Source organism: Gymnogyps californianus, chromosome 1 (assembly GCF_018139145.2).
Source record: "Gymnogyps californianus isolate 813 chromosome 1, ASM1813914v2, whole genome shotgun sequence".
Lineage (NCBI taxonomy): Eukaryota > Metazoa > Chordata > Aves > Accipitriformes > Cathartidae > Gymnogyps > Gymnogyps californianus.
This window is the reverse complement of record NC_059471.1, coordinates 1,035,092-1,106,023: the sequence shown is the minus strand read 5'-3', so window position 1 is coordinate 1,106,023 and position 70,932 is coordinate 1,035,092. Positions and strand designations below refer to the sequence as shown.

Here is a 70,932-nt window from a genome sequence, read left to right as displayed (position 1 = left end):
GCTGATGATTTTGTTTTGACCAAAAGACCTGATTTTACTTGATTTGGAGGGAGATTGTAGCTCACTTTTGGGAAGGAGGTGATTCCCAGAGGAATCAATGCTGCATTCTAGAAGACTAAAAGACACACAGTGGTTTCAGGGTACAACAGAAGCATCTCCTTTCTTCTTTTTTTTTTTTTTCCCCTCAGAAATTAAGTATCCTTGATCGAGCTTCTTCCTTTCATAGAAGGCAAATGTGGAAGTAAAATATCTCAAACTATCTTTTGATAGTTTTATCTCAAAACTAAAACCCTGTAGCTCTCTGCACTAGAAACTAGCCAGGGCTGAGCCATGAGCTCCAGGCTTTGCTCATTATCTCCTAGATTGCTTCATTGTTAGCTGATTCCAAACGCTCTTGTGTTTTTTCTGGACCATGCCTGAGCATGGTTTGGAGGACAACATAGACCAGAGGTCTGATCCAGATAAGCAGTTTGGATGCAGCCCATCAGCCAGGGAAGGGAGCAAGTTCATCTCTGCAGAGGCTGTGCTTCTCACCCTCCTCTTATTTACTAACAGAGACGCAGCCTTTAGCAGTAAGCACAGTTGCACAGGCGTTCCCCGCAGATTAAACAGCTTGCTGTACGATTTAGTTCAGACAACCATTCCTGAGCAGCGAAGTGGGTTGCAGTGAAAATGAGCTGCAGAAAGATCATAAATCTGTGGGCTGAGAGGCAGAGGGCCGTGGAGAAGTTTCCGATGCTGCTGTTTGGGTTGTAACTACCAAACGTGTTGAAACTACCATCTCTCGGGGCCTCAGATTCCCCTGCATAAATAATACTGGTCCAGTTGCCTACCAGAGGTGTCCAGAGCAGTTTGAGATGCCCTTAGGCATCCTGGCAGGACCCCAGCTACCAGCCACCAAGGGCAGAGGCTTCTTGTAGGTCCCGTATCCTGGCTGCTCGCCCCGTTCAAGAGGATTCACTCTTGACCCAAGCTGGTGTGGGCTTACATCAAGCTTTTCATGCACACTCATGTTCATGTAAGACTTTTCATGCACACACATGCATAAAGCACAGCGCCGAGGAGGTCTGTGCAGCCACAGCACTTCAGTGATTCCCTGCAGTCAGGGTGAGGGCTGGCCATGGCTGAAATTTGGGGAAAAGGGAAAAAGGAAGGCCACTGGACTTCTGGCTGTGTTATGTGATGGAAAAGGCTATTTCCCCCTTCATAGGGAACATGCACACATCTATACTATCCCTTATAAATCTGCCCTTTCTCAGGGGTTGGACCCAGCACACTGGCACTTTTATTTGCATTTTGTGCCTCTGGACAAGAAAGAATAAAATAGCCATTAAGAAATGCCAGCAGAGGGGAGAAAATAATCTCATGGCAGAATAACAGCTCTTTGGGCATGAGCTTCCCCCCGCCAAGGTCGAGGGTGGATGTCTGCAGCCCTGTCTACTCCTACCTATTGCACCAAGGCAGCAATGGGATCTGTGAAGCAGGGAGACTGGGATCTGGGCTTCCTTCCTAGAAGATGAGCCTTGGGGGCTTGCAGAGTTCCTGACAGAGCAGGGCTCCAGACCTTCTCCCTTGACAGTGAGTTTGCAGGTGCCCAGCACTGCAGCTGGAGCGATAGAAGAAGTTAGTCAAGAGGAAGGGGGTCCAATTCCCTGCTAGTTAAGCTCAATCAGTCTCATTAAAGTTGCAGCAAGGTATTTTGGTCCCTAAAGGCTCCTATGGAGTTTGTCGCTTGCAAGGCAGCATATGTGATAGCCCTGGGAGATGGGGAAACCGTCTGGCAGGTGCCCACCTTCACACAGACCAGGACACAGCGGGAAACAGCCAGGCAGGTGGGTTTGGGATACCCAGACCTGAGGATATATTTTCATGAGGATGATCTAGTTTTCAAAAAGCCTGGGTGGTCTAGCTCACCCAGAAGGTGCTGCAGGACTGAGGAAGAACTGTTCTCTCCATATTTACATAGGAGGCTCTGGAGCCATCAGGGATGAAGTGACTTATCCGATGACAAGGTGACAGCGATGCAGCTAGGGACAGAGTCCCAGTCCACCCCTTACCCATGAGTCCCTCCAGCCCCACAAAGCCCTTGCCCTATACAGTGCTGCGAACCACGATGCCACGATTGCAGAGCCATTATCAACACCTCCCTGAGAGTTTAATTTCTCATTGCCATCTGTAAAGAAATCTGAATACAATTAATATTACCCCAACTCATTTCTTGCCTTCTCTGCTGAGTTCTTCTCCCACAAGCTGATTGCGTGCTCTGCTCTCACGGCCATCTCGATTTATTATAGCCCATTCACTTGATGGATGCTGAGGCTTAATGATGACTTGTATATGACTGATAGAGAGACTGGAAAGCAGCTAGCAATATTCAATTCTAGATGGAGCCCCACGTCCTCTTGCAGCTGAGTGCTGGAAGGGAGCAGGGAAACTGTAAATAAAGCTCTGAAATTGTTTCCTCAGGGAATTTTTGGATATTTCGCACTTTGTGTCACTCAAAGCTGTCCAGGCAAAATACAGCCGATGGAGATGTTGTTCTATGAACATCCAGTGAGGTTTGGGCCACCTCACTGCTGGCATCTCGACTCATCTGGCTCCTACTCCTGGGCATGGGGAGGGACAGAGAGGTCTGGAGGCCACTTCGTCCTGCCTCAAGATCATGTGTGTAGACCATCCTCTGCTTATCCCTCCCTGCAGACTATAGGGGAAGCCTTGACCCTAGTTTATCAGACACTGAACACGCAGCCAGGTACATCACTGACCTTGAGGCAGTATTGGCTGAGGTATCCACCCAAGCACAATCTCTCTCCACACGGATTTTCTCTCCTACTATATAAACCATGTATGCATTAGCCTAGAGGAACTGGAAAGGGTTATTTTTACTGACATGATCTATAGGCATGAGAAACTGCTTGTCTGGCTCTCCTCTGGATCAAGGGTGATACAAGAAAGAAGTGATGAGGCCATCAACAGGGAGGCTTCTTATTGCTTGACTGTTGCTTTTTCGCTTGTATCTGAATGTCCTCACTCTTGAGGTCGGAAGCAATCGAGCAGAGCAAGCAGCAATCCTTGTTTGGTGGTATGGGTGATGAGAGAGGGTGGACCAGGGTCTGGTGGAGGCTGGGAAGACCCATGGCTCTCATGGGTCTGCAGCAGACCCATCCCACCATCCATGCTATGAGATGATTAGACCCAAAGGCAGCAGCCCAGGTGGTCCTGGGAGCGACGGGACATCAGAGTAGTCAGCAGAGAAGTGGCAGGCAGTCTCTGCTCCTGGCTATGGAGCCACCCCCATCAGGGATTTTTCACAGAATCACAGAAGGGATTCATTTTTAACTAACTTTTCCCATATTCACAACATTAAACCCACCATTCCTAATCCTGAGAGGTGCTGGTAATTGATAGACAAATCTTCTGTAGACCTGCCTGGGTTTCACTTGGCTTGTTCCTTCTGTCATCCATCCAACATTTTAATCGTGGCCTTAACTGATCAAACTGCATTTCTGCCTCCTTAATCTAGTAGAAAGTAAAGAGATATTTTTCGCCCTGGCCTCAAAGCCTCTGACTGTGGCCACATTAACAGTCAAACGCAGGTGGATTCAGGCTGCCCAGAGCATGCTGGTTTCAAGCAACCGCTCTTCATAGAAAATCTGCAAGCAAAGTGCAGAGCATCCCAGCCTGTCCTCTGCAAACAAGAGCTCACAAGGCCCTCAGCCCCAATGAGCGACTTCTCTCTGGGAAGCACCAAGATTGAGTCCTGAGTCCTTTATTGAGTATTTAATATAGCTGAAGCCTTGCACAGCACAGGAAATTCAGACTTAGCTTTGTTTTCAAAGAGTTTGGTTTTTACAGGGTCTGGACAAGGACCTCAGCTTTTGGCTGCTGAAGCTTACTGGGAGCGGTGGATACTCATCGGATTCCCAGCAACTCTCAGAAGCTCCAGGCATGTTCCATCCCTTCTCTGAAAGATCCTGGGTTCTCTGGATATGCTGAGGGTGACACTGATTAGCTCAAAAGGAAAAATCCTTCCTCCCAAGATCCTTTGGCTTATGGGGCCAGGATTCGCTGTATGGTGGACCATTTTGCTCAGAGTGTTGGATTGTCTTGAAGACCCTGTTATGCCCCTCTGCTGATGCATATGACTATTTCCCTTGGTCGAGAGGGCAAGGTCACCCTGGCAAGCCATTGCAGTGCTCAGCCCATCACTTGGCTCAAAGCCACCTTGTCTACACTGCCTCTCTTACAGAGTAGCCCCAGGATTCCCACTGTGCCTTCTCTGCACACGTCCAAGGGACCCTAAATCCTTTTGTCTACCATAGGGTGTGGGTTTAGAGGCGATAGAGCGATCAGGCAACTCAGGAGGGCACAGAGGTCATTTGCTGAGGACTGTGGGACAAAGTCCTCAAAAGCTTGGCTGAAGAGCACAGGGAAGGCACAGTAGCATCCCTCCTCCTCTTAACGTCCTTCTCGGGCTCATACAGCGCCTTTCTCCAAAGCTGGCGTGGTTCTGAAGACTAATAACTGGGGTCTGGGGGGGAAGGAGGGTGTCTTTAGCATGTGCAGGCACTTACACACAGACGCACAACACAGTTTGTGCTCCTCTGAGTTCTTGTGCAAATCAGCCGCTTGCTCTCTTTTATCCCCCGGCACCTCTGCTGCTCCCTCCCATCCATCTCCACTGAACGAAGGGCTCCGTGATACATCGGTGCCATATTGTACTCCTTCCCGCTCTCCTCTTACTTCACGCCTGGGATTTCCCTGAAGGTTCCCATTTCTCCTTGGCTTGATTGATACAGCCGCATCAGAAAAATGGCGCCGGCACCATCCATCCTTGTTATGACAGCCACGCGACATGCACCACGCATTCATTTCTCTCCCCACTGACCTCGCCAGTCTTTGCTGGAGTGTGCTCGAACGAAAAGCAGAGGGGGAGAGCTGCAATTACTCTCTGCACTGATCAGGGGAACGTGGTGAAACAGCGTGGGATCGTAAGCAATGCAAGTGCCCTGGCGATGGATTGTTGTTCCTGCAGCTAATTAAAAAAAAAAGTGGGGACAGACTTTTTAATAGGGCCTGAAGCGATAGGACAAGGGGGAAAGGTTTTAAACTGAAAGAGGGGAGATTCAGACGAGATAGAAGGAAGAAATGTTTTACGCTGAGGGTGGTGAGGCACTGGCACAGGTTGCCCCGAGAGGTGGGAGATGCCCCATCCCTGGAAACTTTCCAGGCCAGGTTGGACGGGGCTCTGAGCAACCTGATCGGGTTGAAGATGTCCCTGCTCATGGCAGGGGGGTTGGATTAGATTACTTTTAAAGGTCCCTTCCAACCCAAACCATTCTATGATGGGGCCCAGGCTTGTTTATACCCATGGATTGTCCTGTGATAGGGATTATCACTCTGCTATCCCACTAAACCATTGTATTTTTGTTGTTGTTTTTAAATGCAGAAAGCACCAAGCATGTGGAATCGGCAGGGCTGCTTTGCCCTGTGTTTGCAGTGCACGTTTCAGCAGTTCTTGGCTGTTCCCAATGCTTTGGTGCTGATGGAGGTGGATGCTGAGGGTGATGCAGTCATCCCAGGGCTGCTGATGCTGCAGCCCAGCTGAGGTGCAGTGGCTGGTCCCAGGTGACACAGGCATGCTGGGACTCCGATGACTTAAATTTCTGCCCTGCTGTGTAAGACAGAGAGCTCTGCCTTGCAGGGATGAGCACACTTTGCTGGCCAGCAGCGTATGGAGGTTATTAACGGATAGAGTTAAAACCAGTTGTATAAAGTGGAAAACTTCACACATCCTGCAGCTGTGGAGGGACATTGGATTTAAAAGCCAGACGAGGCTTTCCCAGCTCTTATTCCTCAAGGTGCTCTGTCTTGTGCAAGGAGATGGGATCCCCATGGGATATTGTGCACAGTGCTTGCTGCACCTGACCCCAAATCGAGCCAGCAACTCTCTGGTTCGTGACAGAGCCCCAGTCGATGAAGCCAAGGAGGACCTCGAGCCTTCTCCTCCACAGCTGTCTGTGGTGTCCTGAGTCCCTTTCCACTTCTCGTTTCATCTGTTCATTTCACTCTTGCCTTTGTTTTTGTTCAATTCTTTCTCCCTCCCTATTGATTATTAATATATACATTTGCTGCCTAATTTCTCCCTTCTTTTCTATTATTTAAATATACCCAGGCTACGGGTAGGGTCCTCTGGCTCAAAAGATGTTTTTAAATTAAAGCTGCAGCCGTGCGCGGACCAGAAAAGATTAGAGGTGTGTTTGAAAGCCTCCATCACCTTCCAGGGCTCAGATCAGCCCCGGCACATGCTGCTTTCCAGCATCCCCAACACAATGGGATCTGAGGGTGTTCAGATCTGCCGAGGTTTACAGAACTGTGTCCTTTAAGACCTGGCCATTTGGTCGGTCTGTGCCAAATTAAACCTTAATAATTACAGCAGGGCTGTTATCTTTGGAAGGGTTTAATCCTGCAGCCTGCAGGGCTATTGTGCTCCTCCGAATAGTTTACATCCTGCATGATTCAGTGGAAAGGGGAGCGAAGGAAGGGGTTGTGTGGGTCATGGGTTGGAGGGGTGGGCTGGGGACCCCGCAGCGAGGTGTGCTCCTGGTCCCAAAGGGATGTGCTGGGGAACGGCGCCTTCCCATGCATTTCCCAGCACCTGCACAGCCTTCTCGCTCCCCAGTCCAGAAACAAGCGGAAGGAGCTGTTTCCCTCCGGGAACCTGGAAAACATTTATTATTTTACATTTCTGGAGAAAAATAAGCATAAGATTTCTTGGTGGAAGGAGGCAGGGCAGGCCGCACATTAACCCTTGTGCATCCTTCTCCCATTGTCCTCTCCCAGAGAGGCTTCGCAGGCAGAAGCCACCCTGGTGCTACCTGACCTGCTCCATCACAACCTCTTCTATGGCCTCTGCTTGGTGGCCCTGCAGCAGTGGCAGATAGTGTGCATCCATCGTGATGTGCCAGCCCGTGGGATGCTCTTGCTGGATGGGGTATGCAGGAACATATTTTAAACATTTAGGACCCCAGTGTCTTAAATAACACTACACAGCTGTGTTTGTATAGCCGAATCTAGGCTGTAATGGGAGCTGAAATACTCAGTGCACATGGAGGCATGTGGACATCCACATTCAGGGGATTTAATGTGCAAGCTGAATCGCATCCCGGCATCTGCATGGGGGGGTGAGGAAAGATGCTTGTGGCTTGAAAATTATCATGGGCCTCATCAGTCACTGGCTCATTGCCCTGCTCTGTGCACAGCTTGCACTTTCAATGCGCCCCAGCCTCAGGAAAACGGGTGTGTGAGACCAGTATCCTAGGGGCAGGTCCAGGGGGGTGGGAATGGGATGGTGGAGACCACACAGGAGATCAGGCATCGCCTTGTTGGGAGATGTTATTGCTTTGCAGCATGCTCCCTGCAGCTGATGCCTTGCTTGAGCTGCCATAGACTCCTGGCTTTTTTTAGATACCCCTCACTCCTCCATCCTCTGTTCCCAGAACATCTTCTGCAAGTGCTCCCTTCAGGTATGAGGAATCCAGGAGACTTTGCAGCTGGGATTTCTGGGAACGACATTGGCATGCCGGGCTGTTAATCACAGCTTTTCTCCAGTTTCCTGGAAACAGTAAAGCTGTAATTTCCTCTGGGCTTGCCTGTCATTATCACCAGGGTCCTAGAGCAATGCGTTGCCTTGTGTGCCTAAACATCTTCAGTCCAGGATGAGCCCCAGCTCAGACCTGGGACACTTGGCTGTGTCACATCTCTGCTGGAGGGGACAGTCACGAGAGCTGTGCCCCTTTCTGCTCTGGCAGTAGGAGACTGATGCAACAAGACTTGACGTGAGACCTTCTGGAAGGGAAGGTTATACTTGTGTTAATCCAGATGGGTTTCAGTCGTTTGCTCCTAGATTTCACCTACTCACCCTCTCCTACCCAGGTGTCTGCCAGCACCGAGGCATGCGTGCCTCAGTCTGCTCAGGATCATCTACGTGCAATGAGGAAGATCAAGGCTCCAAAATTTCTGGTCCTTCCCATCTCTCTTGGATTCCTTTTCGACGGCAATGCCAAACTTTTTTTGGAAAGGGGTCTGTAGGGGGTATCTTTTGCCTCAAAATCTTGCTTATTTTGGCATCTGTGAATCTTAGGCAAAGCTGCTGCGTCTCCTTGCTGTGGGGCTAGGCACGGCTCCAGCCTGTCTCCCAGTGGGATGGCAGGATGAGGGCAGCTCATGGGGCATGAGCTGGCACCTCCTTTGCCACCCTCCCATTGCCAGCGCTGGCCTGCACCAAAGGGCGGTTGTGTGGGGCTGTACAGGAGTGTGTCCGCCGGGCAGAGTGGGAGTAGGGCTTTCCCCAGTGTTCCCAGTTTGTTCGCCGTCGATGGTTTCCCCATCTGTCAGCATCCCATCCCCGTCCACCTGGCTTTAGTGTTTCTATAGGTGCTTTCACACACAGGCATTCCCCATCTCCCTCCACCAAGACCAGCCTCAGCATCTCTGTCACAGACCCCTGGGAGGCACAGGGTGGGATGCACCCGAGGGCACAAAGCCAGCTGGTGTCTCCTGTCCCCATGCTGGAAACACTTAGGGGATGAAGAGAGAAGATCTTTATCCACGACTTGCTTCTCTGGAGGCTCTCTGAAGGCAGAAAGCCACAACAGCTGATAAGAAGTGTTGTCCTTGGCTATCATGACCCATTCCTCTCCAGCACTCCTCCTCCCTCCCCTCCATCTCTGTGGGGTCTCTGTAGGCTCTGACATGCTTATCTTTCTCTCTATGCCTCTGTCTACTCCACCCCTGGAGGTGTAGATACGGTCTCTATGCTATCAAGGTCCTTCACGTTGCGTCCTTGCCCACCGTGGCAGTCTCTCAGCCCCCAGGTCACCGCTTTATCAACGTCTCTCTGTTTTCTCCAGGGTTGCCTGATGGAAAATCTATCTGCAAATATTTGCAGATATCTATCTGCATCTCACTTGCCTCCCTCACATCCCACCTTGAAGGTCTCCCTTGAGAGCTGCCTACAGACAGAGCTGAGACTGAAGCAGTGGGTGATGTGCAAACCCCCCGTGTCTCAGCCTGGCCAGACCCACGTCCTCCCTGTGTGGCTGCTCGTCCTCCTTGCTTGCAAAGATTTCTGAATATCTCTGTATTTGTGCCCAGCCTCTGCTCCAGAGCACTCCTGCAGTCACAAGAAATCAGAAGCTGGGGAAAAAAAGACGAGCACAGAGTCCCCAAAACTTTATGAGCGCAATTTGGATACAACCAGTCGCCAATGTGCAGTTAGGTCATGGCACTGGGAGAAGCAGGAGATGGGAAGGGTGGAAAGGGAAACCTTTTTTAACAGCAGGTATAAGAGCAAGAAGGTTTCAGCAGCAAGTTTAGCTGGGGAATGGTTTTTTTTTCACTGAAGTTTGCTCAGAAAGTTATAATGGTGTGCACAGCTTGGAACCATCTCAGGTTCTGGTCTCTTTAGCAAATGACATTTTAACTAGAAAAGTGAGGTGAGAGGGATTAAAATGTTATGGCAGCCTTTATCAGCGCCGTCTGAAAGCACTTCTGTCCTTCAGCGCCCTGAAAGCAACAGATTAGGATGAAGCTGGGAATATGCTCAATGACGCAGTGAAAGCTCTTATCAGATCCAGAGGATAAAGGATGTTGTTCCCTCGCCACAATAATTTCAGAGCCTTCAACAACAAGCTCCCGCACAACTTCGTTATAAGTACATTAAGCCCCAAAGATGGATTTCATATTTCATGAGTAATCATTACTCAACCTGTCTCTAAACACAGAAGAGACTTCCTGATTTATTCTGCTCTGTTTGTCTTGGACCTTCAAGTAAGCACAACTGGAAGAGAAGAGGGGAGGGCACTCGGCAGTAAGTAGGAAAACACATTCAATTTAGCAACACGAGGAGATAATTTTATGCCTCAAAGTGCAAGGGGTCGCACCTTCTCCGCATAGGACAGCAAGTGAATTCTGGTGAATGCCAATTTAATTTAAAGGGATGATATGAGCTTAAAACTCTTATAACAAAGGCCCAGCGTCTTGGCCAAATCCCAGCAAATTCTGCCTCTTGTGCACTCAGGCAGCTGCCATCTCCCCCATGTGCTGCCGTGCTCTTGGCCAAGGGACAGGGAGGTCACCCCAGAGAAGGCCGCATCCCATGGATGGGACGGTCGTTCTTTGATGCACAGCTTGTTAATTCTTTTTTTTCTGAAAGTAATTTGAGGTTCAGCTGAATCAAGAAAGGTTTGTAAATGGCAGGTCCTCTGTGACCTTCGGTGTCACAGCTCTGTAAGGAAATGTTGACCCAAGTAAGTAGGACTGCAATGCAAGAACCTCTTCAAAAGGATAGTCAAATGCCATGCAGCACTTCAGAGCAGGAAACGAAGAAGGGAGTCATCGGATAAATGGCTAACAGGGATGATTTTCTTGGTCTTGGTCTGATGGTGCAATTACTGCTTACAAGAAAAGCCCACCCAAGCAATCAGCAGCATTTCATGGGCTCTGAGATATTTCTTTCTTGGTTTCTGTTGTCTAAAAAAAGCACTATTTTGGAAAGCATGGCTGTCTCCTACCTCTCCCCGCCATGCACCAGGCAGACCCCAAACGGCGGTGGGTCATTGATCAAACCCAAGAGCAAAGCCAACCATTAGAAGATAGCAATGTTTCCTGCAGGACACAGTCTTTTCTTGATGATCTCCTCTCCAAACAGTGGTGCTGCCCCTGCTCTACTTGTGACCTCTCCCAGAGTCAGTGCATGGCTCCAGTTGTTTGTATGAATGCAGTTTGCTTGGAAAACTGAAACTCTAGGTTTAGAGACTCTGTAGAAAGTAAAAAATCGGGGGTGATACCTGTTATGCAGTGGAGAAGCATCTGTGCCACTTCTTGAAGTGGTGCAACAAGATATTGTCGCAGCCCAGAGAAGCAGAGGAGCAGCTCAGATCCTTCCTGAAGCCACGAATCCCTCGGCTTTCCCGTTCCTCCTTTCACCCGGCGTGATGGAAAAGGCAGGTGACCCTTTCTTTGCAATACTTCTGTTGGGCTGCAGCTGCTTCAGCGTGAGACCTTCTGGAAAGCAGCATCAGATCAGGCCACATAGGTGTGATGCAGTGATTCTCTACCTGCTACAGGACTGCAGGGCCTATGAGCCCTCGTAGTGCCTTCTTCATGGACAGTCTCTATCAATCAAGACACTGCAGGGTTTGTGCTAGCGGAGTGGCAGATCCCCAGATCTGCTCCTGCATCTCCCCTGGTGCTGGGGTGGGAAGCCTGGCTGAAACCCTGGAGGCCATGGGCTTGCAGAGCCCCCGAGATGCTGGCTCTGTGCCTATCCCTGGACCCAGACGTGTGGTCAAAACCCACAAAGCAAGGCAGCGAACTGACTGATGGCTGTGCCGGAGGCTGTTTTCATGCTTGCCTGCACAGTGCAGTGATCTCCAACAAGAAGCATGAATTTCTCTTACACATTTCCATGTCAGGGTCTGCTTTCTTTCATGTCGCCAGCCGGGGAACAAGCCACAAGACCGAGGCACGTGTTGTTGGACATGGGTGCTGCCAGATCAAATCACAGCAGTGCTTTGCATTGCTCTATAACCTGTCTCAGATGCTGGACCACAGCAGAAACCCCAAAAGCAAGCTCTCCTGCTCCCCATTTGACAGAAGATACTTTGAAGTATGAGATTTTCTTCCCTTTTACATTTGCAACCATGCCTGATGTAATTCTGGGCATTACCAACATCTATATGAATTTTATTTTTAACGCCCAAATAAGCCTTGGCTTTGGCTCTCCCACCAGCCAGCGAGATGTGCAGGTGAAAAATGTTGTTCTTTGGGAAATTATTTCCTGTGACCGTACTGAACATGTCGCCTGTCAGGTTCAGTCACCGTCACACATCTGGCAGCACCGACACGGCGGCGATCCCGGCAGTGCTGCCAGCTCCCGAGCAGTGCCAGCTTGCACAGCATCCCCGCGGGGTCCCACGATGTCCCCTCCATTTCGCTGCTCTTCAACACTTCGTAGAGCCTGGGAAGGGCAAGTTGGAAGGGGCTCAGCAGCCTCATATATATTATGGTCTAAGAAAAGACTTTGCCTTTATTATAGTCACCCTGTGACTTTGGATTAGACAGATGGATACTTGCATCTCCCATTCCTAAAACCTTCCACCGATGGACCCAGGGCTTTACAGTCTGCTCCTGAGTCGGGCACCTCATTGCAGCTGAAGATTCTTCCTGCTCCTCCACCTACATCTTTTCCCCAACAGATAGTTTTTTCTCCTAGAAACAACTGATCTTCCCTCCTCCTTACAGCTACTCTGTATGAGACGTGGCTGCCACATCCCCTTTCTCGCAGGGCAGATTCTGCACCCGAGCCCTCCTTCCTCGGCACCGCCGTTTTGCTCTCGATGTTGAATCCCAGCATTATCGATTTCAGGCCATTTCTCCAATCTGCCGTGAATGATTTGAATTCTAATCCTGCCGTCGGCAGCACTCGCGACCGCAGGCAAAAATTTTATTAGCTCCTCTTTCTCTCATCATCCAAGTCATTAATTAAAATATTGATTGGTGCCAGAGACAAGACAGACCCTAGTGAGATTCTGCTAGATATATCCTTTTAGGTAGGCAGTAAACTACCTGTAACCCCTGGAAGTGAAGCTTTCCAATTAAGCATGCTCTTTCCCCTTCTTTTTTCTCCTCTCTGCATGATAATTTCATATGGCTGATAATTCATTTATGAGAATATGGTGGGGTAGGGTCAAAATCCTTACTTAAGTCTTCCCCAGATGGGCTAGTTACCTGCCCAAAGGAGAAATTAAATATTTGATGCGATCTGTCTGTGACAATCCATGACATATTATTATCCAAGTGATTGTACATGGATTAGCAATTGCTTCAGCATCTTTCTGGTGCTCAAGGCTGAGCTGGATCTGGATCTGCCTGATTTCTCTGTTTTCCCTTTCTAAGATCCTCCAGAAACCCCCAACCTCTGCGAATTGTGGGGTTAATTGGTAGGAGTTCAGTGATTCCTTGGCTCACCTTTTCAGTATCCTAGTGGGAACTTCCCAGGCCTTCCTAAATTGAGTATTTCTACCTTTCATATACACATATATGAATTATTTGCCTTCCTCTTCCCCAGCTTGGGGACTGGATTTCTTTCGCAGCTCTGCCTCAGTCCTAGGCTATGGCCAGGCACAGTGGTTCTCCGTATTTTTGCCACAAACTGGGTCTCTTCAATAAGCATTTTCTGGGAACAGATTTCAGGTTGCTGGAGGCAGTTTGAGTGAATTTTAACAGAAACATTCAGTGGGTTTTGATACACATTTTTTTGCTGGCATTCTGCAATCAGTCACCAAATCCACCTGGGACCTTCCCTGTCCCCTCTGCTGAAAAACCTACTCCTTTAACAGCAGCAGATGACCAGGAGAAAGACTTTTGGCTTTGATTGCAGCAGAGCGGTGGCCAGGAGCACCCCAGAGAGAGATCTAGCTGAGATAAATAGACCAAGGGGTTGCTAGGTTATTTAAAAGCTTTAGCTTTGCTCTTTTCCAGAAGAATGAGCATTGTGCTTAGCTATAAAGTAGCTCTCAGCTCCGTAAATGCCTTGGATCCTTCTCCGCTCAGACAGACAGCAACGAACCAGGTTCACTGAATCTTTGACAAACTCTGCTGATGTTTTTCTTCTCCAGCCTGCAGAGATTTGAACCAACAGTGAATATTCACGGGTTGGACTACAGCCCAGCAGATAGGCTATTTAGTGGGAAGGGGTTAAAATGCCAGGAACGGCACCAGTGCAGGTCCCTGCAAGATGCAACGCATTGAAAACCCTTATGGAGACGGAGGTTTGGAGTCTGGGTTCCTCTGCCTGAAGCAAGGGCTCTAATCACGGGGCAATTGGATGAAAAAAGAGAGGTGCTATGGCTTTCTAGGCAGAGAGATCCCTCGCACCTCCCTGGTATCTATCTCTGCTGGGTTCAAGCAACTCCCAGTACTGCACCTCAGCTTTTGTGAACCCCATTTTGAGGTGCTGGTCTCCATCCCTGCCTTGTCTAAGAGACTGTGGGGAGGGTTATCCCAGCCATGAGCGGGTCCTCGCCATGTCAAGCGCTGGAAACGCAGCTGTGCCCCTTTTGGAGCCTTCATCTGTGCTTGGTGGGACTCCAAGGCACCCAGCTCCCCCTCTACTGCTGGATGGATGGAGTCCGGGTGTTGGCCAGGGATAACCGAAGAACTGCTGCCTTAAGCTGTCTCAATTTAATACAGTTGACAAGAGCAATTACTGAATTTGCTGCTCTCACCATTTGCACTGCCATTTGTCACTCCTCGGTAATGAGGCAGGCATTCTCCCCGGCTGGGACGTTGATGTCACATCTTCTGCCTGAGTAATTGCTGGCCTCTGGCAAGGGGCTGCTGGGAAGGACTGGGTTGTCTCTCATCAGGGATGGAGGAGGTGGCCTTGGCCCTGCTTTGAGGAAATCAGATGAACCTGGGAAACTTTTCAAATTCCTCCCTATCCTCTTTTCTTCGAGTGTGAGTCTCTGTCGAGTGTTGTGCTGATCCCCACACCCTCTCTCGTGCCACCTCTGCCATTTCCCCAGCTCCCCTGCAGCCGAGTGGTGCCTTGGGCATGCAGACCCTGTCCTGGACACAGCCATGCTCCAGTGCTGTGGGTTCTCCCAGTTGATGGGGGCTTGGGGGGCAAAACTGCCCTCCAGAGGTGTTGGCACTGAGCATCATCACTTTTCTGCTCTGGCCAGTCCTGAAGAAGTCCCAGCTGTGCCTAGCCGAGTGCTGCAGTTTCAGAGATGTATGAAGGAACCAGAGAGAGACCGGAGCAGGCAGTGATGGATTTATTAGGGGTTTAGAAATACAAAGCTAGGAGGGAGAAGTTGAAGCTCTTGGGTTTGTTTACTCCAGAAAAGGGAAGGTCAAAAGGTAATGGATAAGTAAACAAAAGTTGCTGTCAAGAGGACAACAATCCGGTTTTCCCCTGTGTCTCCCAAGGAAAGACAAGAGGAAGTGTGTTAATTTTGCAATGGAGAAGATTTGAGCTGGCTGCTCTGAAGGGCTTCCCAGTGCTCTGACCACTGGGCTGGGCAGCGTGGGCAAAAGGGGAAGGCCAGCTCTGAGAGGGCTGGTCCAGCTTTATTTTGGTGTCTCAGCTCCTTCTGGTTTGAGGATGGCAGACAGTAACTTGTTGAGGTACTTTGGGGTGGTGCCTCACTGTGTTGGGTACCACTGCTCTACCAGCATCGTGCTGTCTTGGCTACCAAGGGATGCTGTGCAGCTGTTGGCACAGAAAGCTTGTCGGGACTGGATGAAAAACGCACAGATCTGGGTTAGATCTGCCAAGAAAATGAGTTCAGGGCTGGTAGCAGAGAAGGAGGAACTGGATCCATCAGGGGAAGGTTCTGGGCTGGAAACCTCAGGCTGTTAGAGACCTGAGGTCACTACAGCAGCAGTGCTCGTGGTTGGAGGCTCCTCTGCAGGACAGAAGCACCTACCTGCTGGCCAGACCTGTCATGCAGGGAGGTTTGCTGCTTGCCTGGAGCCCAGATCCATGATGTTGTGGAAAAATTGCCTTTTTTTCATAACATTTTTTAATTTTTTTTCAAAATTTCCAGCTTCCCATGGCTGTTTTCTATGTGGGCATCACTGACTCAGCCAAGGGACATCGTCAGCAGATAAAGATGAATACAGCACTCAGGGTGTGAGGGAGTGGGGACCCATGTGTGATCTCCATCCTTCCAGCCAAAGGGAAAAACCCAGACAGGTACCAATTTCCTGGTGCAGATGCTACAGGAGCTGAGTAAGGTGATGCTCTCTGATGGAGAAAAACTGAAAGCAAATATGGCCACAGAGGCAGCTGGGGCTGCAGCTGTGATGAGATGGGCAAGGTCAGGATCTGGAGGAAGGCAAGGAAGGTGAACAGCAGTTATGCCTCAGGCCTTCAGGAAAGCAGATTTTTGCTTGTTTGGAGACTTGCTAGGCAGAATCCTCCAGGAGCAGCCATGGAGGGCTGGGGTTCCCAGCAGAGTGGGGCTGTTTGTAAAGAAAACTTTTAAGAACCGAGGACAAGCCATCATCTTGGGCAGGAAGAACAGTAATTTCAGGGGAAGGCTATTGATAAGGAACTTATCAATGAGCTAAAACACGAGAGCACACCACAGGAGTGAGGACAGGCAACAGAGGAGGAGTGCAAATGCATTGCCTGGGCTCTTAGGGACACAATCCAGCACACCAAAGCCCAGCTGGAGATCAGGCCAACGAGGGACAATGTGGTAAGAAGAAGGGATCCTGGGGGATCAGGGGAATCAAGGGATTCTACTTGTCAAAAAAAGATCAGTGAAAATGTGACTTCATTGATCGATGGGGAAAACAGCTGGTATTGGATGCTATGGAAAAGACTGAAGTTCTCAACACACCCATTTAGCCTCTGTTTTTACAGGCAAATCCCTCTGCTAGACCTTTGTGTCTAGGATGGCTGGGGAAGTAAATGGAGAGCCCAGGGAGCAGCAGGACTGCTCAGAGAAGCTGGAGCATTCACATCCATGGAGTCAGATGGATTTCACTGGAGGGTGATGAAGGAGCTGGCCGACATGTTTGCAAAGTCACTCTATCATCTACGAAAATTTGTGATGATCTGAGTCCCAGACAACCAGAAAAGGCTGAGAAGGTGTGGGCTTGTGGGCAAAGGGATGTTAGATGGGCTGAAAACTGGTGGGACTGCCAGGCTCAGAGAGTAGTGATCAATGGCTCCATGTCCAGCTGATGGCTGGTAGCAAGGGGAATTGTTGATCCTCAGGGATCAATACCGGGGCTGATGTTGCCCACTATGTTCATCCATAACGTGTATGATGAGACAGAATGCATCTCAGCAAGTCTGGAGGAGTTACTAAATTAGAAGAGGCGACATGATGAATGGGATAGCTTCAGTCCAAAGGGACCTTGAGAAACTTGATGTTTGAGTCAACAGAAACCTCTGGGAAGTTCATCAAGAAGTGTGAGGTACTTTGCACCTGAGTCAAAAGAAACCCACTCACCGGTACAGGCTGGGAACTGCCTGGGTGAGTAGGGACCCACTGAAAAGGGTTACAGCGCACACCAAGCTGAATTTAGGCCGACGGAGCACTCTCATCATGAGAAAGGGAAACCGCATGCTGGCCAGCATCAGAAGGATCTTGAGGAACGTTTTTATCCCCTATACTCAGTCTTGGTGAGCCCGCATGTGGGATATAGTGTGAAGTTTTGGGCTCCCCAGTTCAAGAGGGATGGGGATAAAATGGAGAGGTCCTGGGGACGACCTGGGGCACATGGTCAATGGGAAGAGGTTGAGGGAGCTGGTTTGTTTAGTCTACCCAAAAGGATGCTAAGGGCGATCTAACACCACCCTACAGATACCTGAAGGGTAGGGAGAATGGACCTAAACTCTTTTCAGCCGCAGTGGACAGCATGACAAGGGGCAAGAACCACAAGATGTGGTTTGGGCTGTTCAGGCTGGACACTAGGAAAAGCATTTTTCACCAGAAAGGTGGTGCAGCCCTGGCACCGGGGAGGCTGTGGCGTCTCCATCCTTGGAGGTTTTTCTAGGTCAGGTTAAAGTCGTGGCTGCCTTCGTCTAGTGTTGGTGATGGTCTTGCTGACTAGATGACCTCCAGAGGTCTCTTAGAACATTTCTGTGATCCTGACCCTCAAGACAGGACAGTTGAGCTCTTGAGGGGCTCCAACAATGCTATATTTAGTGACTGCTTGAACTGGAGGCTGCATTGTACTGGAGACCAGACACCATGACCACATTAAAAACATATGTATAAAGAGTGTCAGCATATGATGCAAAGATGCTGTAGACCACAGATGAATTTGCAAGGGATTGACACGATCAGGGTGATTCAAAAGTGATAACTCGGCACAAAAGCGGCTTCCAGCCTTGGAGGTATTTTCCTGCAGAGCTATCTGTCTCTGCTAACCAGCTCGCTGCCTTTGCTGGAACTGGTGCCACCCACCCAACCTCCTTGCACCTTGCAAAGCCTTCTTGTAGTTGGGGAAATCACCTTGCAAAGCCTTCTTGTAGTTGGGGAAATAGCCTTCCCTCCTGTTTTAATTCCTCCTCTTGACCCTCTGCAATTCTCACCAGCTCTAAAGGCACTGTTCTGTCTTCAGGTCTGTGACCCCTGGTACTACAAAGTGCTGCACAGAAACATCCAGTGCGTTCAGTTCCTGGTCTGGATGTCTTTCCTACACCTGCCTTGCTGTAGGTTATCTCCTTTAGCCTTCCCGGAGCACAAAGGAGCAAGACTGAACAAAGTCAATGGAGTTATGGCCCAGCTGGATTGACTCGTGTTCACCTCCCCTATGCAATTTATGGCTGTTGCCGAAGGTATATCCTTAAGTGCTTTGTAAAATCTATTTTAAGCTATCTCCAGGGGAATATCTCCTCTGGGGAAAACCTGGCAAAGCATAACAGCACAGGGTGGATTTTGCTGATGCTACACCTTCCTTTGCTTCCTTTTTTTGCAATCCTCCTACCTGCCTGCCCCTTGCTCTGCATCAAACACTCCTCGTCCTACCTTGGTGCTGACAGCCTTTTCATATTTCCTGGTTTTTATCTCCCTCCCTGCTGACAGCGGGAGCTAGCCTTTCCAAACTGCTTCTTTTTAATCTTCTCTTGCAAGTCAGTCCCTTTCAACAGTGTTCTCAAAGAGCACAGGGGAGGGGAAGGGGAAAAAGTGGTTTTATTTCTCTTTATAGAAACTCCAGCCCAAATTAATGGAAATTACCACAGCAAAAGCACAATAACAGGCCTACAGTTGACCACAAAGCTAAGACACAGTTTGCAATTGCCTTGGATGCTTACCCACAGGGAACTCTCCTCTGCTGGAGGGGTAATGAGGAAAGGAAAAATTCCGGCTGTACCAGCTTGTGCATTGCCTGAGAAAAATCTCTATATGATGTGATAGGAGTTTTCCAAGTGGAAAATGGATGTAGAGTCCCAAGCCCAGCAGTGAGAACAGGCCATGCTGGGAGTGAGCTGGCCAGGCTGTCCTGCGGCTTGCTTTTGCATCCATCGCGAGCCCAGCAGACTTGGCCATCACTCCAGTCAGACGGCCGAGGGATGGTGCAGCCTGCCTGCTGCCTGAAATAGCACCGCGAATCCAAGGGAGGTAATTGAACTCGCTGTTTATTTTTGCGTGATGCTGTTTGTGAACAAACTTACAAGACAAATTGCTGTGTAAGGTTTTTTTTTTTTTTTTTTCCTTTCCCCCCCTCCTTTCTATAAGCAGCACCACTGCTTTGGTAATCGTGAGGATTAAGAAACAGCTGATGCAGCCTGGGGTGCTTTCAGAAAGGCTCCAGAGTCATCCTTCTGAAGGTCTCCCTCGGATTTATAACAGAAGTCGTCTAGTGCTACGCTGCCTGCTTTGCAAGAACACAGCTACCCCCTGAGCCTGTCCCCACCATTGCCCAACAGCCCGGCGTGGCAGACCCAGCAGCACAGGATGAGCAAAGGCTGGGCAGCAGTTTTGCAGAAGGATTGCGCCGGCAGACCAAAACACAGAGCCCAGGACTCCTTGGACCTGTGCGATGGCCACCAGCCAGGCTGTGCTCGAGCATGGTCTGGTCCCCATCTGAAGTCAGCTGTCCTAATGGTAGGGAGGTGCAGCCTTTCTGACTTTAAATAAAGTCATTCTGCAACCCCATCCAGGGGTATTCCTGGCAAAGCACATTGCAGCTTTCAACTTTTCACACCATACAAAACAAATTGTGTTGTTATTAGTTTGTTGTGGTTTGGAAAGCACCCTGGAGCGACTTGAGGTTGTGCTGAACAAGGCAGGAAACCGCCTGCGAGCCGAGGGCTTGTGCTTAGCCAGGAAAGAACCTTCTTCTCTGCCAGATGCAGCGAAGAGGCCACAAATTCATGGGCTGCCAAGAGCTGGAGGGACCACTGTGAACATCGTGGACCATCTCTTCCCTACTCCTGTCCAAAGAACCCCATTCCTATTCCACACTTGCTAACAGTCTGGTTTAGAAACAGATGCTACCTAGTCATGGCTTGAAAACCGAGAATGGTGCAAAACTCCCCCAGATTTGGCTTTCCGATGCTCATGGTTAGCATATGCTACTCGTCCTTCCTTGAATGGGTCCACCTACATCTCTTCAACATCCTCTCTCACGTCTGTCTTCTAACACCTTATTTTAAGCCAGAAGTCACTTCTGTGTGTAGGCACCTGTGAACGGGGCTGCAGACTGTCTTAACCATCTCCTCAATGAACAAAAGCCACTGCACAAAAATATGAAAAAAAAAAAACCAACCTAAAAAAATACAATAAAACTAGTCTCTCACTATGAAGTATGTTAATCGCGTCTCCCAAAACGGCTGGGCAGTCTGGTGAAATATCTAAACCAGCCACTTACTTAACCACTGGCCTTTCCACCCTCCACCACCATACTTCTCTGCACTCCCCAGACCTTACCATCGGACTATTTGCCAGGGTGTGAGGAGTTAATGAATTTTCTCCACTGTGTATTTCTGTTCTCTTCTGCATATTTGGGCTGAACTTAGAAGTTTTGGCTTCTCTACTGAATTCCACTCTGGAGCCAAAAATTACAAGTTACCCAATGGTCTGTGGTTGCACACTGATGGTATGAGACCAGCAACACAATTTGTGCCGGGGTGCAAAGCAGCCCCGAGATGGGAAGAATGCAGAAAATAGTGGCGGCTGCACCAAAATAACACCAGATTCGACTTTCACCCCGTAATTACAGCTGCGTCTGACAGTAACCCCTTCAAGGAGCACAGCAGGGCTGTCTGGCTCTGTGGTCAAATGGCTTCGCCACGAGCTCAGCCCAGTCTGCAAGAGGGCTGGGTTCAATCTTCCTTTCTGGTCCTGCATCCCTGGGAGAAGGCCTTTCTTAAACTGGAAAACGGGAAGGACCCTTAACACTCACATGCTTCAGTAAGCCCCTGTGACAAGTACTGATAGTGCAAAAATAAGAAATATTATTATTATCATTATTATTACTATTATTATTATTATTGCTGCAAAATATGGCCGTGCCGCCAAAGCGCTACAAGTCTGTGGGTATTGGAGTTTCTCTCCTGGGCTGGACCTGCGGTTCTTTTTGATGTCCTCCCCTCCCCAGCATCCTCATCCCTGCCCCTCGCCGCCGAAGCAGCATCTACACAGCAGCTGGGTGAAGCATGTGAGCTGGTCCTTGCAACGGTCCACAGCCTGGGACAAAAATCCCATCAATGGCAGCTGGAGCTGGATGAAGCCTTCAAGGAAGAGAGACCACCTAACAACACCACGAGAGCAAAAGGAACAAGCACAACTGACATTTTGGGGGCAAGGACAGACTATCATTCAGGGAGATGGATGGGTTCAGTACAAAACCATTTCTTAAAAATGATTTATTAAAAAAAAAAACAAAGGACCCTTCAGCTATATGGTTAACGCTCAGTGCTGGCATCACCGAGACTGTCAGCAGGAACAAATGCTTTGGAGGACATAAATCCAGAAGACTGCAGTGTCCAAAGGTTAATGTGTGTGGACTAATCCATGTGAAGGAGCAAGCTGCACTGTTGAGGTGGAGGCGGCAGGCGTAGAACAGCGTACGGACAGACTCCCACGGCAGTACAGAAGTAGTACATCCCACCCAGAAGATTAGGAAGCAGCCCCATCGTCCATCACTCCAAGCATCCATCCTTCACAGTTGAAGTGTGGGGTGATTCACGTGGCTTCACCTCCCCGGACACGGATCACAATTCACATTTTTGGTGTCACACTTTGGATTCTGGGCACTTTATGGAGTTTCCTGCCAGTTTCTCCTTTTCTGGGTCTGCCTTTGTCTCTGCTGCATTGCTGGCTTCCCTCTCCTGCCGTCTGAGAATCATATACACGGTCACGAAGCACAGGAAAGTGCCCACCTCAAAGAAAAACTGGAGACCAAGATACCTGTGGTGTGGAAACACAACAAATCAGGGTAGCAAGGGCGTTCCTATGTGCACCAAGCACCAACACCCAATGTCCCCAGGCACCCAGGAGACACTGAACATGGGAATGGGCTCCTTGGGCACATTCGGCAGTGGGCAAGCAACTGCTGCAAGCCTGGGTCCCAAGAAGGGTGGCAGAAAGAGGAGGAGTAGCTATGAGGATGCATTTCTTTTTGGTGTTACATTAAGTGATCATATCTCCTGGTAGGAAGGAAATGGCATATAAAAACCTGTCTTGGGGTTGAGGGTGAATAGGACTTGCTGCAGCTACTGGTCAGCGAGTCATCCAACAACGATGAACTTGCAATAGGGATGGAAGACCACCTGCAGCTCCCTTCCAGCCTCCCCACAGTGCACAGGCTGGATTTGGTACCTTCTCCGTGTCGAGCTGGGCCGTTCTGTTAGAAGATGAACCCCAGTGTGCAAGGCACCCTGCACGGACCCTGCACCACCTCACAGGCAGCTTTGAGGCTGGGGTCACCTCTGCTGCTGCTGCGTTACCTCGACGGAGGAGGCGTCAGGACAGGTTGCTGTGTCTATGCTGGTAAAATGATTAATCATAGCATCACACAACAGCCCAGGTTGGAAAAGACCTCAAAAGACCATCTGGTCCAACCTTTTGTGGGAAAGGGAGCCTAGGTGAGATTACCTAGCACTTTGTCCACTCGCATCTTGAAAACCTCCAGTGATGAGGACTCTACCACGTCCCTGGGGAGGTTGTTCCAGTGAACGACTGTTCACACTATAATGCAAGGAGCATTTCTGGAAGTGGACCTCTGTGGTCTATAGCAGCAAGTTAGCACGGTCCTTGGCAGGGTTTTAGCTTGTGCCAATGACTTTCCAAACCATTCCCAAGCACTGCTGGGAGTTAGCACAGGCCAGGGGGATGCAGGTGTCCCTGTTTGCTTACCATGGCATATGCAACAACTTATCCCACGTCGGGGGTGGCCTGATGCCATGTTCCCCCCGGGTTTCCCTCTGCACCCTCAGCCCTTATCCTGACTGCTCATCCCTACCTTTGCCTGAAGAGGTTATTGTCGTAGTATCTGCAGGCTGCCTTCCTGTCGCACTTCTTCTCCCAGAGGATGCAGGTCGTGTCGATGGCGCTGCCGTACAAAACGGGCCCCGGCATCCAGGCTGGAAGGAGAGGGTCAGCGGGGGCTTTGTTATGTTATGGGAGCCGCTCTGCTGGGACAGACCCAACCCTGGTTACTTTGCCATGTGCTAAGGGGGTGGAAAGCGGTTGGGGATGGTCTACTTTGCTGTGGCCCATGAAGCCGCTGGTCCTGCACAGCATGCCGAGGGCTGGCTGTGTGTTTGCACCCCACCAAGATGCAAAACGGTCCTTCTTTCTCATTGCTCTTTGATAAGGGACCATCGCTCATCCCAGGAATGATGCTCACCTCCTTCACGCACTGTGCATGAACGCTCCTTCCCACAACTGCAGTGGCATGTTCTGGGGGCCTCCAGGTGAACACGAATTTTCACCAGAGGACAAATAACTAGTGGGACCACAGGACATGGTTTGCAGCCACCCTGATATGCTGGAGGCAAACATGGCAGTATCTGTGCACAGCCAAGGGCTGCCCTCCTCGACCTAAACTTATTCTATGTCCTCTTTTATTGAGCCATGTAGATGTACTCCCACAGAGATGCCTCGTCCCCTCCCCACCATGTGCAGCCCCCTAGACCCTGCAAGGCAGCATCTTTCCCTGGCTTAGGACAGGCTTTGGTCAGCCTGAAACTCTGAATAAACAGCAATTCTGCAGCCCTGGGGCTGCTCAGGGATGAAATCCCCACGAATCCCCAAGAGCTGCCATGATTTTCCAGGACGGCATTTCGACACGTTTTAATTTACCTAAAACTCTCAGCAGCATGAACTGTATCCCAACCGCAAACGATTTGTCTTCAGGCTGGATGCTCCTGAAAAACAAAATGGAAAGTGTGCCCTCTGGCATTTCCAAAAAGTCATCCTTCAACCCAGCCACCAAGGACCCCAGGCAGTTCCTTTTTACGTCAGCAAAAATGATGAAGTTTCATTCATTAGGGCTAGAAGCTTACCACAGCCTTTTTTTGGCCTGAAAAACCTATCAAACTCCGTAAGAGACAGGGAGGAGCTCAGCTAAGTATTTTTGCTTTTAGTTTAAAGAATCCGTATGAGTAAGACACAAACAGAAACCAATATAGCCACTGGCTCTGCCAAACACCAGCAATACAAGGGATGCTTTTTGTAACGGAAGGAGAAAAGCGATTTAGCCATTGAGGAAGTGGCTTTTTTTGAGGTGGGCCGCCCCAGTGTATATTTTGGTGGTACCCCAGTTTTTTGAAATAAATATTTCAGGCTGTGGTTCCTGCTAGGGTCACACATGGGAGAGGACTGGGTGGCAGAGGACCTCCAGGTCAGTGCATCTCAGGGGACTCAGCTCCCCTTTCCTCTCTGACTGCCTGGTGTACGCATAGCTCACTTAGGGCATAAAAGGTGATTTAATAATGCCTGGGAGTCAATGTAAAAACAGGTTTTAACCACAGCCTTTCCCTAAAAAGCAACTGTTTGGAGTGCTTCAACCACAGAAACGTGCTTGGAAATATCATTTATAGACTAACACAGAGATTCCCCCATGGCTTTCCCCTCTCCCCCAGCACAGACCCAGCCTCAGCCTCTCCTGCCCGTCCCAGGCTCCAGCCCCACCAGCCTGGGGCTCGTGTTGAGGCTGGCTCCAGCCTCCCACTGCCTGCCCCACAGGCACCTTTACAAGGGTGTGGGAAACTAGAGTCCTAATTGCTTCTCTGCACTGGGAAGGGAGGCTGTATTCAAGCGAGATCCATCAGAAGGAAGGAAGGTAATTAAACTTCTTAACTCAACATGGAGCTGCATTAAAAAGTGCCAAAGTACTGCCGTGCTAAATTAATGCTGAGTTAATGGTGCATCTCGTTACTGAAGTATCAGCCGTGGGTGGGGAGAAGGAACAGGATGGCTGCTGGATCTGAAGGTTGTGCTGAGACCAGGAATGGGAGGTGCTGAGGGCAACGTGGGGTTCCTGTGAGCCCCACTGCTCTTAAGAACCCCGCTTAACTCTGCAGGGATCAGCAGCAACAGCCAAAGAGACCTTGGAAGAGCCTTTGTAGTCTTAGGGCAGCAGGAGCTCTGTTAGTGCAGGGTCTTCAAGAGCAAGTCCTTAAAGTCTCTCCTGCTTCAGCATTTGAGACTGGAGATGCTCGATGTTTCTGTCCTGCCCAGCCATGCCAGGTCTTTGCTGGCAAAGCACAGCCTGCTCCCAAGCCAGACATAGCCTAGAAGATGGACAACCACATGCACTGCCAGATGACAGGAGCAGGGAAGCCCCGGTCCCCATTCCGTGCACCAACACATGCAAAACCCGTGTAAAAGCAACGGGAGGAACCGGGCACGAGGTGCAATATAGGGCTGATTTAACCCTCCAGTCCCTCAGCTGGAGAAAACCTTCCTCCTCAATTCAAGGACCCCTTGGTTTTCCAAACGCCACCTCCAGATGCCTTTTCTGGCTGCACCTAGACTGTGGCCAACCCACTCTGCTCACCTGAGGATGAGCATGAAGGACGGCGTGTGGGACGTGCTGGCAAGGATCCCCGCCAGGCAGGAGAGGACCACAAAGGGCAGGAAGAGGTGGGAGCACCCGGTGCCGCAGGTCCCGGGCTTGGCGAACCCCGCGAGCCCGTTTTCAGAGATGCAGCTGCAGTTGGTGTAGTTCTGCAAAGAGGAGAGAAAACCCAGAGGCTGCTCATCTGCTCAAGGCTATGGAGATGCCAGGGATAGCTGCCAGCTGTCAGAGGGAGGGAGGGTGTTTAGGTTTCGTCTGTAAATAGTTACCAGTAATTAGCACTCAATACTTTGGGGAGTAGGGGGAAAAAAAAAGAAACGCATACAATAAAGCTGGCTGGGGATAACAGACTGAGTGGATGAGGAAATACATATTCCCATCCCCACTTCCAGCCTCCAACATGCTGCCGTCTCTGAAAGGAGGTCCCAGTCCCACCAGGTCCCACGGGCATCGCTAGGATGTCACACGGGTGAGCACGCACACCTGATGGGGAAGCTGGGACCACCGCGGTACCTTGGTTCGTCTACAGTGGTACCTTGGTTCATCTCTCTGTGCTTCCAGAGGCACCTGGAAGTGCTCCCAACCCAGACGCATCCTTGCCTTGTTGGTGTGAGCCCCAGCAATGCCTCCCTACTCCCTGCAGCAATCCTTCTATGCTCGTGCTTCCAGTCCCGCGTTTCGTGCCTGTTGTGCACTGAAGATGCTTACTCACAGCTTTATTTCAATGTCATCATTTGCCAGCTGAACACTGTGGCATCCTGCATAAATCCGGATGCCTGGCATGGAAAACTCTCACCCACAGCTGATAAAACATTCAAGCCCGATGTCAGCTTACGTGCCAGTGTTCTATCTTTTGGAGGAAATCTCCAGGGGAGCAGCCTGGGCTCCATCACCTGTACCCAGCTTGTCTCCTGGTGTGAGACCCTTCATCCAGGGGCTATGTGTAGAGCAGAGCTGGCAATCAAAGCCAGACCCAAGCTTAGGCGAGTATTAAATCAGAAAACACTTGCTAGGGGAAAATGCAAAACCCCACCTTTGAGAGAGGGTCATAAATAACGGGCACAGCGTTAGCAAAGGAAACGTGCCCTGGGGCGAAGGATATGGATTTTTTTCTTTTTCTCCAGATTTTAGTCACAATTATCTTTTTTTTTAAACAAGAAACCTCATTTTTTTTAGAAGAGACCTTTAAATAAAATGGGCATGATCTTATCTTTGCCGGAGGGGGACAGATGCACAGCGGGATGGCAGGTTGCAGAAGGGTGATCCCAGAGGCAGGAGCAGCCCAGGGTCTCCCAAATCCCCGTTCCCACATCACTGCCTGGGGAAGTGGCAGGGCTGATGCCCGTAAAAGAGACCCACAAGGAACTGCTCCCGGCTGAGAGCATGGGGGGGGAGATTTGGGATGAAAGGGGACACAATCCCTCCTCCCACCTCTAGGAAAGAGGATCTAATGTTTTAAAGTAAGACCAGGAGTTATCTTCTTCACCCATCTGAAACGAACTAAACCAAACTCATCACCTGGGCTCCTTCTGCAGTCATGGAGGGAGAGGTGGGTCTCCAGAGGACCCACCACAGATAAGTGCCTACGATAGCTGAGATGAATTTGGGCCAAAGCGGTTAAAAAAAATGCAATTAGATAAATTAAAACTCGCTCGATCTGTGCGACCACCACCTTTTACAGAGAATCGGAGTCACGACATTGAGGGGACTCACACAAAGCCAAATGGAGACAGAGGGCTGGAGATGCACGTGATGGAGGCACAAGGCAGGGCTCTGCCCCTTTCATTCAAAACCTCGGAGGATTTTAGAGCAGGGAGCATGACTCCGGTTGGAAAAACCTCCGAGCAGCGGCAACAAGCCACAAAGCTACTGGTGGCCCGTCTCCGTGAGATGCATCATCCGGGCAGCAGTGCCACGAGGCTAACGCAGCACCACGGCTGGGAAAAACCACCCGGTGAAGCAAGGAAAGGAGAATAACCGAGAGCAGCCCAGAAACCGGGGCTGTGGTTTTCGGGCAGGGACGAGCTGCTGGATGGCACACAGCCATCCCCGGGCTTTTCAGGGCTGTGCATCAAACATCCCCAACAGTACCATTTAGGAATTGTTTTCTTAAGAGAGAAAGCTGCTCACATCAAACTCTGCCCGATGCTGTCTTATTTCTTCTTTTTTTCCCCAGCTGGGACCTTCTGGTACCCTAAATTTTCGGGTGTGTGCTGACCAGCTCAGATCCAACCTGCCTGGCAGCAGAGGGATGTCCCCGCTCCCACCCAGGGCCATGCACGATGAGAGCAGAGCGGGGCTCAGAAACCCGGGAGTCCCACGGCACAGAGATTCCCACAGTCCCCTCACTTCAACAAGTCATGCTGGACCCAAACAAACAGCAAAGCACTAAAAGGTTGTCACTGCACGGTCTTGCTCTTGGGCAAAGTTTGCATTGCCCATGGAATTTGTGGACATCAGGCGATGCAAAGAGCAAATCGCTTTCAGTGTAGAAGAGCTTTCAAGTAAGAGTGTTCAAATCAAGCTTGCACTGTGCAAGTCTCTTCTGGAAGGGCTGCAGCAAAGCTGAGCACGAGATTGAAGGTTTTCCTGCACACTGGGAGGGTTTCTAGAAGCCCAGGCGTTTGGGACATGGAAAGTAGTAGGCAACAGGTCCCCACACTGGCAAAGAGCTGCTGAAAATAGTGAGAAAAGTGTAATATAGCAGAGAAAGCAGCAGCTGGAGGAATGCCATAAAATGCAATAATCTCATTTTTCCTTTCCTGCAACAGGTAATACCCAAAACCGGAGAGGGACTCTGCGGACACCCGCTCCTAGTCCAGCAGGATAAAGGAGCAGAGCTCAGCATCTGCAGCCACATCACTGCGTGCCACGAACCCCCCCGTCCCAGGGAGATGCAACGTGCTCCAGCTACCACGTGCTGGCACGTGGCTTGGCATTTATAACAACATACCGAGATACAGTCCTTGTGCAGAAGAAGCTCTCACACAACTCAAATTGGGTCAAGATGCATTAATCGGTGGAAAGAAGATTCAGCAAATTATCTCAGCGCTAAAGGAAGAGCTAATGCTGGCTTTACCGAGTAGCGTTTGCATGGCACCATCAAGGGAGCCCTGATTTTGTTGTAGCTTGTGGCTACACGCAATAATACATATAATGAATGCAGGCGTGTGTCACGTTCGGGAGCACAGGGTGTTAAAGGGCTGGAGGCATCTCTGAGGAGGAAGAAGCAGTTGAAGAGGATCCACTGTACAAAAGGCAGGCACAAGGATGCAGAAGAGCACATTTGGGACTAAGCTCTGGCAGAAAACATAATTGTTATTAAAATGAAGTGTTGTTAATTAACACAATGCTGCTAAAAAGTGCCCAGACAGTCCCAGGCTGCCATTATATCCTGTGCCAAGAACACAGTGGAAAACTACTCACCCTATATGGATTGCTAACATTTTTCAGATAGATATTTGAATTGGCAAAGATTTGCTTACTATTTATTTGTTGAACTGTATTGCTTGGAGACCCAACAGACAATTGGCACTGTGAAAACTCGGTCCTGTTGGGGTTTTGGTGACAGGCACGGAGCAGCAGAGGAAAGAGAAGCACAGGGCAGCAAAATAACCCTGCCAGGTCTGCAAATCAAGGGAAAGCCAAGAGCAAACCCCATTTCTCTAGCCCCCGCATCGGGACTCTCCCACTAAATTATCCTCTCACGCAGACACTTGGCTTGACAACCGGTACTTATGGAGAGGATGCACGCTGCAACTAGATCACGACTTTTTAACCTGCAAATCTGCAGGCTGAAAGGTGGAATATCATTGCTCTAACAACGCCTTCCCAGAGCACGCAGTGAAGGTCTGCTAAATGTCAGTGCTATGTGTACTGGGGCAATGGTGCCTCCAGGCTTGGCTTGCCCCGAGCATACAGAGTTGCTCCCTGAGTGCCCAAAAGCAGGATTTACCTTCCCTCTCTTCATCCCTGTACACGATCTATAGATGTAGCATCACTAAAGCAAGTTATATGATGGAAACACCCAGGCTGCTTCCGCAACTGTAGGTACCAGTTGAGCGTGTTCAGCTGGTATTGGCCCCCCAACTCTGCAGGAGGGCAGTTTGGACCAATTGCAGTTTGGGATCTTGCTTCAGCAAAAATAAATAAATAAATAGTTCATTATAGGCTTTGAGCAGTATTTTAGGTCAAGTCCAAGCAAATACCGTTGGGTGAGCAGTCTGGGTGATACCTGCTGCAAGGCATCGAGGTATGTGAAAATGTGTGCCACCTGCACTGATATTTTGCCTTCACAGCCCTGCGAAAATGGAAACGCTCGGACTCCATCCAGTTTCAGAGAACTTCAGGCACGTGATGCCTAAATTGGGAGCCTGGTTTCCGTAGGTCCCTATGCAAGGAACACAGATGGGGCAATTCACAGCAGGAGCCTGGAGGTGGGCTGACTCACCCCATGGAGAAAGCACCCCTTGAGTACAAGAGGCATCCATGGACTCGGGGTCATGCTAGGTGCTGTGATTAGCCCTTCCCGTACTGCACGTCCTCCTGTCCCACCACAGGAAACACAGCTAAGAAAGGTGACCTTGTTGGTCATCATTTAGACGTGAAGGGAAAGCAGAAGGTCCTTGCATCATCCACTCAAGCTTCTGGGTAGCATGGGAGATATTGAAGCTAGGGTTCGTGGAGCAAAACCTGACCTGGGGTGGAGCAGTGGATGGGGAAGGACATCTTGACATCCTAAAAGGCTGGATGCCTAAAAGGTTTCTGCTTGCTGCCTTGGCCAAGGATCTGTACTGGCAAGGGCTGTGTTATACTGGAGAGCGCTAAGAGACACCATCTACAAGGCGTCTTCCTGGGACATTCTCAACCTTCCCCCCGCTCATCCCACAGGGTCACGCAGAGCTTATCCAACACTAACGAACACCAGACAACCTAATTGCCAGACTTGAGCGCTGCATTGGTCATCCCTCATTAGCCATCCCAAGCCAGGACACTAGCGCAGTGAGAATGACTCACCAGGACTGAGTTGTCTGCATTGATATTTACGACGCTGCAGCCAGCGGAACAGGGTGAGATGTATTCAATAGCGTTAGAGCCGCAGATGGGGTTATAGGTTTTCTCAGGGCAGTTACACTGGAGGTTACACTCCAAGGCGTGGTGTCCAAATTCAGAGCTACGACAGGAAGAAAATATTAATACACGGAATCGAGCATCGTTAATACGCATCTTATATAGAAAATATACTGCATGTATATGGAGATTAGTAAAGAAACCCTCGGTTGCTTAACAAAACCTTCCCCATATGTAAGCGAGGACCCACAGAAATTCCACTATAACCCCCCAAGCCTTTGCTCTGCCTGGGCAAAGCATCCTGACCACAAATGGTCAACGGAGTCACCCACTTCCTTCATATTTGGCCCCAAACGTGGGGTCTTGGGGTATTTGCAACACCATGCTGTGGGAGGTGGTAAGCGTCCCGCTGAGGGCTTGGACCAGCTTCCACCGAGACCACAGGATGCTGAACAAGTGAATTTACAGGAACTTGGATCAAGCCTTGAGGGAAGACAAGGTCCTGCCTGTGTTTAGCCGTGTAGGGAAGCAGCCACGGCTTTGAAGGTGTGATCCCAGGGCTGGCCCCTGCCCAAATTATTTGCCTGTGAGGAAGGCGCCGCACTTTCTGAGAAGAAATTTTAATCTTGCGCTGTTTGTGCCAAAAACGCGTTCACTTCTGGTTTCACCACCAGTCAATGAAGTTAGAAGGAGTAAGGATGCAGCAGATTCAGTGTTTATTCACAAAAGCATTAATTTCTAGCCTTATTTTATCACCATTAACTGTTTCTCAAGAGGGAATAAACCCATTTCTGGGTATTCTGCTTAACTTCCACCTCCACCCAAGGAGTGCAGCTGGGGATGAGGGGTACCCACAGCCCTGGGAACGACCCACCCATGCCCAGCCTAGCTGGAGCTGTCGGTACCTCTCGCTGTAGGTGATGCCTGCGACCTTCTGCGTGGGGCAGCCGAGGAAGAGGAGGGGGAAAGCCACGAGCAGGCAGAGGAACATGCCAAGGACGCACATGGCGCTGCATTGCCTCAGGGACATCTGGAACCTCTTCAGGATGGCACCACCCACCACGATCCCGACCATCGCCCCAGGGATGTTCACAGCACCTGGGGAAAAGCAGGTCCTTGTTTTCCATCCTCCGAGCCGTATCAGTCCCTTCATTACAGTGAAGGTCCAAGAGGATTTGTTGTTGGATTCCTGTTTTTCAGCATCGGTGATCTGGAGGGGACCAAGGTTTTTGCAGGGACTGGTGGAATAATGCTAAGAAAGAGCAGTTTTGCAAAAACAGCGGGACCTCACAGCAAACTGGCTGTCTTACGTATCCATGCATGGAAGATGTAGGGACCAGCGAAAAGCTATGCTTAATTCAGCAAATGTGATTCTTCAGTGTAGACAGGAGAAAATATCAATGAAACCTGGAGAGGATATTTAATTTCTGCGTAATGCAGTAATGTGCCCGCTTCTGTTGTCATCATTACAAAACTGTGAAGGTTTCCATGACAGGCTTGGAGTTTTGCAAAACCCACCTTACAATGGGATACCAAAGAAGTGCAATCTGTTTAATTCAACAAAGAATCAACAGGGAGGTTGCTTTCGGCCCATAAATACCCACACAAGGAAGGGTTTTCCAACTACAGAAAGCTTTTTGATCTAACAGAAAAAGGCAAAGCAAGATTCAGTAGCTGGGAACAAAAGCTAGATAAATTAGAACAAGAAATACGGTGCACGTCTTTAACAGAGCGGGTAAATCAAGCCTGGGAACAACTCAGCAGGGCACGTCAGTGGAGGACACCGCTGCTTCAGCATTTAACCTTTCTGCCTGTATTTAGCCTGGGTTGCTGGGCTTTGCCAGTCTGCTCTGCTCACTTTCTTCTGATTTATTTGTTGCAGACTTCAGAAGACTCTTTTTCTGAGGATGCATGCTGTTTGCTCAAAAATATATTTAAACTACTTCTGTGTCTAGATCTCTGAACTCTCCAATTGATTGTAAGAGTAAGGCTGTATTCTTCATATTTTTATTAGCATGACAAACTCGCACAGGAGGACCTCAGCCCCGGACAGGACATTCTGGATATTATAATACAAGCAAAAGCCATCTAATCTCACGAGCACATATCCTGCTTAACACTTACTCCTTTCCTTCATGACAATACCAACAGCAAGCGATTAGCCCAACTGTTACAAGCAATTAGTCTGCCTATAGAAAACATTTTGAAGAGTTTAGGCACGATCAGTACACCAGCCTGACTGGCCTCTTGCTGCAAAGTGTCTTCGAAATGCATGCATACATTTCTGCAGTTTTTAATTTTATTTACCATCTACTTTTTTAAAGACCCTTAACCAAATGATCGATGTAAAGTAATCCCTGCTACAGAAACATGCACAATTCATATCTGATGTTTCTTTGCTCCCTTGATGCAATGAGTTCGTTTCCTCTCCTTGATTATCGTGAACAGCCTTAGGTAACAAACATTTCTCTAGGTCTTAAAAGGTTTTATTCTAGCAATCTCAGGCTGCAATGTAAAGGAAGGAAAGTAGATAGGAGCTGAGAAATCCTATGGGCAAGGACCTTGTGCCACGTCTGTCTGTAGGTAATGGAAGGAGACTGGCAGCTCCAGAGGAAGAGGTGCTTCTTAGTAATCTCTAGATTATTTTCTAAGAGGTGCTCAAAAGCTGGCAAGCCTTGATAGCAACACTTACCGATGATCATGTTGGCCAAGGATGCCGTGAGGGAGAACTGTCTCTCCAGGAACTTCCCCATGAACGTTGCTAAACCAGCAACCATGGCAGAGAGGTTGACCTGAGCCAACACCACCAGCAGGTAGACGGGATGACGCAGGTTCCTCAACAGGACCAGAGGAAAATCTGAAAGGAAAAGGGGAAACCTGTTGCATGCAGAGGAGGTGTACAGCAAACTATTGATCCACAGAAAGCAGCAAAACCTTGAATTAGCTCTTTAGGAGCGGTGAGCTCTTCTGAACGTTTCATTTACAAAAGCGCAGAATGTGCGCTTTCAGGGTTTATCATTTCAAGGCTTGATTGCGTGACCATTTGGACATTAAAAAGTCAGGATGAAGCGTCAGGACATTGCAAAAATGAAACACCTGAAAATTGCAAAACAGGGTGAGAGAGGGAAGCCAACGATCCCTCACCCCACCTGCTTCAGGAACCAGCCGTGCGATGGGTGAATCAATGGCAGAAGTTAGTTGTTGCAAAAGATGAAGCAAAAAAGTAGTGTTTTCAGTGCAAAGCATGTCCAGCCTCAAAGTGAACGTCAGAAGAGAGCAACTCCTCTCTGGACACGTCCCATCCCTGCAGAGGTCACCTCCATATCTGTTAATCCTTTTGATTTGCTGTTAAGGTCGGTCATGCTTAATTTCTGCTGAAGCCCATGCAGCTGAGACTGGGAACTGCTCTGAACACATGTGCACGCAGGCAGCGTATAAAGGGTCTGTGCCAGTGCAATGGGAAACTGTTGGAGGCGTCAGCATCAGTGGAATAGAATAGAATAGAATAGAATAGAATAGAATAGAATAGAAAGAACAGAATATTTTCAGTTGGAAGGGACCTACAACTATCATCTAGTCCAACTGCCTGACCAATTCAGGGCTGACTAAAAGTCAAAGCACGTTATTAAGGGCATTGTCCAAATGCTGCTTAAACACTGACAGGCTTGGGGCGTCGACCACCTCTCTAGGAAGCCTGTTCCAGTGTTTGACCACCCTGTCGTGGTTTAACCCTGCCGGCAGCTAAACACCACAGAGCCGTCTGCTCGCTCCCCCACCACAATGGGATGGGGGAGCGAATTGGGAAAAAAAGTAAAATTCATGGGTTGAGATAAAGACAGTTTAATAGGACAGAAAAAGAAGGGAAAATAATAATAATAATAATAATAATAATGATAAAAGAATTAGAATATACAAAACAAGTGATGCACAATGCAATTGCTCACCACCCGCCAACCGATGCCCAGCCAGTTCCCAAGCAGTGACCCCTGGCCAGCTTTCCCCCCAGTTTATGTTTATATACTGGGCATGACGTCATACGGTATGGAATATCCCTTTGGCCAGTTGGGGTCAGCTGTCCTGGCTGTGTCTCCTCCCAATTTCTTGTGCCTCCCCAGCCTCCTCGCTGGCAGGGCAGCATGAGAAGCTGAAGAGTCCTTGACCACTGCTTAGCAACAACTAAAACATCAGTGTGTTACCAACATTATTCTCATCCTAAATCCAAAACACAGCACTACACCAGCTACTGGGAAGCAAATTAACTCTATCCCAGCCGAAACCGGGACACACCCTCTCGGTAAAGAAATGCTTCCTAAGTAAACTCTAAACAAAGCCTCTTGACCCAAGAAAATTGGTATCTCACGTCAACACTTGGGTGATCTGCTCAAGTGATCCTGAACATCTGCTGACGCAGAGGACAAATCTGCTGCCTTCTGCAGTGATACCTCCTGCTAAGCTCTTCTTCAGAGCTGCCAGGGTCTTACGATGCCTTAGGAGAAATGCAAGTGGCTCTGCGATAGTTTTTCAGCCTCAGCTGAACCTCTGTAAATACTGTCTGTATCTTCTGGCTTCAACACGTGGACTGTACTGGGATGGGTGAGAGCAACACGGAAACCTACATGTCTTTCCCCCACCACCCATGGGCTGAGGGCTGCAGCGCTGAGTGATTACAGGGGTTGTTGTTACAAACACATATGGCCCGAGTAAACACAGCCTCAGTTCCTTTCCCTGAAGCTTTGTGGCAGGGCTTCTGCTAAAACAAATACGAAAGTAGCTGGGAAGTCATTAAAAGTTAATTTATTTGTTTGCTGCGGTTGCAATTTCAATGTCCTTTTTGTTTCAATCATTAAAATGTATTTTTTTTATTACAGGCAAGAAACACTCCAGCAAATTCCCCTGTGGCTGAACCCTTACTGCTTGAGAAAAAGATATCTTCAGCCTGCTCAGCAAAGACAGCTGCCCCGCTCCCAGCGCCGCAGGAATCGGGATGCCCGATGCTGACACCCGCCAGCTGGGAGGCTGCAGTTCTCCAGCCTGCAGCAATTTCTCCTTCATGCACATCCCGAACCCACCTTCTGCTCATGCCTTTGCTCCCCCTGAACCATTGCCTTCCCCCGTGATCTTTGTCCGGCTTTGCAGCACGCAAGCAAAGGCGCGCATAAGGGCAACTTCCAGACAAACAGATGATGAGTTTCCCAGATGAGGGCTCTGAAAGCCAATATGCTGAAGCAGAGATAAGGAATTAACAGGGAGGATTAATGCAAGGGCCTGCCATAAATTAACGGTGTTAATTCTTAGCGGCTCACAAACAGTTGGGACAATCTTTATATCTGCTCCAGCACAGAGGCGCTGGGAGATTGCAGCAGGGAGAACTATCTGGTGCTTGTCTGGGAGCTGCCCCAAGCTGTGTATTTGTTTTAGCTGTCCTAAAAAGTTATGTGAAGAGCAAAGGTCCCTCCGGGGATGCAAGGGGGTCCTCCATACACAAAAGCAAAGCTCTCGTTCATGGGAGTATCGCCTCTCCAGCTCAGCACTCTGCTCTCAGGGTTAGGCAAGCAGCTGAAGACACTGGCGAGCAGCAAACTCAGGGCACTAGAGAGGGTCCAAGCATGCACGGCATGTTCAAGGACCCTGAAATACTGACACGCTGGAGAGCCGGGAGGCTAGCAGTCCGCCAGAGAGGGAAAGAGCTGCGATGATATCTCTGCGCTAGACCAAGGTGAACCCCAAAGAGGGGAGGTGGTTTTGCTCTTAAGTACCAATAGAGGTCTTGCTTTTTAAAGCATATTCCTGCCTAGTTTACATACTGGAATATCTCAGACACGTTGCAAATATGAAACCTCAACTTGCTTGCTGAAAGATCTCCCGAGAGCTAATCCAGCCTTTTGTGGGAGGTAGGGGGAATCTTCCACCAAAAAGGTTTCTGTTCCCTAGAGTTCTTTGGTCTTTTCAATCAAACGACACCCCTTCTCCCCCCCTCCCCGATCAGAGCTATAAATCTACAACAGCGAGCAGGTCTCCCGCTCCATGGTGGGAGGCAGCAAGATTGCCGTTCTCTGCAATCACCATCTCATTACTAATTCCATCTTCCTTACAGCTTCAGAGAGGAAGCTGGGCAGATACCAAAAGCAAGTGGAAACTTTAAAATAATAATAATAAAATATCCTTGAAACCATCTTTAGGCACCATAGAGAAACAAACAAGTCACAAGCCTGGTGTTTTAATTGCTTTGAAGATCACCTTTAATGGATTAATTCCCAGTATGTGCAACAGAAGCTGCACATCCTCCCAGGTGTTTTCAACAGAAGCCTAGAAATTAGCAATGGAAATTACTTCAGGCTAGCTAAATCCTACTTTCTTGATTACTGTGAGCAGGTCCAATGCCTGCAAAAGGAGCACTTTGTGAGTACGAGGAGCAGGGTGCAACCCAATGTCACACAGAGCATCTGCGCAAGAGCCAAGATCATTCCCCACAGTGCTCTGACTTTCCTACTGTTGAACAACTGAAGCGAGTGGAGCCTGCTCCCTTCTTGGGTAATTGACCTCATTGTTTGGAAATGTCCCCAGTGCTTTGCCTGAGTATTTATCCTGTACACAGCTCCATCCTGTTATTGCTGATTCTGGATGGAAAAGCTCTTCCTGTCCTTGAGGCAGAGTTTCCAGGGCTTTGCAAACTGCTCTCTGCTCATCACACCTTGCCGCAGAAAGATTCAAAGCCCAGCGGCTTCCAGAGAAACGGAGAATGTGAAGCACCTCATGGGATGGGCTCTGACCCATCCTCATTTTGTTCCAAATAAACGGCAAAAATTCCCGCCAGCCTTATTTTGCTCTCAGTTATCTCCATGTGCACTGAAGCAACAGAACAAATGACAAAATGCATTTCCTTCTCCATAATCATGCTTCATTTTGCATCATTTAAGCTGAAATAAGTGACTAAACAGCATTTCTGAACATCTTCCTCCTCCAGGTCAGCTTAGTAATTTAAGGCTTGTCTCTGCCAAGCCCTTAAGAAAATGATAAACGTTTAAAGGCACTCGTCAGCCTTATTCTGCTCAAGGAGCAGCCTCAAGTGCTTTGCTGAATCACAGCCTAACCAGGCAGTGTCTTTCTCACCTGGAGTTTCCCCCAGGCTTGGGCCAGGTTTGGAGCAGGAGCTGGATTTCTCCCACCCGTCAGTGCCAAGGGAAAGCCACCCCTGTTCCCTCCAGCTGACGGGCAAAGGGCCACTTCCCAACAGGAGACGCTGCCTTCCTCCTGGGCGAAGCGTTCCTGGTCCAGGGTTGAGTTTGCAGCCATCCCGCATGGGTGGCCCATGTGAAAGTACGAGGCCAGTTTGCAAAACGCTTTAACACTAGTGATGAGCCAGTTGTCCAAGCGTTGACTCGATTGACTTCAACCCCAAGTGCTTTGTTTGGGCAGACCCAATGCCGATGGTGCAAAGTGCCTTCTAACTGAACGTGGATGAAGATCTACAGATAAGCCAAATAACAAAGCACAGCCCTAATCTCCAGGGCCATTTTACAACCTGCTTGAGATATTCAGACACCTCACATGTGTTCAAACACCTCAACCAGAAGGAGGACTCTGTCTTATGATGGATGTGGGAGGAACAGGACTGAAATATATGGAAAAACCTGAGATTTTGTGCAGTCCCTGTTTGATCCAGTCCCTGCTGGTATCCTAATGCTTTCCTTCATTCCACCCCAAACAGGAGACCCATAGCCATCAGCGACCTTCATCCCACCCTGAACAGGGAACCCATAGCCATCAGTGACCTTCATCCCACCCTGAACAGGGAACCCATAGCCATCAGTGACCTTCATCCCACCCTGAACAGGGGACTCATAGCCATCAGCAAACTTCATCAACCTTCATCCCACCCCAAAGAGGGGACCCATAGCCATCAGCAACCTTCATCCCACCCTGAACAGGGGACCCATAGCCATCAGTGACCTTCATCCCACCCCGAACAGGGGACTCATAGCCATCAGCAACCTTCATCAACCTTCTTCTCACCCCAAAGAGGGGACCCATAGCCATCAGCAACCTTCATCTCACCCTGAACAGGGGACCCATAGCCATCAACATTGGGCAGGTCTGGGGCTGCCTGTCCCAGGGACAACACCAAAGTACCAGGCAGCTCCGGGAAGGCGTAGATCTGCTGGCGGATTGGCACTGCCCATCTCCTACATGCCCATCTCCTGCCTTTCTGCAGAGCGGGCTCCTGCTCCCCACACGGCGTGCAGAGATGCCAGAGGCAATCAGAAAAACCAAGGAGGTACGACTCAAAGATTTCACAGCACAACCCCATCAGTTCCAGCCTCCCGAGACCACAAAGCGGGACCCCTCTCCTTCAGGAGCCGGGTCGCCCTTTTGTACTGGGGTGTGGTGTAAAAAAGGCTCACTATGAACATGGTACAGGGACCAGACTGTCCTACAGCATTTCTCCATCACGTGTGTTTCATTCTGTCTCTCTTTTTAAACAACAGAAGGTATGAAATTGCAAGGCGATTCAGGTTGGAAAATCTCCAAATGCTGTTTTCATAAACTATCGTACAGAAAAGAATAGTAAAAATAGAGAGGAAAGAATGCTTGGTGTCAGAAAGAAGAAACAAAATAAGTAGGGCAGTCACAAAATGGGAGGTAAAATTCTCTTTCCAGTGACCCATAGATGAGCTAGCACTAAAGTCTTCAGACTTCACCCAAATTGTCCCCATCTACACCATCACACACTAGCTATCATCCAGGTCCTGGCTCTAAAACCAGTTTTGTATTAGAAATGCCAGTGATTTCAGCAAGATTGCTCTTCTGACAACAAATACAGACACTTCATTTTTTTCAGAACTGGTCTTTAGAGGATAAATTCTCAGAAATAATGAATTTATTAGCACAGCTCCCGCAGCCCGGACAAGAGCAATGCGCCCTGATGCAAACCCCGAGCCAAACCAGCAGCTCGAGCAGAGGTAAGATGTTTCCTTCTCTCTTCACCCGGGAGCAGGGAGCTCATTTTTATTCATTTTTCAGAGGCACGGAGCAGAGTGTCGGTGTGAAAATCCCATCGGAGCGCTATAAATCTGTTCCCACGCAATCGCTTCCATCACGCGGGTTTTCTAAATGACAGTGCAACAAGGTCGGGCGGGGAATAAACCCCCGACTTGCTCCTCTCATTTAGCATTAGGCTAGCGAGCAAATGGTGCAACTAGCAGAACAAAAACCTGCCCACGCTTGTCTGGCTGTGCCTGCCCCTGCACTGACCTTAATAAAACAGAGAATTTCCAATAAATTAAAGGGATAATATTCAGGAAATATGGAGGAAGCTGACATGGATTGACTTCAGAGGGTCACTTTTCTTAAGTAATTGCCAAGTGCAGAGTATTTCCTTCAAAAAAACCAACCCTGAGCGATAACCTCCACAGACTAAAGCCCAGCTGATTCCCTTCAGCACAAAGAGCCTACTCATTTCTAAACAAGCTAATTGCACTGAATTAAGATCACCCTGTACAAACATGCTTCTGATTTTAATTGCTCAGACCCTGGCTCCAGGCAGCGCCGGCCATCCTCGGTGGGACAGGGAGGGCAGCCTGGCTCAGATATTGTCACCAGCCTTGAAAAAGGGGGTCTGAGGAGGCTTTTTGGGGACGAAGAGCTGGCAGTGCTGCTGGGGGTGGGATTCCTGCTATGACCTGGGAGCTGAGCAATAGCAGCTGGATGCACCTGAGCTGCAAACCTCCCTCTAACTGGGGGGGCTCTTCCCCTTCCCACGGCTCTGCTCCGGGCTCACAGCTTGCATCCCTCTTTCCTGCCTGGCTTTGGGCTCTGATGAGGTTTTGGCCTCCATTTCCCACTGCCCAGATGAGCCGTTAAAGCCACACAACATTGAGAGCTACCGACCCCAGATGCTTTGATCAGCACGAGGTGGAGCCGGGTAGTCTCGACATGATGGCAAGCATCTGCTGTGAGCAGACCAGGAAGAGACCTGCAGATCTAATTAAACCCAACAGTATGCCTAAGCTGCATCTTGAGGGCTTATCTAGCAGGTAAGCTGAGCACAAGGAGGAACATCCCTTTTTCTTACCAGCATTGCAACCCATTGCATTGCCCATTGCCAGGACGTATTTTTTTTTGCAAGCGGAGAAACCCCGTCCAAGTGGGAGGCAGGGGATGCACACACTTACGTTTGATGAACTGGGTTAGAGAGAGGTTTTGTACATGTTCGGATCTTGACCTGAGCTGGCTGAGCACATCCTCGCTCTTCTTGCTGTCGCTCTGCTTCCCACTCACCACCTGGGGACAGAGGAGAGGCTGTCACTGCACCGACCATGCCATAGTTTCCACTGAACTCGCTTTTTCTCTCCCAAATCATGACAGACAGGAGCCCGTGCTTGTTGCAGACAGAGTTTGCAATGTTTCTGGGCTTGGCCAGCACTGTTCATGTCCAGCTTGGGATGTGCAGCCGCCGCCGGACAGGCGTCCTCCCACCCACGGCTGCTGCTCCGTGCCCGCGCCGTCGGGTCTCCAATGAGGCCAAAAGCATCCACGCAGATGTCTGCGCTACAGGGGTAAGAGCCAGCTTTCCCCGCTTTCCCAACAGTAATGAATCACACTTCATAAATATCGAGCTGGGCCATTACCCAGGTACAGCACACCGTGTGCTCAGCTCACACGAATATGGAAATTCAGGAGGTGTAAAGCCTTTGCATCGGGAAAGATGGATACCCTTAGGGAGATGCTTTTCTTCCCCAGAGCATCTGTTTTACCCCTGTGTGCGGGGGAAGCAGGCACAGGAACCCAGGGAGCAATGCACCTAGACCTCCACCCAAAGCAGGCTTGGACACTGGTTTTGGATGGAGGATGAGCATTTCCCCTGTGTCTCCGTGTGTACCGTAACAAGCTGCCGTGCAGGTGCCTTTGCCCCCGTTACCAGCAAGGACAGCGGGCAGCAATTGCAGGAGGAAAAGATCCAGACGAGGAGGGGGTCTGGGATGGAGGCAAAATATTTTTCGCCTCCTAAGCCGAGAAGGGCTGAGCCAGAGCCACCCGGAGCAGGGATGTACCGGGGGGCATGGGGAGCAGCCACAGACCCCTCACCTCTCCCAGCCTCTTTCCATTCTTCTCCTGCTCCTGGAAACCTCGGCTGAATTCTAGCAACTCCTACTCTCTTTAACGCTTTTAATTTCTTCTAGCCACATCTTTCCCACTGAACAGCAGCAGTATGGAAGGGACCTCCTCTCCCATCATGGTCCATGGAAGGGGACAGATCCTGCAGCTCCCTCCCCTTCTTCCTTCTCTATTCAGGGGAACGACACTTTGCAGCTGAAGCTCAGATGGGTCCAGGCATCTCTGCTTAATTTAGCCTAAGCTGGTGCTTACAGCTCTGCGGGACGTCACGCCGCCACTGCTCAAAAGCAAAGAGGTGCTGGCAGAAAAGGAGAGGTGGAAGACGGAGAGCTTGGATCATCTAAGGTCCATTGCAACCTCATCAGATGACTGCATCTCCGAGGCAAGTGTCCAACATCCCATCAGCAATCGGGAGGCCAAGAGAGGGGAAGATTTCTTGGATGTGCATCCCATCCCCTGTTCTGCAGGCTTTTAGGGGAATCGCTGGATGGAGGACATTAATTAGATGTGCTACTATACATGTGTAATAGCAGAGAGTGTTCAGTGGGAGTGCGGTTTTCACGGAAAACCACAGCATATTTTTAGCCAGAAGGACAAAGCCAGCGGCCCCGTCTCTGACATCCCACATCAGCTCAGCAACGGCGCTGTTGCAACTCTTGACACAAATTTGAGTCAGACAAATGAGTTCATTCAACAGAAATTAGATGTTCTTAATTCACAGAAAGAACTGGACAGCTCTTTGGCTAAAATGATCTCTTTTCCTTTGAAATCGAGACTCATTATTAAACATCGGAGAGGTCAAAATGTCCCGTGCTGCGGATGCCACGTTTCCTTTTTGAAGAGCCTCTACAGGCAAAAGCGATAAAACTCCTTTCATGGTTTTTATTGCTAGAGCTCAGGGTTTAATACATTTTTCAAATGCAAAGATAAAATCCAGCTTCCTTTCACTTTTCAATTAGGTTACAGGGTCTCTTCTCTCTGCTCTAAAACCGCTGCGTTTTCCAAAAAAACATTCAAGCTGTTACTGACTGTGGCTTTCTCAGCTTCCAGCTGTTTGTACTTCAGAGAGCTAACAGGCTGCTGGGCACTGTCTGCACATCCAAAAAAAAAAAATGCCCCAAATCCCCCCACATTCCCCAGTCTGGGATGCCTCTGCGTGAGCGTGACCCTTGCAAGCGGGACATTTCTGTGCACATCTGCTGGCTTAGCACCCACTCGAGGAGCAGCTGCTGTCTGCACATGGACCAAAGCCCTCGAGGAGGAGGAAAACTCCTCTCCCCGTGCTGGCTTGGCCCCACGATGTATTTTTTTGCTGCCTGAAAGGATCAGGAAATGCATTCCTCTGGGATGAAGCAGCCACATTCACACGCTGGGAAAGCAAGCTGCAGGGGAACCGGCGCTAATCCTGCCTGCCCGACGCTGGCAGGGAGGTGAACGATGCTGACTCTCCCGTCAGAGATGGTCAAGCCCTGCCAATGATGCTGTGCTCCTGCCGCAGGGGATTTTAACATTACTCAGAGCAGACGATTTGGCAAGCCGGAGTCGGTAGGTGCAATAACATGGGCTGGTTGCTCAGCACTACCCCGGCCGTCTGCCGCAGCATGATGCCAAGGAAAAACACACAAATGTAGGAAACATCTTGCAAAATGCCCCCACGCTTGGACTTTTCAGGGTGATTCCTTAAATGACTCGGTTTCCTGGTGCACTTCCACCAGTGAATGGGCTCACGTTGCATGTCATGTTTTTGCAACGGGATTTTATCTGTTGCCATCACTTCTAGCCTCATGGGGGGATGGAGGAGGCAGAGAGGCTTTTGAGGAAGGAGGATGAAGCTCCTCCATGCTTTCCATTAGAAAGACCACCCCTAACCTGACCTCGACCTGGGGAAAGCCCCCGTTTCCCTGCACGGACATGAATAAATCAGGTATGACTGAGCAGGGCTGAGACCTGGACTTGCTTTGCAGCAAAGGCGAATGAAGGCAGCTTGTCGGCGAGCCAGGCTCCTGCTTTCACCTGCCCGCTATTGCACCTGCGAGAAGGGCAGCCAGAGGTGCTGGCAGCCTGGTTGTATTCAAATACACCACTGGAAAAAGGGATAAATGACCTGCTCTGTGACAGAGATGTTTTCCTTGCTTAATTTGAGGCTTCTGCAGAGTTTTCCTCTGGCTGTGCAGAACCTGGCGCTCCCGGCTCAGTGAAAAATAAGGTCAGAGAAGCTACTTTCGCATTAAACAAACAAAACGTAAAACCTCGTAGCTTGAAAAAGAATTATTTTCCTCCTGACAAGGTCATGCTCCCTACAAACACTTCATTATGCCTCTTCCAGCAAGTGTGGGTCCCACCGGGGACCCTATTTCCTAGAGTGTTAAAATAACCAGCCAACAGGCACCTCGCTCACACGAAATGGTATGATTATTTTTAGCCGCCGCTTGCGCCCATCTTTAAAGCTCCCTGGGGAAAATCTGAACGTAGAGACCAGCCCATTCCTGTAACATGCCAGTGGCACCACCACGCCCCGCCACTTGGCCCCCAGTTGCTCCCCAGAAAATGCCCTGTATCTCTAGACTGCCTTTGCTGGTGCTTTGGGAGCTTTAATGAGGCAGCCTCAAAGCCTCGCAGCCCCAGGAGCAAAGGTTTCCAGATAAAGACTTAGATTTCCCTGTCCCCACTCTTCAACCTTTCCCCATTAACTGATAACCCAAATTGGAGTAGGCGTTTAAGAGAGTTCCCCGTCATTTTCATTTCAGCTTTTCGTGTGCGCTGGAAGAGCACCAGGCCACTGCTGAGTAAACGTAGGAGGATTTGTATAAATGCAGGCAATCTGTCCTGAGACAGAAACTGGAGAAGTTATTTTTCACTTCCCCAGCACCGTTGCACAATGTCTCTGCCTGCACACAAGGGTCAAGTCGCTGCCCCAGCACCGTCCCACCACGCTGGACCTGGGATATCCACTGGGACCCCTGGGGACGACCCCAGACAGAGCTGTCGGCTGTTTGCACCCTGCAAATACGCTCCGCGGGTTGGGAAGTCCCCAGCGACGCCGAGGCGGGGCAGGAGGCTCCTTGCAGGCTTGGGCACGCTGGTGCAATCCCGTGATGTAGGCGAGAGCAGCACCAGCATCCATGGGGCATCCTCAGGGAAGGGCAGGAGGGGTCCTGGCTGCATTTTACCTGCAGGAGCTTCTCCTCGTCACAAACCTTCTGCTTCGGGACTGGAGGGACAGGTCTTGCCTGGACCTTACCAAGCAATGCCACCTCCGGCAGGAACGGCGATACCCAAACATTTGAGATGGATGTGTGTAGCCAGGACACAAACACATCTCTTTCAAGAGAGTGGGGGCTGCGTGCTTGCAGCCCCCTCCTGCCATCATGCACCAGGTGCTTTTGGGGATGAAACAAGTTGATCCAGTCTGCAGGTTGTGGTCCTGAAGTTGCCAGCACTCCCCGCTCCACGGCTTGAGGCGCTGCCCAGACAGATGGGTTTTGTCCTGGGAAACAGGGGCAGGGTGGTGTGTGTGTGTGTGACTTCTTAACCCTCTGCTCTGCCATGTACATCTCCTCCAGGATGGAGCTGCACATCCAGCTCGGCGTTCCCCTCTTTCCTCAAGCGTCTGCTCCAGCTATCCAGCAGGGCAACTGAACGTAAAGTCTGGAGATACTGTACAGATGACAGGGGACACGTCCCCCACCATCCCCACAGAAAATCCCAGCAGATGCACTTTGCTAGGCCACCACAGAGCCATCGCATTGCTGCACACCCCGAGCGCTCCCACAGTTCACATCCCTCCAGCCCTGCCGTGAAACGCTCCCAGAAATCCAGCTCCTCTGTTCTGCAAAGGATTTCATCTCCTAGCCTCTCCCAGCCTCTCCGTCCCATCCCACGGGAGATGACCTTGCTCCTTCCACCTGCCCCATTAGCAATGCCAAGGAAGGAGCTTGGTTCCTTTCCACCCCATTTCTGCAACTCTCCCAGCTGAAGTGCCACACACGTGAAGCTTTAAGACGAAGGACCCAACACGAAAGAGGCATCATCCCGCTCATCTCTTCTGGTTGGCACCCACATGTCCCCCAGCTGCATGGGTACCTTGGGTTAGGGGGTGATGGACCAGCAGCAGCCTGTTCTCCCTCCTCAACACCACCGGTAATTAAATAAATAAAGGGAATGCAGCAGGTCTCATCTCTACAGACCTGGGCAAAGCAGAACATGCAGCACCAACTGAGAAACCATTAGCTAAATGTGAAAATTAGGAGAGTAAACACAACATGGCTAAATGGGAGCAAGAGAATGGAGCATCCCAGAGGGATGTACGGAGCTGCTGGGAGGTGCTGGTGGCTTCCTCGGTGGTTTGGCGCAGAAGTTCCAGCTAATATTTTCAGTAACCCCCTTGGCATAGTGAGAAGACATGTACTACTTAATCTGCAGAGGAGAAGGAAGGTGGGAATTGTCCATACAGAGCGGGCTGGGACACCACATAGGAAAAACTAGGCAACTAGAGGGCTGAAATAACAGAAACCGAAGCAAACTTAGTGCAAAGGGCACAGCCGTGCACTTAGGGTTTAAAAATGATTTCTGCCGCGCAGCTGGAAATGTTGGAAATGAGAGGAGGAGAATGACAAATAGCTCCATCTCTCTCTCTGCATAAGCATATGGTGCAGCCATGGAAGGAGTAAGTATGATGTGAAGAAGAACCGACGACGGTGTTTCCAGGAGAGCTGGGGGAGTGCAGACCCTGCTGCACCACCACTGGAGACCAGATCCAGACTGGTGCAGCACTGGGAAAACCAGCTTGCGGCTGGGATGGGTGATGAGAAGGGCTGCTGGGATGGAGAAGCTCTTGGGCAGCAGAGGACTTGGCAGCCTCCCTCACCCAGCAAAAGGAAGGCTTTCTATAACCACGCCAACATAGCAATGGTTAGGAAAAAAATATTTAATCAGGATTAGGGGCAGAATAACTAACTAAAGACTAAAATATAGACTGGAGATTAGACAAAGCTTTGCAACATGCAAGGAAATAAGTTTTTGAAACCTCCTACCAGTGAGGCTTAGGAGGAAAGCACTGATGAGATGGACTGATATCCAGAGAGGATTGCGTGACAGCGAACCAGAGCCGCCAGGGCTTGGACACGACCGGGACATGTAGACCTGCTTGCCATAAAATCCATCTGAGCTTTCTCACAAGGAATCTGTTTGCAGATGACATGTGCTGACATTACAGGGGAGGCTTTGTCAGGGTGAGGAGGAAGTGTCACCCATCCCCTTTGTACGGCGTTTGGGAGATGTTTGGTTCTACGTGACTTTGGAGTGTCACAGAACAAAACCTGAACTGGGAGATAACTGGGGGTACAAGACAGATCTTGCACACGAGAAATGCTGAGCAAGGGCAATGCTCCTGCTTTTGTTTAAGGTGCTCCCAAGAGCACTTTTCCCCTTTTCAAACCCTTTTCACATCACCCGCGGAGCTGCAGGGACCGGGGAAGTGCTTTACCTGCTGCAATGCAACAACCGGTAAGCCTGAAAGACAGACAGACACCGTGCCCAAGGAAAAGCACAGGGAAAGCCTTTAGCAGTCAGAATACAACTGCCTGGGTTGGGATACGATAACGTCGCCAGCGACAGATGGTAAAGCACAAGCTAAACTTTGGCTACTCAGCAACTGGAAAATGCTCAAATGCTGTAGTTCCCCACAATCCAGGACACAACCCCAAGGAAAGGTTCAGGCTCATGGAGGCAGGATCAAACTGGAATTATTGGAAAAAAACTGGTCTTGACTGGAAACAGTTTGTCCAGTAATAGCCTCATCCTCTTATCCCCTGCCTGAGATCATGACAACTTTATAGCTGTGCTGTGATTGTCCCTCAAACAGGATTATTCAGGATACTTTGGTGCTAGAAACTTACTGATAAGTTTCAAAGCAGAGGAATAAAAATGTTCCGCGTCTGGAGTGATTGATTTATGAACAAAGATCAAAAGAGCGAACTCCTATTATCATTAATGTTAACATTAAGTGCAGAAGTCATTCCAGGAACTTCAAAGAAAGAAGCTATCAAATAAAGGTAAAGCTGAAATGTGGTTGTAGAATAAATAATCTACATCTCTCTTGGCTGATGGGAGGAGGCAAATAAGTCTCCAAATAGACAGAGGGCTGTCCTGTTATTCAGTGTTTGCTGGATGATGCCCGTTGAGGAGGATGGTCCTTGGTCTGGAGAAACCACCAAGGGCTCAGATGAGTTGTATGGAGTGAAGCAGGTGAAAGAAAGGCAAATGAAGGTAGGATGAGAATCAGAGAAGAGGAATAGTGCTCTTGGCAGCGAGCAGGACTGAGCCATGGGCCAGTCTTTGCTACTGGGATCTTGTTTGGTGGACTCTGCGGCAGGGAAACGTACCCACAGCTTGGTGTGGACACGTTATTCCCAGGCAGCCTCATCATCTACTGAGACACGCGTGGTCCCAGGGGTCTGCAGACAGCAAGTGGCACAAGGAGAGCTTGGCCTGGGGCACCTGAAATTCCTTGTTGGCCTCCAGAAATGAAGCCCGCAGCTGGTGGTGCAGAAACATCTCAGCTTCTTCTGTGGACAGAGCAGATCTGTGCTTTTCCCACGTGTTATTATGGCTGCCATGCCTGGAGGTATTTGCTGTGGGTAAGATATTGTGCTGGGGCTTTACAAACATGGTGGAAAAGCCCAGCTGATGCTTCGAGTACTTGCAGCTTATGCTTGCTCTGCTGGTCGCTTTTTTTCCTGCTTTGGACAGGCAGAAACCCTGAAACCGAAGGCAGCCAAGGAAATGCCGACCGTCTCTGAAGCTGCAGCCGTATTTAGGCAGGGTTGACCCAAAGGTTATCACAATGCCCGTTCTTGCTGATCCGCTGGTCTGTAAAACCCTGCAGTGACCCCATCCCTCCCTTCCCCTCTGCAGTGTGTCGGGATGGGGCTTCGTGCTGCAGAGCTGCCGCGGGGCTCCCACCTTTCCTCGCTGCAATGCCGCATCTCCCCTTCTCCATCCCAAACCAGAGCCAAGCACAGGAAGAAAAAACAGCTTTGCCCTGTGCAGTGAGAGGAAACGTGGAAGCAAGCCTAAAGCCACAGCATGAGCCACCGCGGTGCCGGGGACCTACCGGGAAAGGGCGGCTGCTCTGGCTGGGGCAGAGGAAGGCAAAATTGGGGTCAACATTTTACCAGTGCTGAGCTTTGTGCCTGGAAACACACATTTCCTTCCTGTGTTGCATGTCTTACCCACTCTACCCATCCCTTCTGCAGGGTTTTGCAATATATCCCTGGCTGATGCTCTTTTGGAGGGGAACCGTGGCTCTAACAAGTCCAACGGCGGGTGCAGTAATTCGGTGACCTTAGAGACGCTGCTTCCTCCAGCTCACTGGAGAGGAAAGGGGGCTGCCCTTCGTGACGGAAGAGCGGTCGTGCTTATACCCTTCACTGAGCACTGATTTACTCCAAGGGCAAGCAAGAGAAAGTGATTTTTTTTTTTTTTTCTGCTATACCTACAGAAAATCACCCGTGATAATGCAGATTTCCTACAAAGCTTTGAGTGCTCCCACAGCAGACAGATGTTTTACCCAGAACAGCATCTGGCAAAGTTTCTAAAGAAGCTTTTTTTTTTTTTTAAGCAGGGCCCCTTGCTGCTGGTGGCAGTGATAGCCCCATGCGATGGGCACAAGCCGGCTCGGCTGGCCCTGGCGTCTCCCATCCTGCAAGTGGGTCAGAATTTTGCCATCACTTAGATTATTTTCCTGTTATTATTTTTTACTGTAAGCAGTTTCCAAAAGCTTTCTGGGGAAATGGTAAAATGGGGAGAAATTCAAGAAGATCTGGGCTGCAAAGGGATAAATGGGTGCTCAGCCATGTGGGAGCATTCCCCACAGATATCAGCCAGTAGAGCAGGGGGAAATCTTCCTGCTGCTTTTTTAAATCAATATCCAACCAATTCTTCCTTAAACTCTTCAAAACTTCTTAGACTGATCAGAGCGCAGCCCTTGCAGAGAAGTACAGTTGTTTTAGTTCGAAGTGCATTATTTTCTCTCAAGAGCAGTTTATTAAATTAATATTCCCATCAGCCCTAATAAAGAACCTTTCTCCTAAGACGTAGTGTCCCACCCTTGCACACTGAGCAGGTTCGGCTAATATAGATCATCCTTAATGACTTTAAAGCAAACCAAGCTTCACAAGGATAAATCAGGCACGTCACATTCACTATCACCCTCATCCTGCAAAGTGCTGAGCAGTTTCCACCCCATTACCTCGCAGGACTGCAGCACCTTTGCAAACCTCACAGCATATATAACCCAGGAGTAGATCATTATATCCCCAGAAGTGTAACTGGTACAACAGGTCACATTTTCCCAGGCATGTGAAACCCAAATCTCCCTAAGAATCACTCATCCCTGCAGAAATTCAAGCAGCAGCAGGAGAAATGAAGAACTATTCTGCACCAGACAGTGCATGGACTTGTTTAGACAAGAAAGCTTTGACGCTGCCCCAAGGTAAAATATATATGAAAGTCAATTACACAGGCTAGAGTATGGCCAAGACATCGAGACGAGCACAATTTCACCTACTAAGCGCGTCCCAGCAACTTCAATAACACTCAAAACCATAGCATGATGCCTCCTCTAAAAGAACAACTTGTTTTGTATTATTCCTCACGACACGCCGGTTGCCAGAAAACCGGGACCTGCAGCCAGCGAAGCGCTTGGGAAGCTCGCAAGCTGTGTCGCATCTTGGCGTGAGCACTGAAGCACTCAGGAGGGCTCCGGAGAAGTAAAAACCCTGGTAGTAAACACAGAGCAAAGTACTATCCCGCCAGCGGGCTCCAGCAAGAGCCAGGGATGAGCATCCCCCTCGCAAACTGCAGGCAGACAGACGTCGGTTTGGCTTGCAATAACAAGTTCAGGCTGCTAAAGGTTTTTCCCTGCCAGTTATCTCGGAGGACTTTACAGAGCCAGGGTGTTTAGGGGCTGGAAAGTGTCTAAAATCCTTTTGGCCAGCAAAGAGGTCACAGTGAGAAGAGGTGGTGGGTGAAGCTGGATGCTGGAGCAGCAGCTAACCCCAAGCCCCATGGACAGTGAGCGGTGAAAAGGGGCTTTTGCAGTGGAAAGGAGACAAACCACCCTCCAGCCTCACCATTTCAAACACCCCCAGGGTAGAACCCACTTCTAAGGAAAGGCTCCTCACGTATTATTCGTATTTCCTATGAACTGGGACCGATTTCCTCATCGGGCACAGGTAGCTCCTCCTGAAGGGAAACAAGGGCCATCGGCGCAGCATCTCCCACCAGCCCCCAAAAGAGATGCAGCAGAAGAAGCAGGACCATTGCTTCCCTAGGGAAGGCAAGGAGTCCCACCTCCAGGTAAGCCAGGAGGGTGGCTGTGAGAAGGACCTCAATCCACACAGAGCTTGCCCGGTGCTATATGTTCCTGTGCAGAGGAATCAACACACCGGCGCTACTTCAGTGCCCCGCCAAGGAAATCATCGCATCCATGAAGCTGCTTGCACTGCGCTGGGTTTCACTAAGCTTAGCGTACAAGAGCCTCTGACACGGGAGTTGAGAGCAAACCACAGTTCCCATCACCTCTCCTACCTCTTTTGGCATTTCCCGTGGGAAGAAGAAATAAGGCACCGCAGACAGGGCCACGAGACTGGCCGCCACCAGGAAACCAAGCCACCAGGCGCCGACCCACCGCGGGTCTTTGTTCGTGAGCTGGACTTCGTCTGCAACACAAGTGGAGAAACAGGCATTAAATCAAAGGTGAACGGAGGGACCCCAGTGCACCGAAGGGATGGTGATGGGTGGCCCCAGTCACCCCAAACGTCAGCCAGCTCCAAAGTGGTGGCTCCCAACCTGGGGACCATCAGTTTCGGGGTCTGAGCAGCATTTGCACCTGACTCATCCCATGGTGCTAAATCACGTTTCATTCTTTGTTATCACCAAGGTGTCTAAAAACCCACTCAGCCCTTTGGATGGAGACAACTGGGATAGGGATGTCCTAGAGCTGGAAAGGCGAAGGAAAGGTTCCCCATCACAGCTTTTTCAGAGAAGGGACACCCATGTTGTGAAAAAGCTTGGAAATACTCACTCAAGGGGATTAAGTCATGATGTCTGTCAATACAGAGGGAAAATCCTTTCTTAAGATTAAAATGGAGTTAACTACAGTTAACTTTCGGCATCCAAGAGCACTGGTTTAGTTTTTTACAGTCTGCCTACCCACACAAGGACCCCCTGTTCACAGCAGGGCTTGGACCCTGGAGCTGTGCCCACCAGTCTGCTCCATCAGCCAGTGCCTGGTTTGCAGCTCGACCAACGGAAGCCCATCTTTAAAAATGCTTTAGTAAGGATTATATCCCTTTCTCCTGTCTGTCTTCCTTCAGTTTGCCCAGCCTCCTCTCCTGTCATCCTCGGGGCACTCTGCCAAAGACAACGTTTTCTGTGGGGAGGGTACTTGGCATAAATAAAACAGGATACGCAGAAGCCAGAAAGCAAATTCACAACAGGGTGAGTCTGAACCAAGAAATATTTCCACAGAAAAAGGGGATACCTGTGGTTAGATAGTATCCACGAGCAATCCCAGGAAACGAGTCCTCCCAGAAACCTCTTCCTTAACTGTGAGGTTTAACACAAGTGAGCTGTTCTCACTGGGGGGGTGCAATTAAAACCTCAATCAGTTTACTGGATTTTGGTACGGTGGATACTGCCAAGTCTAATCTCCCATCTCTGGAAGCAACAAGTGATAGGTCAAAGAAACCTGATAATCTCCTCCCCGCACGATGTGTTTAGCAAATTAGAATTTTAAATCCCTTCCTGAATAAACATGAAGTTTTCTTCTAGGAAAATGTGAGGTTAAATTAGATTTAGCATTAAGCAGCCACAGCTCGCTAGCTTTTCCCTGTAGGCTGAAGACATCTTTAGGCTGAAGATAGCTCTAAAACTGGGTGTTCTCCAGTTCTGGCTACTCAGGCACATTTCTCATTCAACGTCCATCTGCAGAAGATGGCTTAGAAGAACTGAGCATCAGGGTGTGCAGGCAGACAGCAGACCCTAATCCCATTTCTTCATCCTTCAGAGGCAGCTAAGCCAAGACTCCAGACACCTCGCCAAGGTTCACCCACTGAGGAGGATGGATAGCTGCAGCAATAAGCTTGGACGTCGCCTGATAGGAGGAGGCAGTGTCAAGACTGGAGTGTGCTCTTGTGCTGCAAATATCGTAAATGTACATAGTGACAAAGTCCAGGTGAAAAAGCGTCTGGTGCAGTCAGCAAGCAGGAATGAGCCGGAGGCTCTGAGAAAGAGCCAAAGCTAATGCATCTGTAGTGTCAACACCCGCTGCTCATCCAGCTCCAGACCTGATGCAGTCTGGTCACCACCCAAAGGAGCCTGTCCATCGTCCTCTTCATCACGTGGGGATATGCTGAGCTGTATAATGTGTGTCCACTCTGTTAATAACCAGGAAAGCCTCTTGTTTTCCAGGCCAGAATTCAAGAGCAGCCAAAAAGGAGACGACTACAAATGCTTTAATGGCACGGCTCAGGAAGAGACATTTGAAAAGGAAATCCCTTTCATGCTCCTTTCTTCCCCTATCCAGCATTTCTCTTCTACTTGTTTCCACCTTCCTCCCATCCTACCCTTCCCTCTGCTTCTTCACATCTCAGGGTCCTGGTACCCATTCTCCATTCCTTCTCTCTTATTTCTCCCTTCCGTCTTTCTCTTTCGTGTTTCTCTCTGGGTTTTGCTCATCCTCCACATCCCCACTCTTCCCTGGTGCTGGCTGGCAGCAAAATGCTCCCGCTGCTGTTGCTGGCATATGGCAGAAAATTTGTAGAAGAATGACAATATCAGGTCTGCTCTAAAAGCACAATGCAGGTGGGCATCCCTCTAACCAGACCTGGCAACAGCTCAGGGGTGAGGGATCCCCAGGGCTGAAGGATGATTAAAATATGGGATTCCAGCAGCCACAGACCCTGCGGATCTGTGTGTGTGACACCGACTCGGGTGGGAAGGACCCACTTATTTGGGCTACCACCCCAGCACTGATGGGACCGGTCCCAGAGCATCCCCAAGCGATGGAAGTGATTTAGCAGGGGAGACAGCAGGCAAAGGGAGCCAGCCCCTGCCCCGCAGGTCACACCTTCATCCCCTGGGGGTCGGGATGCCCAGAGAGGGGCTGGACCGCTTGCTGGCTCAGTAAATGGGATGCAGTGCGAAGGGTGCCTGCTCCGAGGGCACGTTCACTCACCTCCGGTGACTTTGTCAATGTCGACGTAAAAACGCAGCATGGCAGAGCCCAGCATGAAGGCCACCCCCGGCCCGATGACGGTCACGGAGAACAAGATGCCTGCAGAGGGGTGAGAGCAGAGAGGGGCTCAGCCCTGTGTGAAGGGACCACGGGGACGGGAGGTGCTTTGAGGCAGGACCGGGCTGGACCAGGGTCCACCGCATCTGCCTCCAGCATGGGCTACTTCCCTGTCAGCTTTCTTATCTCACACCTTTCAAAGGATAACAACCCCATGCTTTCCAGGCTGCCTTCACAGGAAAGGTTTCGCAAAACTCAGATCTTTCCTGCCACTTTTCTTCAGCCTCCTAGAAAGACTGAAATACACCCAGGAACAAGGTGTGCCCCTTGGCACAAGAAATCCAGGAAACGCAAAGATTTTTTTACAAGGTTAAGGAGATAAAAGTTATCAGCAAACTCTCCTATGTGAATTACTGATAAAAAAAATTAAAAACATGTTAAGATTCAACTCCTGTCTTACAGGGGATCCTTTTAAGTATGGTTCAGAGGTTTGGAGCATCTACCAGAGCAAAATTTGATGCAGTACTTCCAGTTTCTTGACAGTAATGACCTGGTTTTGAGCCACCTTTGCTGTCCCATTCAGTTCAAAAGGCCGTCACATAACAGCTGGAAAAGGGCTAGAAGGACCTGCAAGGACCATCTTGTCCATCCCACCACCCTGGGGCATCCCTTTTAGGCGCGTACCCAAGCTGTTCTCCAGCACCCCGTCTGCTGAAGGATACTTGCCCACCTCCCAGATGGTTGATCCTGCTTTTTTACCTTCCTATAATCTTCCCTATATCTAAACAAAGTCTTCATTGCTGCATCTTAAGCCCATAGCTGCCTCTTGTGAACACAGAGAGATCAGATTATTCCTCTTCTCCTTCTTGAAGCCTTTTTGGAGGAGGACACGGTTATTACGTCCCTCTCTGGCTTATCACTCTCAGGCCAAAAATCCCAGCATCTCCCCTAAATCGTGTTTTCCAGCTCTCCTGGTCTGTCTGCAGTTTGTCCAAGCTTGAAGCAGATAAACTATTTTTGCAGAAACCTTCCTAGCCCTGGGCAGAGCAGAAGGGCTATAGCAAGCTCTGCTCTCATTAATGCCAATTAGTACTGTCTGGCCTTGCTATCAACCTAATTCTGGTTTCCCCTCTTCCCACAGCAGCCCCAGCCTTACCCAAATAGAGGGGAGAGTTCCTCTCACTGGCGAAGTCATCGATGTAGGAGATCCCGAAGGGCTGGATGGGGACACCACCGATGCCCAGCAGCGCCTGGGCAACGAACATGACGAGGAGAACCTCGTGGTTCTCCCTGGCGGCATGGGGGGTGCAACCGGCATCGCTGAGGTTCCCCTGGGACCCCGGCACCCCGGGCTGGCACAGGTCGGTGGTGTTGCTGAACATGCCTGCGAAGACAAGGGGAGCAGGTCTAAGGAGCTCGGTCTGGAGAAAGAGCTTCCCTAAGACAGCAGCAAGCACGTAGACATGCACTCAGCAGATGTCAGGCGGGAAACATCGGTGAAAGAAAATGCAAAGAAAGCGCAAAGATACTCCGCAGGTGTTCGCAGCGGACGGATGCACATGCATGAAAAGCCACCTCCACAGAAACAGCAGACCTGAGATCACTTCCAGGACCTTTGATAGATTTTGCAATAAAGGTAAGTGAGCAAAACTGCAGATTTCGTGAATAGCCACTCAGGAAACGAGAACTCATTGTACCCAGAAATGGATTACAACGCTGCCTAAGTGAAAGTGCTGACTCTAGCACCCTTATCTTCCTTAAAATACGGGGGGAGGGGGTGGTGGTGTTTATAGCAGGATTTCCATGGTTATGCCCCAAATCATATGCAACTCTGAGTGCTCGACACAGGGCCACCTGCACCAGCACTCCTGAAACGCATGGCTAATTGTTTCCAAACTGTCATTAGCACCTGACCCCTGTTTGCATCCATGAATTATCCACCTATTAAGACTTCCTTTGGCGGCTGCAGCTGTGTGAGCCAGCTGTGCTCTCTCTGATGAGCCAGAGAAAAGCTGTTTAGTGGAGGTTTCTAAAAGATTTGCTGGAGCTTCATGGCAGGATTTGGGAAGGTAACAGAAAGGGGTTTTCTCCTTTCTTTTCTCATCCCTTCACCTTCCTTTGGGGAGAAAATCCCAAATCCACCCTGACCTGTTCCTCCACGAGTGATTTAGACGTGCACGTTTCTCACAGGAGGTTGATTTTCTGGTGGGGTCTAAAACCTCAAAGCATTCCCTCAAAGACAGCTCAGCCAGACAGGGGAAGACAGGTGGGGTGCCCCACAAGCAGGAGAAGTTAGGTGTGAAACCAACGCTCCCTCATGGCAGACAACAGGGTTTCACCCCCAAAGCTGCCCCGTTGGGTTGAGCCAAGCTCCTTCCCGTACCTCTTGTTTCCTTCCCCTAAAGGGCCTCAGTGTTCCTGAGATCTTATCTTATCTACGTTATGAAAATAAGGGAGCAGTTCATGCGCATGAGGACAACTGGGCTCAATGCACGGAAGATGAGAGCCCCGATGGCTGCAGAAGACCTTCCTGCTACCCGGTGTTTGTCTGCTGCGGGGATTTGCAGAAGACAAGGGGAATCAGGGGCACAGCCTACATTTTGATGGGTTTTGTGCTTTTTCCTGTGGTTCCAGCTGTTCCCTGGCTCTGTTTCCCACCACCAGCTGTTGCCTCTCGGGACTGAGATGATTTCACTCTCATAAAATTAAAATTCCTTGAGGACAAACATACAGCTTGCAGCTCCCAACCCCTTGAGGGAAGGTCATTTCCTTTATCTGTCCCCAAAGGCATAACATAAGTTCCTAGAGTACCTACTGGCAACGGACTGGTCATACTCGTAGGGTCCAGTTATGAAGTGGGGGAGAGACATGAGGAACCCGGCCAAGGAGACGAGGATGGCACCGCAGCCGATGAAACGGGGTCTGTGCACTCGGCTCCCGAAGTAACTTATGAAGACGATCAGCAACGTGTTTCCAACCTGCAGCAGGACACACAGACCAAGAGGTCTCACAAGGGAACGACAGGAGCATGGGAAGAGCGTTCACCAGGTAGACTAGGAGAAGCAAGCTGTTTTTCACCTCATTGAAGGAAGCGAGCAGCCCTGACGTCTGGCTGGAGAGGCCATATCGTCTCTCAATGGTTGAGATGGAGCTCTTCAGATAGCCCGAGACCAGGAGCTGGGAGAGCTGCAGGAGGCCGTGGCAGAAAACGAAGAACTGCCAACACAAAAAGAGAGCATGATTATTGAACATGAACCTTTGACCATGAGCCTTTGAAATATTACCCTCGCTCCTGCAATCAGTGGTCTTCTGAAATTAGGTCAGGGCCGTTAAACAGTCCTCTGCCAAAAATGACAATAGGGTCAGTATTTGCAAGGAGAGTGTAGTTTCTTCAGCTGAGAGGGGCTTTGGACAAACAGATCATTTCAGTTGGGATGCTGCTAGTTTGTGTTGGCCTTGACCCCGAGATCCAGCAGCAGAAGTGGGAGGTTGCACAACCTTCCCTCTCCCGTCCGGCCCGAGGCGGGCAGCCATCCCCAGTGCTGGCAGAAGCTCTTCTGGGACAGGAACAAGCCCTTCCAAACACAGCAACAAACAGCTTCTTTAGAGAAAGTCAGGAGAAGGTCAGGGAGAATAATTCAGACTTTGTGTTTTCCTTTCCTTCTTGTGAAGCCTTGGATGTAAAGGACATATCTCCTTTGGGAAAATGTGATGGTTCTTTTCCACTTCCAGAAGGAAACCTTGTCAAAGACCATCATCTCCCAGAAAATCATCTGACCTCATCTCCTCCAGAGTTTCCGACGTACTGGTGCTCAGCTGCCCAGGCGAACACGTGGATCGAGCTGCTCCACTGTTACTGAGAGCAGCATCCGTCTTCCTTCTCCTCACACAGAAGCATTTTGCAAGTGCCAAATGAACTGTCGCAGGAGGGATGGAGACCACCTCCCCTTCATCCACAGCTCTGCAAAGTACTCGGCAAAGGAAAGGAGCTGGCAGGCAATCTCCTTCCCTGCTGCCATGTGGGTCTCCACAGGCATCCTTTCCAGTCCCCAAATGAGTTAAAATAAACTAACCAACCCAAACCGTCACGTGCCCTAAGGAGACGGACCACTCATCTCACTGCAGGACAGGCTGAATATCCCTGGGTCCTTGCAGAGCTGCTGCCCTCAGCCTTGGACGCTGCCCAAAGCCACGAGGTGCTGCTTTTGGTAGACGTTTTCCCAGTCGCTGGCCAGAGCAGGGCATTGCTCTGGCTCTGCGTGTTTTGCAGCCAGCTCCCACCAGGCAGCAGTCTCGCCGGGACGAGCTGCTCGGCCTGGCCTGGATTTTTGCTATGTCTCGTTCTGATCCAGGGCTGAAGTGGGGTCACTGCCAAACTGGACTGCTCTGTAAGCAGACGGACTATTTACAGCACAAAAAAGGAAAAAGAGGATGGTCAAGCCCCCTCGGCTCCCTGAGAACTGGAGCACTGGGGTATGGGTACCACCACCAAAAGCGATGCGTTGGCGTCATGCAAAGCAGGATGCAGTCCGGACCTTCCCCCTTCCATGTCACCACCGAGGGGTGCAACATGTTTGGACTAGGAAAATGTCACCCAGCCAAAGGAAAGGTTTCCCAGATTCAGCTTGGCTAAAACTATGTTCCTGCAAGACATGCTGGCTGTGTCCAGGCACTGTTTCCTGAATACGTGAGTTCAGACGGAAACGTTGAAGCCAGATTCATTTTTTCCAGGCATCCACAACACACAGCCCAATGGGTATCGAAATTCAGGACCTTCACGGCATGTTGGTTTACATCAGCTCAGCAGCCGCCCGCCACTGCCCCACATCCTCTTCAGCACAGGAGGTCAAAATGGGTTGGGAATCTGCTATTTTATTCTCCCCTGTCTGGGCGGACTAAAGCACAGAAAAGAGAGATGGCCCTGCAAAGGACTTGCAGTGGCTTGGTGTCAGCAGCGGGCAAGGACCCCAGTTCTTCTGGCTCCAGGGGCTGTTTGTTGTTAGCCATCAGATCACAGCACGGCTGGTGATCTGGCAGGAAAAGAAGGAACAGACTCATGGGCTTCAGATCTGCTGGAGAGATACACGTCCCTCTTTGTCTTTGGCTGCACACACGATGCTGCGTTTTGTCCTGCAGCAAAAGTCACTTGTTTACATTTCTGTATCTGCTCAAGACATCTGGCGCTCTAACTTGTATGGTCCGGAAAGATGCTCTTCGCGCCTGGAAGGAGAGACCATTACTGACACCAGCGTGACCCTCGTAAACAGAGGGAGAGATTTCCCTGAGGACCAACTGCTGCAGAGCATAAGCTCAGCTCTGCTCGAGAGCCACAGGGCATAAAAGTCTACAGCATCTCCAAGTTGCCAGAGGTCATATGGACATGCACACCAACATGCTCTTCTCCTGTCCCAGGAGATCTCAGCAGGGCTAACCCTACAAAGCCTGCTTTCATCTAAATCCTCCCCTGCCAGCAGAGCCTGCTTCTTCATACTCCCAGCAAAAGGAGGGAGAAGCAGCAGACAGCAGTGTTGTTAAGAATGAAGGCAACACACTAAAATCAAATTATGTCTGCTTATCAGCTCCCAGGAAACAAACCTCCCAACCTAGAGCATCCCTTTCCACCCTCTCAAAGTACAGGCTGTATTTACAAGCCTTACACTACAAGCCTAACATGGGCTTGAAAGGGGAGTGTGACACCAAGAGCCATGATTCAGGTCTCCTCCATTCAAATGCATGGCTGCAAGCCTAGTTGTGGTTGAGTCCCAAAGGTTGAGTCTATACTTGCCAATGAAACAGGCTGGGGGCCGTTCTCTGACGCCAAGGCCAGCTGGGAACAGAATAACCTCCATCCATCCTACCAGACTCACTGAGCCTTCAAAATAGGGCGGTTTCACCCAAAATGCTAGCTGCGAATGGTCCCCAGTCCTCACCTTCCCAGTTTTTTGGGGAAAGTAGTAGCTGGCCCAGGGCCAAGTCATGGAGTAGGTGATAATTCAGAGGTACAGCCAGATGAGCTGTCATGCTGAGGTCTGCCCGAGGTCTCAGTATGCAAAATGCCCGCTCCATCCCTGGAGGAGCTGATCCGGGGACCGGCGTCAACGTGCCTAGCCGTGCTCCCCCAGCCTGCGCTGGGGCGAAGGTGCAGGGCAGGCTCCGTCCTGCCTTTGGGATGTGCCCAGGAACGCGGCCACACCACGATGCTCATCGTAAAAGAGGGGTTTGGTTTTCTCCCAGCAAGATGCTGCTTGCGGCTCCGGTCACCCAGACCAAAACCCTAAGGATCTCAGTCTATCTGCAGCCCACAGAGCGACCACCACCTGTGTCCCCCCAGTCTGCTTGGGTTTGGGGGGTGCCCTCCATGCCACAGCCTGGCGGGCAGGACTTCAGGGGATGAACATCCAGACTTGGAGTGCAGAGAGCTCCTTCGCTGAAATCTGCAGTGCGTTTTTGTAGGCTTATCTTTCCCTTTTCTGGAAGAGAAAAGCAGTACTGCAGGTCCCAGGGAACACGGAGGAGAGCAAAAGCCTGGGTCAATGCAAGGGTATGAGGACATCCCGGGTGGCAGGACATCCCAAGGGGATTGCAGCAGCTTAAGGAAACCGGAGGCGGAGGACAGGGGGCCTGGGTAATGCCAGGAGCTGGTGGGGTGGTTAAAGACAGCCCAGCAAGAGCCCGCAGGTATGCATCGTGTCCCACCGAGGGAGCAGGGGCAGTGAAAGAGCTGCAAAGGCACCCGACCACAGTGCAAACAGCAGGATGAAACGAAGGGAAGGAAATCCCCGCTAGCCGCCTGGCAGAGCTTCCTAAGATCAAGCTATCGATAGCAGTTTTTAATTAAACATTTCAATCTCTTTTCTTCAATGCGTGCCCTTTTTAAAAATGACTGCTAACAACCAAGCGCATTAGAGGGGCCAACATCTAACATTTCCGCACTGTGCGTGTTGCAAGAGCAAAGACCAAGAGATTTATAAAAACCTGGATACCAAGATGGTAACTGCACTAGTTGCTGCACAAAAGTTTTTAAACACAAGTCAGAACCCTGGAGCAAGCAGGGGAACATTTAGAAAGTCAAAATCAAGATGGAAATAGTTGAGAAGGAAGAAACAAACAGGAACGTGAAGACCGTTGCCTGCATTTTCTCCAACTTCTGCAGCGATTGTAGATCAACTAGTTCTGGGAAAACGTCACAGAAAAAACTCAGCTTTTTGCAGGATCTGCCAGACTTTCTGTGCTTCCCATTTCTCCATCATGGTGATTTACTTTCCTAAGGTAGCAAAGTGGGAGGTCGTGCAATTAAAGCTCTGCAAGGCCAAGTCTCCTTCTTGCTCCTCAGGGAGTCATTGCGGGCAACTACCCTAACCACGGGGCATTTTTAGGCTGGGGAATATTTTAATGAGTGAGAAATAGAGAGCTGGTAATTACTAGCGTGTGATTTCCAGTCTGCCCCATTGTGGCTGTGATGATGGTGGTGGGTGGTCGAGCCCCAGCAGTGCATCTATCACGAGGCTCCTCTGGGACCTCCCATGATATTTGGTGCAGGGCTGACCGCATGCAGACTCGAGTGCCACCCGGCGCCTTTCTCACCTAGATCTGGGAGACAGCCCATGCCACAGGGCAGGCAGATCCTCTGCATCATCTTTCTGGGCCATCTAGTTACTCTTCCCAAGGACGTGAGGCTGGGGTCCCTCCACACCTGGACTGGGTCTGACGGGCTACCCCAGCAGGAGGAGAAGATCAGAAGGTGACCTGGGTCTGCAGACACCAGCCTTCTCCCAAGACCCGGGCCCCGGCAGCAGGTTGCAGTCATGGAAAGACAGGAGCAGCCCCAGAGCTGGGTGCTTCCAGAAGCAATCCTAAGCCCAGCTGTGTGGCACCTCTTTCCCATGAAGGGCCAAGCCATGCTCATAACGTCTCCCCTCTGCATCAACAGAACTAAAACCACTCGGAGAATCCAAACGAGCACTTGCATAGGCTGAGGAGGAAGGAAGGGAGAGGTTTTTTAATGGCTTTTTTTTAATAAACATCTGTGAAGCATTATTATAAGAGCCTGCTCAGGCTCTGTGTTGGGATAACACCAAACATCGCACTAGACCAGGGACGGAGGGTGCTCGGTACTGATGTACCCCTGCCAAAAACAACCCCCTTGCAGTGCCAGAGTGCAGACCAACCTTCCTCCTCTGGAGATGTGCCGCCACCGCTTCCCACCACCAGTGAGGCACGGAGAGTGCCCGAGACATCTTCCCAGTGCCCCAGAGGGAAAAGCAGCATCCCCACCAGGTCTTTGGTGAGGTGCCCTCACCCACAGGCAACGACATCTCATCCCAATGTCTACAACCTCCACAGCCAGCACTGGGATGAGGGCATCTCTGCTCTACCACACGTTGAACGAGGAGCTTCTCTGCAACCGTGCAGTCTCAGAGGAACTCGCTGCTTTTCTGCTTTTCTCTAAATTTTTTAATATATTTTTGCAGGCTTTGCTCTACTAAGCTTTGCATCGTGTCGGCGAGGTATTGCTGGTCCCACTCTGCACGTGTAAGAGAACAGAGAAATGTGCTCAATCCTAAGCAGCCAAGAAATTGCAGAACTAGGGATTAAACACCAATATCTCCTCTCTTGGTAAATGTTCCTCCTCTTGGAAAAAAATTCTTACAAAGCTTCCGTTGCGTTTCTAGTGTTGATCATGCAGCTTGGCAACAAATCCTCCATGTAAGGGCTCTGAAAGCCGCACATGCAGCCTTGCCCCAGTTGTCACAGGGAAGTCCCTATCACGCTGTTTCCATGCGTTTGGGAGACTTTTGCTGCTATTTTAAGAAAGGGTTTTGTGCCTTAGCACATGATAAAATCCTGTGCATTGGACTGTGCTTACAGAGAGGAGAAAACCGGTCTGGGAGGAATCAGCTTGTTCCAGTTTAATCAAAACCAGTTGCGTGTAATGGGGCACAAGTCCCTACCGCTGCGCAGATCCACTTGTAATAAAGGCTTGGAGCAGGGACAGCTCTAGTTTGTTCTCGAACTAAAGCACAGAGCAGAAAACATCAAGGGCTGAAGATCCCACAGAGAGTGAATGTCCTCAGCCAGCTCCTTGATAGCTTTAGGAGGTGTTTATGTGCACGCCATCCCTTGAGGAGGGGTGTTGGATCCATAGCTGTGTCTGCAAATGAACCTGGAAGCCACCTTTGGGGCATTAAGGTCTTTGGGCACGTCCTCGAGGTGCAGGATGGCAACAGGCAGGGTCTGGCAGGGATGGGAAACACATGTCCATGGGACCACAGCATCCCCCCGGGGCTGCTCACCTTCCCATGCGTGTCCCTACTAGGAGGGGTTTCACTGACCTCTTCAACGGCATGATGCCTGAAAACACGTGCACCTCAAACAACCCAGCAGTGACCGCATTAGCAACCACAGTCTTCAAATGTCCAAGTGGCCTTTCAGGTCTTCCAGATATCCCAGTTTTATTGGACAAAACCTCTTTATATTGACTGCAATGGATCACACTACGGACTATGCTTTACTGCCCAGCACATCATCACTCTCAGTCTGCTTCCTCTTCATCTGCAGGTGAACTGTTGCCGTAACACACACGTAGCCTTTCCAAAAAAAATTTCTCCTTCTGTAGCAGTCTCCATCAGAGGATCCCAAACTACTTCTCCACACCTTTGCAAAACCCTGCAGCCAGGCAGCTCTTTGGCAAGACCGCTCTTCCCGAACTCCTGTGTCCAGCATGGGATGCTTAATGCTCCTTGAAGCCAAGACAAGATGTTGGACTTCAATGGAGGCAGCAGCAGACCTGATTTAATCTGCTCTGATGGACTGTAGGTATTCATGCCAGGTATCTCTAAAGGCTCAGGGACCATCAGCCCTGGGAGCGTTCCCCAGAAGGATAGCTTTGAGTTATGCCTCTCAGTTGCATTTTGACACGTGGCAATTAGTTTTCGTGACACTCTCTTTCTCACTGGAGAGATATATATATAGATATAGAGAGAGATATATATATAAAAATCGCAGTGCTGTGATTTTTGGTTCTTCAGCCACTTCAAATGCGTAAACCGCATTGTGCAATGGTTTTGTGTTTCTGCAAGAACCATTCAAACCCTGGTCTCGAAGTTATGTTTTCTTTCTGAGGAAGTCATTCAGAAACTGGAAAGGGTTACCTAACTTCTTGAAAGGAAAAAAAAAAAAAAAGAAAAAGAAAAAGAGATCTGGGGAAAACATCCTGTGCTGAGTATAATTGTGTGCTTGGTGACATGCATGGTCAGGTCAGCTCTGCCTTAGGGGTGAAAACAAGTCCTTCAGCAGTTTAATGTGAAACGTACAATTGGAAGAGAGGATTTGCTCTCCTTGCCCGCGGGCTGCAGGCAGGATAACGCCTGGCAATGCCAGGATAATGCCTGGCAATGGCTTCATTGAGGTTGGTCCCAGCCTGCTGCGATTGCAATCATCCCTGCAGCCTCCTGCGATGCTGCTCTGACCTGGAAGGATCAGCCAGGGCTTCCCTGCTGAGCTCTCCCAGCAGAAACCCAGCAGTAGGGTGTCCATCAAGAGCAGAACTGGTCTCCACCAAAATCCCTCACTTTCTGCCCTTCTCCAGGTGGGCTCCAGGGCCCATTCAGAAAGCAATAGACTCTAGCAGACGTGGGCAGGTTCAGAGCTGCCCGTTGCCCTGCCCAGGTCTGGCCTGCAATACTCCCCCCCAAGAGTCTCCTCTGCATCTACCTTTACAGATACCTTTGCTCAGCAAAACAGATGCTGATTCTGCTCACAGACCTGAGCTGACTTTGCACCTCAGCGGCTTTAATCTTTGAAGTTTCGAACCCCTTTAAAATATCTCTGCAAGGAAAAATCAATGGGATTTTATTTTTAAAGATAATCTTTCTGGCAAGTAAGAAAAAACAACAGCTGAATGGACTGAAAAGAGGATTGGGAGAGAAACCTCAGGACTGTATGGCACCGAGCTCTCCCCTCTCCTGTGCCTCCAGCCTCTGCAGCTCTGGTAACCCTCTGCCTCGGTGACTTCTTCTGAGCTCAATTCCCCTCTGCCACAAGGGATAAGGGTAATTAAATTCACCAGCATTTGTAAAAAAAAAACCAAAACCAAAATCTTCCCCACAAAAGTGACAGAGAAATCTTAAGCCTTTAACACTGGCTGTCATCTTGTGCTCTACAGCCTGGTGAGACCCTCTAACGAGTCAGGTAATTGGCTTCCAACTACACTGAATGTAGCAATAAATGGAAGATAATGCTATCATTACTGATAAAGTGCAATTATTCAGCCAAAAGAGAAGGAACCAGATGCTGCAGGACCGAGGGAGCCACCCCAGGTGCAGCCCGTGGTTCTGCAAAGAGCTCCTCAAACATTCAGCTGGAGAGGACCTGAGGTTGCACTGAGTCCAGCAGCACACTTAACAGCATCGCATTGCCGTAAGACTTGGAAGCAGCAAGGTTTATATGACTGGCTCTGGTTTACGTTAAAATTAAATGAAAAGACAACAGAGAGAATGAGGAATCTGGTCTCCCAGCTTACCAGGTCACTACCAACTCTCCTAAGCACGTGAAAACATCATTTCCCGCGCACGCTTGCAGTGACATGCTGAGAAAAGCCCATGTTAAAGCATGTATGTACATACTGCATGCGTACAAAGAAAATCCCAAAACCTGTGGCTGCGTAGTAACAGAAAGAGCATTTTCCTTCTTGTTCTCGATTGATTCACCCAGCAGTTTTTGATCTGCTCCCACATCATACCACCTTCGGCTCCCCCAGACCTCTGTGTCTCAAGCTCCCACTTCGCAGTAGTCTATTCCCACAGCAGAACTCTCCATAGCTGTCACCTCTGTCTGTTTAAACAAGAGCACCTTGAAAGTTGACGTTCACGAGCCAAATGGCACGCTCCGTTGAACATAGCAATTGTCATCCAGCTAGACCAACAGCTGGCTTAGTTTTATTTTCCAGCTTCTTTGTGATGTGTGAGGAAAGAGCACAAAACTTCCAAAATGTCCCTTTTGTAGCAAAGAAGATGGAAATACAAACTGGATTCTGATGGAAGCTGAGCACTCGCTTTTTCCGACATCGCTGTGGTCATGCTGATTATTATTTCCACTTTGCAGATGCTTGTCTTATCTAAATGTTTACACCTTTTTTTTTCTTTTAGTGTTGCTACACTTCTCCAATAGTACCTTGCAGCAGACCACCAGTTGCAGCAGTGGTGCGATCATCATCGTCACATGGGATTTTTTTAAAATGCCACTAGCACTATACAAAGAGAAAAGGATGCCCTACCACCTCCATAGCCAAGGATTATGGATCCTCCTCCGCAAACAACTGAGCGTGCAGATAACAAGCTGAGGACCCCCCCTGGCACCGACACAGCCCCGGGTAGGAGGCAAGAGGCCATGCATATCTGCAGACAAGCTCAAGATCAATGTGCTAATCCCGAACAGGTAGCACTAGCCCCACCACCAGAACATCTCAGCTTCTACTGCATCCAGCCTCACGCCTCTTCCCAGCTTTGAGAAGGGGAGAAAAAAGGACCTTCACCCAGGGTTCCCTATGGCTCAGCAGTTTGGGTGCTCCAGGACAGAGGAAATGTGGCTTCATGCCTACGTTGGCAAGCTGAGCCAGTCCTCCGCCTTCCCTGGGCAGCCCTCTGACCATCAGACAGCCGTGCAGAAGTGACCACCACCTCCTGCCGTTCCCACCACAACCAACTTCTGGGCCTTCTTCAAAGGGCTTAATGAAGTCCACTCGTCTGGCTGCCTGCACTGGATCCGGCAGAGCTCTCGGGTGGAGGTGTGGAGGAACCATCTCCCTGCATGACCCCAGACACCCAACAGCAATACAAGGAAGAGCCGGGTGAACTTACATCAGGGTCAGGTGGCATTGCAAGGCGGGTGGCCTGAATCCTTGCTTAGGACATATGTTTTCAGTGAATAAATTCAAGCAAGGGCAGGGTTTAAGCCCACCAGATGCCATTCCTTGCCTAAACGGGGACTAATACCCAAAGCTTTGCAGGCTGCTGTGTGCTAAGCTCCAAGAGCAAGCGTCGATTCCCCCTCTCCTCCATCTCTGCTGCCCCTGTTATATACATGCATTTATCAGAGATATCATAAAAAAAATTATTTCCATGAAGACTGAGGCTCATAGCTGCTTTAAGATCTGGGACTTGTTTCTCTCAAAGGTTTGCTTTGGGCTCTGGGAGTTTCGCTGACAGAAGTTAAACACTGCAGAAGCTGAAAGTTAAACTTGCGTTGCGACATCGCTGTCCCACCGCTTGCTTTTGGACAGAGAAGGCTGCACACCCAATGGCACTTCTGCCGTAGGGAGCACCCGGAGCATTTCCCAAAAACATTTGGTAAACAGAAATCCTATCAATGCCTTCTGCAGAAAGCTAAACTCCTCTTTACCAGGCCAGTAATCCAAGGGGGGGTTATAGAAAGCAGGAGGTATTTACCTTGATACTGAGAAATGGGTTCCTGCAGAGTGTTTTCCGGGATCGATCCGGGTAGCTGCTCTTTGTAGCGGTACTTGTCATTCTGTCAGGTCTGCTTTATCCGCCTGCCAAAATAAATCATTCAGCACAATGCTAAGTTGCTCTGCCTGAATTCGCCTTGCTCAGCACAGCAAAATCCTGTCGTGCTTTGCAAACACCCACACAGCAGCCACATGGTCGTCGTAAGCAATTATTAATTATTCCTGTTTTTCATTTTCTCTTAGCACTTTGCTTCTGCAAAGCAACAAAGCAGCATGCGAAACACTAACATGCTGATCACCGGGGCACCTGAGAGGTTAAAAATTATCAATCATTTTACTTTAAAGCAACAAAGCAGTGCTGGGCCAGGATCCCGGTATTCCCACATCCCAGCCATGCCAGAGCATAACTGGGGCCAACGCTGTTCAACAGAATCAAGGACAATATTGTTTAAACGTTATCTGGGTAAGTACTGCTTAACATCCTTATCAATGACCTGGGTGATGGGGCAGAGTCCCAGTCAGTTGGCAGGAGATACAAGACTGGGAGGCGCAACCGACACAGCCGATGGTTGTGTTGCCATGCAGAGGGACCTCAACGGCCTGGAGAACCTCATGAAGTTCAACCAGGAGAAGTGCAAAGTCCTGCCCCTGGGGAGGAACAAGCCCAGGCACCAGCATAGGCTGGGGGCCGACTGGCTCTGCAGAGAAGGACCTGGGGTTGAACACGAGCCAGCAACACTCCCTCACGGCAAGGAAAGCCAGCTGGGCTGCATGAGGAGGAGCGTTGCCACGATTTCCAGAGGTCCCTTCCAACCTCAGCCATTCTGTGATCCTGTAATAATAATTTCAATACCCGCAGGAGGAAGGCGGGCAATTTTTCCTGTCCCAAGCTATGGGACTCTCATTGCTCTGATTAACCCTTTCATACCCTTGAATCACACAAGACATTTTGGCTTCTTTTCGTCTGGTATCAACCACACGCCTAGATCGACCATCTCAAATAGTAAACAGATCTCCAGACCTCTCCTAATCCCAGCCTGAACCCCAGCCACAAGGAGCATCCTAGGGTCTTCATACAGTGCCTGGGGCAGGCTCTGGTCTCCTCCATGCTGGTGCAAATCTCCTTGAGCCTTATTCTCCTTCCCACGGCAGTGCAGCTCCACAAACCCCAGAGCAGCTCCTCTGATTTTGTTAGATATAGCTGAGACCGGGATCCAGCCTCTGCATTATATATTGCACTATATCAAGCGGCCTTAGCTTTCGAGGTACGTTCGCAATATGCATTACACAGTGACACTGTAGTTGAAGGTCCATGCTACGGAGTGAGAAAAATACCCACAGCATTGAAGAGATGGGAAAAGGGGTTGAGAGGAAAAACCCAGCTGAGCATTAGCTCAGCTCTTGAACGGTGCTGGAGCAGTCTTGGGCCAAGTGTGAGGGATCTGCCCAGACATGAAGATCCCACCAAGGCGAGGCCAAGCTCACCAGCTGTGGCTGAGGTCACATTTGCTGCGTATGTGCTCATGGGATGTAACTGGTTTTGGCTCCCCATCGCACAGCGCTGACGGTTGCACCGAGGCATGGCGTGCAGAAGTGTGCGCATGAGATCAAGCAGCTTTGGAGACGCTGGCTGGCCAAACTGCCTTCCCAAGAGCAGGCTATGGACAACCATTGCTCTGCCTAAATGAGGGTGGGGTTTGGGGACTTTCTTACAGGCTCAGAGGCAGGAGCTCCTGCCTGCAGGTGGGGGGCTCAGCAAGCCCTTCTCCATCCCTCCATACGCTGGGTCTCTGATGGATTAAAGCCCTCCTTTCCTGCCTCTCATTTTCACCCGCGATGTTTTTGCATCTCCCCTGGAAGAATCCTTCCACGCTTGCTTTCTGTCTCCCAACCACCACCCAAATTTAACCATGCAAAGAAATGTAAATCCGTGGGAAGCCGCCGTCCCCCTCCCTGCACCGCTGACCTCCTTCCCTTCGGACCTGGGCTCCCTCCTCCCTTCTCACTGACTCCATCTGTGGAGTGAATGATGTGCAGGAGGACGATGTCTTTGTTGGGTTTTTAGTACCCAGACTTCCTGCTCAGGAAGCTGTATTGTTTGGAGGCACGTTAAACCCATTAGGCTTTAGCTTGTTGTTCAGTACACTCTAATAGATGTTTCCATCTCAGCGGCATCTGCAAGCTCTACAGCAAATGGGGTGAAAGGCTTTACATTATTACTTTGCGTAATTCTATTTCCCCCATGATGAGAGGCAAAGGAGCAAGTACTGTAGCCTCAAACAAATTAACAAATGTACGGGTTGATGTAAATTCTATCAAGAGGAGACTGTTAACTGTGGCGTTTATACAACCCTGAAGTGCAGTGCACAGGAGAGGTAAATTCAAGAGGGGGACCTGTACGCCGCTGAGTTACAAGCTCCATGGCACCCTCGGCAAAAAGCAATTGCTGCCCTCAGCCCCCATTTCAAGAGACGAAATATTGCTACAACAAAATACAGGCTGGGATCAATAAAGTAAATTCGATCGTAAATTAAAGCATCCATGAAAAGCTCCCCTGAACCTCTGGAGGGTTAAGCAGTGCAGGAGCAAAAGCACCTGCCTGTCTCCGGACCACGGCGTCCAATATTGCCTGCCTCTGGGAGCAGCACTGTGATGAATTATTTACAGCTACCGAGTTTGCTGCTGGAGCCTCTTGAAAGCTCAGGGATGACACAGGGGAAAGAAAAAGGGTGCCAGGGTAGCAAGGGAGGAAACCAAAAGGAGTCTGAGCCCGGATTTCCAGGGATGGGCATGTTCATGGAGCTGGTAACCACTGTAGGCTTAATGCCCTTCTTTCCCTGGTTATCTATATGAATGTCTTTGCTAGCTCTCCTCACCAAAGAAGCACTCAATTAGACGTGCAAACAACAAATCCTGTGGTCTGGAGGAGTATTTTGGTCCCCCTGTCCATCCTTTCCAGGCCCTCCTTTAAATGTGTGCATCCTTTAACCCTTCAGGGTGTCCAGGAAGCTGCCACGCCTGGAATTAGTCCAACCTCTTCCCTAATCAGCTTTCATAGTCTTCTTGGTAGAAGAAAATGGTAGAAAGCACTGGTAGAAATGTTTTCACTAATCCCTGCCCAAGCAGGGTGTAAAAGCCCCTCATCCTTTGCCGTGCACCATAATCACCCCGAATTTCCCACACCGCCATGGAGGAACTCGGTTCTTCTTTCTCCAGGGGTGTCCTTTGCGTTAAGGACAACCTGCATCATCTGTCAGCAGCCACGTCTGACTCCATCCCACCATGCACACCTTCATCTCACCTTCAGCGAGGTTTCCTACTTCCCTTTCAGTACTACCTGAGAGCGTGCACTGCCTATGAAAGAGGGAGGGTGGGTGAGCCGCCAAGAGACCCGAGGGGAAACACACGGCAGAGATCTGAA

General features: G+C 49.9%; 1 protein-coding gene across 1 annotated transcript; it reads right to left on the bottom strand.

Moving 5' to 3' along the window:
- Window positions 1-21,425: 21,425 nt before the first annotated feature.
- Window positions 21,426-67,581, bottom strand: SLCO2B1 (solute carrier organic anion transporter family member 2B1). Its single transcript, XM_050906556.1, has 14 exons — window positions 67,492-67,581; window positions 57,125-57,262; window positions 56,862-57,024; window positions 55,203-55,430; window positions 53,990-54,088; window positions 51,340-51,470; window positions 40,806-40,914; window positions 33,326-33,490; window positions 31,539-31,731; window positions 30,580-30,736; window positions 25,543-25,712; window positions 23,844-23,908; window positions 23,002-23,122; window positions 21,426-21,947 (listed from the first exon to the last, which is right to left on the bottom strand). Exons 1-14 carry the CDS (start codon window positions 67,570-67,572, stop codon window positions 21,773-21,775), a joined length of 1,995 nt encoding a protein of 664 aa, XP_050762513.1. The 5' UTR covers window positions 67,573-67,581; the 3' UTR covers window positions 21,426-21,772.
- Between the last annotated feature and the right edge of the window lie 3,351 nt (window positions 67,582-70,932).

What these genes read in the sequence shown, in the direction of transcription:
- SLCO2B1 (XM_050906556.1), bottom strand. Translation starts at nt 67,572, where the DNA reads ATGACAAGTACCGCTACAAAGAGCAGCTACCCGGATCGATCCCGGAAA. An exon ending in GTATGACCAGTCCGTTGCCA is followed by an intron (nt 55,431 to 56,861) that starts GTAGGTACTCTA and finishes TTGTCTTCGCAG; the next exon opens with GCATGTTCAGCAACACCACC. An exon ending in GAACTCTCCCCTCTATTTGG is followed by an intron (nt 54,089 to 55,202) that starts GTAAGGCTGGGG and finishes ACCCCTCTGCAG; the next exon opens with GCATCTTGTTCTCCGTGACC.